At 49.3% G+C, this 72,089-nt stretch overlaps 2 protein-coding genes and 1 pseudogene across 2 annotated transcripts; all 3 read left to right on the top strand.

Moving 5' to 3' along the window:
- Positions 1-30,271: 30,271 nt before the first annotated feature.
- LOC117856287 (uncharacterized protein C24B11.05-like) lies at positions 30,272-31,495 on the top strand (annotated as a pseudogene).
- A 1,299-nt stretch (positions 31,496-32,794) lies between these two features.
- On the top strand, positions 32,795-36,524 carry LOC117858659 (uncharacterized). The gene is made up of 7 exons (XM_034741764.2): positions 32,795-33,036; positions 34,474-34,522; positions 34,605-34,913; positions 35,274-35,322; positions 35,412-35,506; positions 35,620-35,744; positions 36,142-36,524. The coding sequence occupies exons 1-7, from the start codon at positions 32,858-32,860 to the stop codon at positions 36,197-36,199; spliced, it is 864 nt and encodes a 287-aa protein (XP_034597655.1). The 5' UTR covers positions 32,795-32,857; the 3' UTR covers positions 36,200-36,524.
- Positions 36,525-47,857: 11,333 nt separating this feature from the next.
- Positions 47,858-49,002, top strand: LOC117855281 (glycine-rich RNA-binding protein). Its single transcript, XM_034737588.2, has 2 exons — positions 47,858-48,101; positions 48,621-49,002. Exons 1-2 carry the CDS (start codon positions 47,961-47,963, stop codon positions 48,786-48,788), a joined length of 309 nt encoding a protein of 102 aa, XP_034593479.1. The 5' UTR covers positions 47,858-47,960; the 3' UTR covers positions 48,789-49,002.
- The last annotated feature ends 23,087 nt before the right edge of the window (positions 49,003-72,089 follow it).

The following is a 72,089-nucleotide window of genomic DNA, read 5'->3' as shown; positions in this document are numbered from 1 at the left end:
CTTAACCTCACAACATCCGCGCACCCGGAGGTCGCTTCCTGTGTCGGCCTTCCCCATCAATCCCCTAACCCGTGTCGGGCCCATTTCCTTTGGTGCAAGGTTCCACAGACCCGGCCTCTGCCGTTCTGTGACCACGTTTGCCACCACGTGCGACAACTAGCAGGGGAAACTCTGTTCCAAGAACAATGGGGCGACCGCTCACGTCTAGGTTCAATCCGGTACTAGGATTCCTCATCCCATACTAAGTATGAGGTTAGTACTTTCAAACACTTGATCACGAACACCACCACTGTCGGGCCTTAGCAAGTTCCATAGACAGATGGGGCGATCAACCGACCACCAAAGAGTTACCCAAAACCCTGCCCCATCCATCGTCCTTACAGTTGTAACAGAAGGTAATCAACCAACTCCTACAACTCGTGAGTGACAGGAATCACTCGGCTTTTACCGTTTCCTAGTTAAGCAAAGCATCTACTCGGTCCAACAGCTAGTGTTCAGATCATGGGAAAAACTAAGTCATGCATCTACAGTTCCAAACAACTCCTATACGTAAATGCACAAGCATGTTAAAGAAGGCATGCACAAGTTTGGAAAACCTAGGAGTTGCATGCATCCGGGGCTTGCCTTCAAGCGAGAAAGGAGGAAACTGCTCTTCTGCTTGGGCGGCTTCGGCTTCTGGGGGTAGGAACTCGGCTACACCGTCGTCTTCTAGCGTCGGGTGCAGCTCGTAGTAGCCGTCGGCGAGACGCAGCTCTACACGAATGCAATGCAAGAGTTAGCATTTTAGACGGTTAAATCAACAGCAACACTTGCAAGTCTGAGCCCAGAAACTTGCGACAAGTAATAGGAGGGAGGGGAGGTTCAAAGGAGTTGGTGGAGATCAAGAGGTAAGGGTCGGAGGAAGGGAACTTATGATCGGACCCTCAATCTAGAGGATTTGGTGTGCTAGGGGTTCTCAGACTCACCGCTAAAAGGTCCCCAAGTTTTACACATACACCCTCGGTTCAAAGAAAAAGATACAGCTGAGTCCTCGGGCGAGGCGGAGAAGGGTCGGCGGAATAGATAGGGTCGGGCGAGACGGAAAAAGGGGTCGGGCGGACGGAAGGGTCGGACGAGGCGGACAGGGGGTCGGACGAACAGAAGGGTCGGACGAGGCGGACAAGGGGTCGGCAGCTTACCTTCGTCTTACAAGGAAAGCTTGGTGTCGGGGAAGAGTAGGTTCGGGCAGAGGAACTGGAACACGAAGGCTTGCAGCGGCGATGTCTGGCGGTACTCCGGCGGCGGTGGTGCTTCTTGTGGATCACAAGTAAGCTCTTACGCAGCACGGAGGAGCAAGCGGCTGGGTGGATTGGGGAAAACGGTGTGGATCGGAGAGGAGAGTTCCTCAGGGACTTAGTGTGGTGGCGCTGGGAGCTCGAACAGGGAGCAAGAGAAATGGCGGGAGGGCAACGATGGCGAAGGGGGACTCCGGCGGGGCTCGCGCATTCCCTTTTATAGCGGCGCGGGAGTGAGAAGGGGAGCGGCGCAAAGGCCAGGGAAGAAGCAATGGAGTGCTCTGCCCGGGCAGCGATTGAGCGATGAGGGCGGTGGAGCAGGACTTCGAGGATGACACCGACGGTCATTGGGCTGTGGCGTCAGGGCAGCGCAGGCGCGGGTTTGCTGGTGGTTGAGATTTGGCGGGGCGGGCGTCGTCGTGCGGTGGAGCTGATGGAAGTGACCGGGATAACGGCGCTAGGAATGAGGGCGCACAGGTGAGAAGACAGGTGGCTGCGGGCGCGCGGGCGAGCGCGGAGCAACAGATTGTCGGGCGGCTTCTGACAGGGCCGGAAAAGGAGCTGTCGCTGCCGTGGTCGGGGTTGGCGGAGGAGGAATCGTCGGGTAGCGAAGACTAGGCGGCGCGACTGTGGCGAGGTGACGGAAAAGACGGGCGACATCGGGCTCTGCGGCCGGGATCTGGCGATGTGATGATGGGCGCAGGCGGCGAGGTGCTGCAGAAAGGTTGCAGAGGGGCTTCTGCTGCGATTGGGGAGGAGGGCGCGAGAATCCATTTGGTTGCGGGCCGAAGACGAGGCGGAGCGGCGGACGTCGGAGGAGTTGAGCCACGCGGCGGGGGAACTCTGAAGCGGGCATGCAACTCGAGTGCGCCTGTCGCGGAAGATCTGGGGGAAAAGATCTCGTGGGTCCACCGGTCAGATTGAAGGGAGGTGTTGGGGGGAAGACTTAGAAGCATCCGGCGGTGAGTTGGGGTCGGCGGGGTCGGAACTGGAGGCCAGCGGAGAGAGGTCGGGTCTCAGGGGTCGGGACCGGTTGGGAGGTTGAACACTTAGGCTTGGAAAACTAAGACAGGCGATCAGGGGCTCGGATTAAGATTAACTCGGGAGATTTCGGGGTCGGTCGTCAACTGTATCTCGTCGGGCCCTTCAAGAAAGCGCCCGGGGGCTTCACCCACTTGCTTGTCGCTGTCGACAAGTTCTCCAAGTGGATCAAAGCAAGACCGGTCACGCAAATCAAGTCCGAGCAAGCGGTACAGTTCTTCACCGACATCATCCACCGCTTCGGAATCCCCAACTCCATCATCACCGACAACGGCACGCAGTTCACCGGGAGGAAATTTCTCCAGTTCTGCGACGACCACCACATTTGAGTAGACTGGTCGACTGTGGCACACCCCTGCACGAACGGGCAAATCAAACGAGCCAACGACATGATACTCCAGGGTCTCAAGCCATGGATCTTTTACCGCCTCAGAAAGTTTGGCGGACGGTGGGTCGCCGAGCTTCCCGCAGTCCTTTGGAGTCTGAGGACAACCCCTAGGCGGGCGACTGGCTTCACCCCGTTCTTCATGGTCTACGGGTCCGAGGCCATCTTGCCCACCGACCTGGAATACGGATCACTGAGGGTCAAGGCGTACGACGAACAAGGGAACCAGGCATCGCTCGAAGACGCACAAGATCAGCTCGATGAGGCACGCGATGTGGCCCTGCTGCACTCGGCCAAGTACCAGCAGGCCTTACGACGTTACCACAGCCGCAGGGTGCAAGGCCGAGCCTTCAACGTTGGTGACCTGGTGGTCCGCCTCATCCAGGATAACAGGGGTCGGCACAAGCTAACTCCTCCGTGGGAAGGTCCCTTCATCGTCGCGCAGGTACTGCGGCCAGGCACCTAGAAGCTAGCGACCCCTGATGGACAAATCTTCGGCAATGCTTGGAACATAGAACAGCTAAGGAGTTTTCATTTCCAAGTTCTGTACATAAACTTTTCTATAAATTCAAAGATTTTTACAGAAAAAAGAATTTCGAGCTGGTTCCGTTCAAGCTTTTTTGTCGGGCTCAGGGATATCCAACCCTGGCTTCGCTCCAGGGTCGCATATCCCTCGGGGGCTATCAGGGGCTCCAGCTCAACCCCTTGGCACCATCTCAAAAACACTTTCTCCTTCCGAGCCGACCCTCCCTCTGAACTTTCGGACATGAAAAGGAGAGAGCGCACGAACGGTGTTCAGGCAAGACTGATCGGACTGCGAAAAACCTACGCCCCAGCGGCTACGGTGCCTTCGCCCATCAACGCTTACTGACACGCCCGACAACGCACTCTAAACTTTCCAAGTCCAGAAACAAGAAAGAGGATTGGAAACTTTTTTACGACAAGTTATGGAAAAGGCCTCCATGGCCATCACAAAATAAGTTTGGAACTAACGTATTTACAACTTGGGCGCCAGCCCGATACAGTTAACTCGTCGGGGGATCTTCAGGAGGGACGGCTTCATCCTCTTGGAGCTTCGCCAAGGCCTCCACCGGGTCGAACACCGACGCGTCGATCTCATCCAGCTCAGCCTCGGAGTAGCCGGCGGCGTATCCTCCGCTCATCCCGGCGAAGTTGATGCCGGAGTAATGGGAGCCGAAGACCCCGAAGGCTCACCGCACGTCGGTGTGGAGCGCATCCATGGCGATCTCGCGGGCCCGGCGGTACATCCCGAGGACACGAGCCGTCAGCGAGCTCGTCCCCTCCCCCTGGACCACGCCGAGTCCGTCGCAGACGACGCGGACCGCATCCCGCAGGGTGCCGTGCCCACCGCGCTCCGCGTCAAGCAACTCCCTCAGCCAGGCAATTTCGTCTGCAAGGACCACCCGGAAAGACCCACCAAATTAGAAATCACCGCAACACCACAGAGACACAGAAACGAAGAGAAGTCTCACCATCGGACCGGGCCTTCAGCTCACGCTCCCGGTCGGCCCCCTAGGACACAGCGGTCTGGAGCCCCTGCACTTGCGCCCGGAGCTGTCCGACCTCCGCGCCAAGCTCGGCCGCCATCTTCTCGGCCTCGCCCTTCCGGGCTGCCTCGAAGTCCCGCTCCTGCCAGGCCTTTTGCCACTTGCGCCAGATACGCTCGCCAGTCTTCTGAAGGGCATCAAGATCTCCCCTCAGCCACGCGAGCTCCTCGGCATCAAGGCAGGCCTTCTCGGCAGCAGCAGCCTGGAGCTCCTCGCGGTCGAGGCAGGCCTTATCGACGATGGCTTGGAATTTGGCCTCTGACCGCCGCACGTCCTCCTGCGCCGCTTGCTCGCGCCTTTCCAGATCGTTGATGACCTGCTGGGCGGCGGCAACCTACATGGTCAGCTCCCTGGTCCGCTGCCTCTCCAAGTTAAAGCGCTCCTAGAGCCCCCGCTCCAGCCGGAGGAAATCAGATTTCCCCCGACTGCATTCTTGGAGAGCCTACAAAGCCATACGCCATCAGGGGTAAGGCAACGGGAAAGAGACAACCACCAACGGAAAAGGTAACGTACCTGGCTACCAGGGAGGACGACACTGTCCAGCTCCCCCAACACCGAGGACAGAGCCGTGCGGGCGTTAGCGAGGCCGCCCTGCACCGCCTGCCACTTGTGCCACTCCGCGGCGTCATCAAAGGTGAAGAGGTGTCTCGGCGGGTCCTCACGGGATGTACAACGCAGGACAGACCCTCTCCCCGCCCTAGGAATGGAAGCGGCCGAGGCAGAGGCGGGAGCCGATCCAGACGCCGCCATCGAAACAGGCTCCATCATCCCGGAAGCCGCCGGGCTCGCCGACGGTCCCGGCGCCCGCGCACCTGCCGCCGTCAGGGCCGCCGTGGGCCCACCCGACGGCACCACCGCCTCCAACGCAGGCGGCGGAACAAGTATCCCCACGGCCACCTCGCCCTCCGCCACAGCCACCGCGGCAGGCTCCTCCACCCCTGCCGGAGCCTCTGGAGCGGGCACCTCCGCCTCCGCCGCCGGTGCCACCTCCACCGGGACCTCCCGGGCGGAAGTCCCCGCCTCCGTCACCGCTGCCTCCTCCGCCACAGCCGTTAGGGCGGGCGTCCTAACCTGCCCCATCGTCGCCGTCCTCGCCGTGGCCGTAGAGGCAGGCTCTCCCTCCTCTGTCGTCGCCGTCATCCCCGTCACGACCGCAGGGACATCTGTCCCTGTTTCCGTCATCCCCGCTCCCTCCGCCTCGTCGGTGTCGAGGTCGATCACCTCCCCAGCCTGAGGGCCCCGGGGAATGACACTCTGCACCGCAGGGTCGGCCGAGGAAGCGGAAAGCGGAGCAGGGTCCACGCCCTCTCCCACGCCCGATGGCGTCACCACTCCACCGGTCGCCGTCACAGGGGCCACTTCCGTGGTGGGATCCGCGACCTCACCAGGAACCCTGCCGCTCGCCGCGGGCGGGGCCGCGGTCCGCTCCGCAGAGGCGGACAGCACCCGTAGTGCCTTCTTGGGCGCCAGCTGCAGAACGAGGCCACGGGGGGCGTGTTGGGATACGAGGTAGGCTACACTAGCGCAAATCAAAAATTCTACCGCGTAAAACCAGGAAGAACTGCCGTACAAGGATCACGGGATTACCACTCGACGCACTACTGGTGCGGAAGATGAAGATATGCGTCGATGCAGTGAAGACGATCACGTAGTCGTACGTAGTCGATCAACGTCCAGCAGCTCCTCAGCAGCTCGTCCACGTGCAGCAAGATCGCCTCCGGTGCCGCGGCTCGGCGGCGGCTCGTCGTGGCTCGTCGGCGGCTCGTCGATGGCTCGTCCAAGTGCTGCAGGCGCAACACCTCCAAGGTATCCACACGTGCAGGGAGGAAGCGTCGCAAGCCGGACTGCTAGATCCGCGAGTTGCAACAGGCGAGGGCGTAGGAGGCGCGGCAGGTGTGTTTCGCCAAAAGGTGTAAACCCTAGGGCGCCCCCACCCCTCTATTTATAGAGGTTCCTGACGGGCCTCTGGATCCGAGGCCCATTAGTACTTCTAAACCTAATCCAAGTCGGATCTGATCCGAATTGGGCTTCTAGCCCCTTAAGTGTGTGACCCTATGGGTTCGGATACGTATAGACATGGCCCGAGTACTCCTACTCGGCCCAATAGTCGGTAGCGGCCTCTAGCAAGACGTGCCAACTCCTATACGCACACAAAGATCATATCAGACGAACCATCACAACATAATATACATGCTATTCCCTTTGCCTCATGATATTTAGTCTAGCTTCAAGCCGACCGCTCTTTCTCGATCCTGTGATTCGGAATCCCTTTGTAGGTTAACTCTTAACCGTACGTAGCATGGCCATGCATTTTCGGATCCGATCACTCGAGGGGCCCAGAGATATCACTCTCAATCAGAGAGGGGCAAATCCCATCTTGATTGACCATGTCTTATAGCATGCTTCTTGACAAACCTGAAAACTACCTTTATAACTACCCTGTTACGGCGTAGCGTTTGATAGCCCCTAAGTAGGTCGATCCACATCTAGAATACATGCGATAATCTCAGGTCTAAGGACAAAGCGTATATGTTGTTTAAAGAGAGAACTACTTCTCGTGTTGGGTCAGTCCTAACACATGTCTCCACATGTGTCCACATTATTAGTTCAACATCTCCATGTCCATGACTTGTGAAACATAGTCATCAACTAATACATGTGCTAGTCTATATTCATGTGTGTCCTCACATGAACTCCGACTAGGGACAACTTTAGAATAACCATACATGTAAAGAGTTTCACATACAATTCACATAATTGCAAATCAATTCAAGTAGCCTTTAATGGATATTCAATGAACACAATATACAAATCATGGATACAAATGGAATATCATCATCTCTAGAGTCAATCTAGAAGGTACCTAATACCCATAGCTCTTACATGCACATCATGCTTAGCCTGCGGGAGTGGTTTTGTCAACGGATCAGAAATATTCAGATCAGTGTGTATTTTGCATATCTTGATCTCACCCCGGTTAACGAAGTCTCGAATGAGATGAAATCGCCGCATTACGTGTTTGTTCTTCTGGTGGTTCCTTGGCTCCTTTGCTTGCGCAATTGCCCCATTATTATCACAGTAGAGATTCAATGGGCTGGACGCATTCGGGAACACACCAAGCTCAATGAGGAAATTCCTTATCCAAACACCTTCCTTCGCGGCTTCCGAAGCCGTGATGTACTCGGCTTCTATCGTAGAATCGGCCACCGTCTCCTGCTTGGAACTCTTCCAACTAACAGCACCACCATTCAGCATGAACACAAATCCTGATTGTGACTTTGAATCATCTCTGTCGGTTTGGAAACTAGCATCGGTGTAACCTGTTACAACGAGCTCCTCCTCACCTCCATAGACGAGGAACGTATCTTTAGTCCTTCTCAAGTACTTAAGAATGATTTTCACCGCTGTCCAGTGACTCTCACCTGGATCAGATTGGTGTCTGCTTGTCATACTTAGCGCATATGAAACATCTGGGCGAGTACTTATCATTGCATACATGATAGATCCAATAGCCGAGGCATATGGCACTCTACTCATGCGATCCCGCTCATCAGCAGTCGAAGGACACTGAGTCTTGCTGAGATGTATGCCATGTGACATAGGCAAGAACCCTTTCTTTGCCTCTTCCATGCTGAACCGCTTCAACACTTTGTCAATGTAAGTATCTTGGCTTAAACCTATAAGCCTTCTCGATCTATCTCTATAGATCTTAATACCCAGAATATATGCCGCTTCCCCTAAGTCCTTCATCGAAAAACTATTTTTCAGTGAAGTCTTTACGGACTCAAGTATAAGAATGTTATTTCCAATCAGTAATATGTCATCCACATATAAGATTAGAAATACTACAGAGCTCCCACTAACCTTCTTGTAAACACAAGACTCTTCTTCGTTCTTGGTGAAGTCAAACCCTTTGACCACTTCATCAAAACGAATGTTCCAACTCCTAGATGCTTGCTTCAATCCATAAATGGATCTCTGAAGCTTGCATACCTTTCCAGCATTTTTCGAATCGACAAAACCCTCGGGCTGTATCATATACACGTCCTCAGCTAGGTTTCCATTCAGGAAAGCTGTCTTAACATCCATCTGCCATATCTCATAATCGAAATATGCAGCTATAGCTAGAATAATCCGAATGGACTTAAGCATCACTACGGGCGAGAAGGTCTCGTCGTAGTCAACTCCTTGAACTTGTTGAAAACCTTTTGCGACAAGTTGTGCTTTATAGATGTGAACATTTCCATCCATGTCCTTTTTCTTCTTATAGATCCACTTGCACTCTATGGCTTTAACACCATCAGGCGGGTCAACCAAGTTCCAAACTTGATTGTCTCCCATGGACTCTATTTCGGATTGCATGGCACTCTGCCATTTTTTGGAGTCTGGGTCCATCATTGCTTCTGCATATGTCGCAGGCTCATCATTGTCCAACAATAATATTTCCCGCATTTCGCGGAGCCTTGCCGACCTTCGTGGTTGTGGCGGTGCTTCTCTTGCCATGGGTATCTCAACTTGTTCTGCTACGTTAGCATCACTCATTGATTCTTGCCCGATTGGCTCATCTTGAACTTCTTCAAGATGCACTGTCTTTCCACTCTTTTCTCCTTTGAGAAACTCTTTCTCTAGGAAAACCCCGTTCCGAGCGACAAACACTTTGCCTTCTGATCGGTTGTAGAAATAATATCCCAAAGTTTCCTTTGGATATCCCACAAAAATGCACTTATCCGACTTGGGTGTGATCTTGTCCGACTGAAGTCGCTTGACAAACACTTCACATCCCCAAATCTTTAGAAAAGACAAACTAGGAACCTTTCCAGTCCATATCTCATGTGGTGTCTTAACTACGGATTTAGATGGTACCCTATTAAGTGTGAAAGTTGCTGTTTCTAGAGCGTATCCCCAAAATGACAACGGTAGGTCCGACTGGCTCATCATTGATCGAACCATGTCTAACAAAGTTCGATTACGTCGCTCGGACACACCGTTTCTCTGAGGTGTTCCAGGCGGCGTAAGTTGTGGAACAATTCCGCAACTCTTTAGATGATTGCTAAACTCGTGGCTCAAATACTCGCCTCCACGATCAGATCGTAAGGCCTTAATTTTCTTGCCACGCTGATTTTCAACTTCATTCTAAAATTCCTTGAACTTTTCAAAGGTTTCAGACTTGTGCCTCATCAAGTAGACATAGCCATATCTACTAAAATCATCAGTGAAAGTTATGAAGTATTGGAATCCTCCTCTAGCCGTCGTGCTCATTGGTCCGCATACATCACTATGTACGAGTTCTAACAAGTCTACTGCTCTCTCAGGAAATCCTGTGAAAGGCGTCTTGGTCATCTTGCCTAGCAAGCAAGCCTCACATGTCTCGTATGATTCAAAATCAAACGAAGTTAGAAGTCCATCAGAATGGAGCTTCTTCATGCGCTTTTCACTTATATGACCCAAACGACAATGTCACAAGTAGGTAGGACTCAAATCATTAGGCCGAGGCCTTTTAGCACTTACATTACAGACAGGTGAACCATCAAGATTTAAAACAAATAATCCATTCACAATGGGTGCAAAAGCCATAAACATATTATTCTTAGAGATCACACAACCATTGTTTTCACTCGCAAATGAATAACCATCCTTCATCAAGCATGAAGGAGACAAAATGTTTCGACTTAAACTAGGAACAAAATAACAATTATTCAACTCCATAATAAATCCTGACGGGAGGTGGAGTTGCATCGTCCCGACGGTCAAAGCAGCAACTCTTGCATTATTTCCCACGCGGAAATCAACTTCTCCTCTTTCCACGCTTCTACTTCTTATCATTCCCTGCATCGAATTGCAAATATGAGCAACCGATCCGGTATCAAATACCCAAGAATTAATAATTGTATCAGCGAGAAATATGTTGTCTATAACATTAACAACAAGCGTACATGAGGTAGAAGTACTCTTACTTCCGCCATTCTTTAAGGAAGCTAGGTACTGCTTGCAGTTTCTCTTCCAGTGACCAAGTTCATGACAGTAAAAGCACTCTTTGTCTAGAGCAGGTCCAGGTCCAGCTTTAACCTTGGGCGGTGGGTTTGGCTTGGACGTTCCAGCCTTGCCCTTCTTCTTCCAAGAATTGCCCTTCTTCTTAAAGCTGGGCTTGTTCTGTATCGCCATCACATGGCTGGTACTAGCGCTTTTCTTGATGTCAGCCTCTGCTGTTTTAAGCATGCCACACAGCTCATTCAGACCCTTCTCCGTCCCATGCATATGGTAGTTCGAGATGAAGTTCCCATAGCTAGGCGGAAGAGACGAAAGAATGAAATCAGTGGCCAACTCTTGGCCTAGTGGGAAGCCTAGCTTCTCCAACCGTTGAGTGTAACCAACCATCTTGATTACGTGTGGTCCTACTGCTGCGCCTTCTGCTAGCTTGCTCTCAACAAAGGCCTTAGACACATTGAACCTTTCAGTCCTGGCCTGTGTTTGGAACATGTCTCTAAGCGCCACGATCATATCGTGCGCCTCATGGTTTGTTTCGAACTGCATCTGCAGCTCGGGTTCCATGCAAGCAAGCATAAGGCAGCTTACTTCAATGTTAGCATCACATGCTTTCTTGTAAGCATTCTTAGCAGCAGCGGGTGCATCATCAGCAGGTTCTTCTGGTAGTGGGTTGTCTAGAACATCTTCCTTTTTCTCAGCCCTGAGAACAATTATCAGGTTACGGATCCAATCCGAGTAGTTTGTTCCATTCAACTTGTCCTTCTCAAGGACCGAACGCAAAGCAAACGATGTGGTGGTATTGCTAGGTGCCATTTAATCTACAACAAAAGTAATGCAAAATACACTAAGACAAACGTATCCATGATAGAGCAAATCATATTAACCTTTTTTAACAGAATCTACTCCCACTAAAATCAATATCCCTCTATTGAAACTTAGTGATTCAGGATCCATAACTAACAAGTCCACTAGTGAGCTTTAGCATCACCACTAGCAAACAAGGTAGATCGGTAAGCAACTTTTGCTAATCATATCACATATGACTCCTGTTGTTGGGTGACATCCCCATGTCTCGGCGTCCAACCGTTATGCCCCAAGGTCCTTAACCGTTAAGATGACCTCGTTAAGCTAACCAACCCTTATGCGTGTAAGTGTCCGACACAAACCCGTCTAGTCAAGGAAAACTAGTGGTACCCTAATTTCATAGACCCACCACTAATTGTACAAGACATGGGACGGTGCAAGTTTTAGTTGGGAGGGCATACTAACTTAAAATTTGTGAGGGATCGTTCTACTTCTAACATCACAGCATGCAGAAAGTAAAACATAAACAGAATAGCATTCACACAGTTGTGACACAGTATGGCCCGTTTTCATATGGTGATCTCCATCTCCATAGAACCTGTTCACCATGGTGATCTCCATCTCCATGTTCCATGTGCGCCATCCTCCTGGTGATGATTCCTCCAAGAACTAGAGCATGCTATTACACCTAATAGCTAGTAAAGACTCTAGTAATGAAGATTACATAGTTGCTTGGATCATCACAGATTGGTACGTAGACCATTAAATACAATAAAGTGACAACACATATGGCTCCTGCCGTGTTGCCGTACGCGCGACACGCAGGTCACGAATGAGTTACACACATGCATCACATACACAAGGGGGGCCATACTGATCACAAGATACATACATACATCCTACAAAACAGAGTTAGGTGTCCTAACGTTCCAAACTTCGGAGGCTCGAAACTCCATCTTCCAAGCCGAATTTGGGAAATCTAATTTCGCCGAAAATGGCAAAGCAATTGAAATTCATGTGTAACTTTTTCTGTAGATCAATTTTCGTATAAAAATCGCCCCGATCCGAGATCGTACCGAAAAGTTACGGCTGATTTACCGAAGCATACGCATACGGCAAAATCCCGACCCCGGCAGTAGATCCCATCTACTATTGCACATCTAATGCGCCTGGCGTATGACCCTGGATCTCGATTCGACCAATCATATTGATCTTCGCTCACTGCAATTGGATTTACGTGTATCACTTAACTCCGATGGCGGAAACCGACCGGTAGGAGTATGTCGTTACACTACCATTGCAGCAAGGACACGAAACCAGGACACAGATCAAACAGAAAACTCGCATATCTCCATATGCACACATCCCGAATCCAAAACTAAGCAGCTACGGCTCTGATACCACTGTTGGGATACGAGGTAGGCTACACTAGCGCAAATCAAAAATTCTACCGCGTAAAACCAGGAAGAACTGCCGTACAAGGATCACGGGATTACCACTCGACGCACTACTGGTGCGGAAGATGTAGATATGCGTCGATGCAGTGAAGACGATCACGTAGTCGTACGTAGTCGATCAACGTCCAGCAGCTCCTCAGCAGCTCGTCCACGTGCAGCAAGATCGCCTCCGGTGCCGCGGCTCATCGTCGGCTCGTCGTGGCTCGTCGGCGGCTCGTCGATGGCTCGTCCAAGTGCTGCAGGCGCAACACCTCCAAGGTATCCACACGTGCAGGGAGGAAGCGTCGCAAGCCGGACTGCTAGATCCGCGAGTTGCAACAGGCGAGGGCGTGGAAGGCGCGGCAGGTGTGTTTCGCCAAAAGGTGTAAACCCTAGGGTGCCCCCACCCCTCTATTTATAGAGGTTCCTGACGGACCTCTGGATCCGAGGCCCATTAGTACTTCTAAACCTAATCCAACTCGGATCTGATCCGAATTGGGCTTCCAGCCCCTTAAGTGTGTGACCCTATGGGTTCGGATACGTATAGACATGGCCCGAGTACTCCTACTCGGCCCAATAGTCGGTAGCGGCCTCTAGCAAGACGTGACAACTCCTATACGCACACGAAGATCATATCAGACGAACCATCACAACATAATATACATGCTATTCCCTTTGCCTCACGATATTTGGTCTAGCTTCAAGCCGACCGCTCTTTCTCGATCCTGTGATTCGGAATCCCTTTGTAGGTTAACTCTTAACCGTACGTAGCATGGCCATGCATTTTCGGATCCGATCACTCGAGGGGCCCAGAGATATCACTCTCAATCAGAGAGGGGCAAATCCCATCTTGATTGACCATGTCTTATAGCACGCTTCTTGACAAACCCGAAAACTACCTTTATAACTACCCTGTTACGGCGTAGCGTTTGATAGCCCCTAAGTAGGTCGATCCACATCTAGAATACATGCGATAATCTCAGGTCTAAGGACAAAGCGTATATGTTGTTTAAAGAGAGAACTCCTTCTCGTGTTGGGTCAATCCTAACACATGTCTCCACATGTGTCCACATTATTAGTTCAACATCTCCATGTCCATGACTTGTGAAACATAGTCATCAACTAATACATGTGCTAGTCTAATATTCTTGTGTGTCCTCACATGAACTCCAACTGGGGACAACTTTAGAATAACCATACATGTAAAGAGTTTCACATACAATTCACATAATTGCAAATCAATTTAAGTAGCCTTTAATGGATATTCAATGAACACAATATACAAATCATGGATACAAATGGAATATCATCATCTCTATGATTGCCTCTAGGGCATACCTCCAACAGGGCGGCGCTGCGAAGCAATCAGCAAATGTCAGCGGAAACAAACGCGATGTAGGAAAGGACCGAGGTTCGCAAGAAAGTCCAACTCACGTTCCTCCAGCGCAAGGACGGTGTGCGCGCTTCGCCTCCGAGCCGGACGCCGACCCCGGGGCGTCCGGCAACGGCCACTTGCCGCCGCTCCTCTGCTCCTGGGCCGTTGGCGCGATGGTGGGGGCGGGCTCCGTAGATCCCTGGGGAGCGCTCCGCGCCGACTCCCGGGGAGCACTCCGTGTCGACTCCTGGGGAGCGCTCCATGCCAACTCCTAGGGGGCGCTCCGCGCCGACCACTGGGGCATGGCCCTGGAGCTTTGCGGGACCAAGCCCCGGGTGGACGTACCGCCCGCTTCATCCCTCGCGGCCGTTTGCGAGCGCGCTTCCCGAACAACGAGCGCGCCCGACTGGGGGGATAGGACAAGCTCCTCCTCCTCCTCATCGTCCTCCTCATCTTCCTCCTCATCGTCATCATCATCATCATCATCGTCGTCCGACACAACCTGCCCTCGCCACCACCATTGGAACTCCTTGGCGGCCCTCTTCTTCTTTTTCGCCGTCTCCTTGTCCTTGCGGCGCTTCTGCTCCTCAGCAAGGAGACGGTTCTGCAGTCACCGATCGGCGTCCTCCGGCACCGGCGGGCGCGAGTCCACAACCCGGGTCATCATGCCCTGCAAACACAAAAAGGCCCCGTGTGAGAGCAACAACCAAGAAAACACAAAAAAGGAAGGTCGGCGCACAAATTCCCTACCAGGTTCATGAAGCCCTCATCTGGGCGCATCGGAGGGTGCCCGGGCACCGGGTAGTCGGCGTCCTTGTCCTCCAGCGCCTCTCCAATCCGCTGTCGGATCTCGAAGACGGCAAGCGCACCCGTCGCAAGGGCGGTGCCCTCGGTCGACGCGCCCGGAGTCATGTCGGCGAGCGAGCGGACCCGAAGCATCAGCGGCGCCACCCGCCGGGCGTGGTACGCCCCGATGACTCCGGCTTCGGTCAACCCCCTCTTCTTCAAGTGCTCGATGGCCTGCAGCAGGCCACAGATCCGCTTCTTCTCCTTGTCGACCGGGCCGTACGCCCACATCTCCGGCGCCACCTCGATAGTGCGGCCGGTGAACTCCGGTAGGGGGGAGTTTGAGTAGTTCTTCACGTAGAACCACTGATTGTGCCACCCCTTGTGGGATGCCGCGGTCTTCATCGCCATGTACTCCTTGGAGCGAGTATGGCGGAGATGGATTCCGGCGCACCCTATCGGCACCGGGGGCGACCGCTGCTGGCTCCCCTTCTTCTCCATCTTGTGGTACAGGCTGACCGTGAAAAAATACTTCCACAGCGAGAAGTTGGGCTCGATGCCTAGGAACCCCTCGCATAGCGTGACGAACGCCGCGATGTGCTGGATCCCATTGGGGTTGAGGTGCTGCAGCTCGAGCCTGTAATAATGAAGGAGCCCGCAGAAGAAGCGGCTCGGCGCAGTCGTGAACCCCCGCTCGTGGAAGTGGGCGAAGGAGATGATGTAGCGGGCGGGCGGCGTCGGCGCCTGCTCCGACCGCGGGAGCTCCCACTCGCCCACCTTCGTCCTCCCGCAGAGGAGGCCCTTCCTCACTAGGCCTTCAGTGCGTGAGGAGTTGAAGTGGGAAATCGCCCAGGAACCCATCGCCGGAGGAGGAAGGAACTTGATGGGGGATGGGGAGAAAGGGCGCGGTGCTGAGCAGAGGAAGACGAAGCGGGCGTGGATGAGCTGAGGATGAACAAGGAAGGCGAAAAGACTCGAGAGCAGAAGGCGGATGGAACCAGCGAGGCAGAGCCTTGGATTTATAGGGAAGGCGCGAAGGCAGCAGAACTGACGCCCTTGTCGCAATAAATGCGGTGCCAGGTACGCTCCCATCACGCCCGCTTTCTTTTCGAAAACCGCGCGCACAATCTGCCGCTGAAACATCCTCTTCTCCTCGATTCGTGGGTCGGCGCCCTCCGCAACTTCGTCTCCCGGAAGACACGCACACGACGTCCCCCACGTTCGGCCTAGGACACGACATCCGCCACGATTTGGCCCAAGGCCCATCAAAAAGTAAAGAGGGATACGGGGCTGAAAACGCCCCTACGGCCCATTACGATCCAGAGGTTCGAAGGCTGGCCCGCCGCGGGTTTGACAGCCGCCTCAGGATGCCCCCGAGCGAGGGGTGAGAAGGGACGGGTCTGCTAGCGACCGTTACCTGGGCGCGCGACGGTCCCGGGCATCTCAAGCTCACATTCGAGTCTGGACCGGCATCAAAGTTCATGGTTTTTCCTCGAGGAAAGGCAACGAGCCCCCGGATTCGACCGAACGGACTCGGGAACTATATGAACTGGCCGGCCGAAGCCTGGGGTACGCCACCAGCCTGGCCCTAGCTGGACCCCCCCGAACGGGGACCGGGATCCCACTCGAATCAACCCGTTAGTAGCTCCAAGAGCACCACAGTTCGTCCAACGAGGATAGCGTGGCACGGCTCGCCCCCTCCGTCCGAGCGAACAGACGCTTGAGGGTCAACGAACGAAAGTCGACACAACCTCCGACCGGTCCCCTACAACGCGCGGGGGCTCGGGGGCTGGCTTCGCAACCTAAGGCCACGCGGGTGGTCATAACTTAAGGCTCGCAGACGGAAGGGTATGACCAAAAGTCCCACCGCGCCGAGTAACGCGTAGGATGAGTCGTCAATCAATCCCCTTGGTCAACACCATTCGAATAGCGCCCCCTACCCCAGATCAACCGTGAAGATCCCATACTGGCAACCACAGCAACCTCTGGAGGAGCGTTCCTGCTCCACCACAGGCTCGGGGGCTACTGTTGGGGGGAAATATCAACGGTCTCCCCTAGCCCATGAAGTCAACAAAGCATAAAGGCCCAGGCCCGTCAAAGGTGGCAAAATTGCCGTCGACCCAATATGGGAGGGAGAGGCCACATTCCGCCTCGCCCAACCCGGAGTCCCGGGGTTGGACGTTCCTAGCCCCTGGAAGACTAAACTCCGCCTCGCCCAACCCAGAGGGCCGGGGTCGGGAGCGCCCGACCCCCGCCGCAAAAACTCCACCTCGCCCGACCCTGAGCGTGGGGGTCGGACTCGCTCGGGTCCGCAAGACGAATATCCGCCTCGGGCGGAGACTCGAGGATCAGGGTGCTGATCTCGTGGGCCCCCCTATCGATCTCACCATAAATGCGTCACGGCCCTGTCAAGCAGAAAAGGAGCGGCGTCCCCGACGTAACGGGTCACGAATGCCCATGCGCGGCCGTGCGGCGCGAGCTGCAGCGGCCGCGGCTCCCTCTGATTTGCCGCAGAGTACACATGATCGGTGCCGAACGGCACAGGAGGACGCTCCACTTGCTCTCGCGCCCCGCGCTCCTGATGACAGGGATGCGACGTCCGGGTCTTACGGTAATCAACGGGGTAACAGAATCGGCCCTCCTCCCCGGCGGGCATAGATGCCAAGGCTGAGGATCATCATCGCGCTCGGCAGCGACGGCGACCAGGGAGATCATCGACAAGATCTGGGAGAAATCTCCTCCCTCGACGGGCACGCTGATAGGGATGGGAAGCCGGATCGGGAGCGGTGGCCCTGGGACCCGTTCCTTGTGTTATATTTTTACTTAGCTTATCCCTTTACTTCTCCGGATGCCTGGCTCATCTGTAACCCCGAGCTCCCCCTTCGTGCTATAAAAGGAGGGTTGGGGGTCCTAAGACAGGGGACTCTCTCAAGCGAATAGAACACACCCACACTCCCTTAGAGCACGAGCGCACTCAAGAGACCTGGGATCAGTTCCCTCTCTCGCACTACTGTAACCCCTACTACAGAACCCCGCGTGGGTAACACGAGCAGCTCCCGATACTGGACGTAGGGCCTTCCTTTGCCCGAACCAGTTTAACCCCGTGTCTCCCACGCCACCATTCGAAGCCTTATGCGCATAAAAGAAATTTACTAGTCTAAGTCTCGATCCGCAAAACTTGACAATGACAGCAACCTTCATTTTCGGATCCTGGCTCTGCATCGCCGATGGTGCTGGTTCGTTCCGGTGCCAAATCATCAACGCTCGGGAGAAGGAATCGGAGGATTTGGTCAGAAAAAACCAAGATTTCAAAGTTGAAAACTTCGAGTTCGACTACGTGTCGGACTCGACTTCGGTTCAAACTAGTCGGTCCCAGTCATTTCTCAAGCCGGTTTCGACTCCAAAACAGTTTCCGCACGGACTCCGCAATGCAGCCGAAGCCCACCAGGGTTTTCTTACTCGAATGCAACTCGAACTCGGGCACGACGAAGACGATGACTTCGACTCGGTTTATCCCCCTGAGATACCATTATCTGGTCCAGCCCAAGGACTGGTAATAACTTCAACATCACAAGGCAGATTCGTACATTGGCTAGGTTTGAGACCATCTCTTCTTGCCCGCGACTACGAGTCACTCCTTGTCGCTCATATAGACAACCTCCCATATCAAGAGGGTGTCCCACTCACTTCCAATTGCAAGGAAAGTTCCATAGAGATTGCAACATCAAGCTCTGGAAGCTACTACCTAGACAGGGAAGTCTTTGTTATTACTCAAAATAACAACCCGGGTACTAGCCAGAACAGAACCCCTAGGCGATTAGCACAACTCGACAATATCTCAGAAGACGAGTCTACGGCTGATGCCCCACAAAATGAAACCTCTGATCAAAGGAACCAAAGAAGGATGCGCAATGCCACTCGAGCCGAGCGACGGCAGTCGATGGCTACAAATATTCCCATCACGAACCTTGAAGGGGCTTTCGACGCAGTTGAGGCTCAAGAGCACAATACCCCACTTGCGGCAATCGCTTCTATCAATCTTTTAACAACGTTAATGCCTCAAGACAGGGACAACACAGCCACAGCTCAGCTCGTGCAGCGTGGCAACGGACTAATCGCACAACTCGCGGAGCAAGCTTACAAGCTACTCGACAAAGAATCACCAATTCCGTCTGTTCCTCGCATCACAGCTCACCAAGAAGGCAGCCGAGGTGCTGCAGCCAACAACAACGATGCCCCAAGAAACGACAACGAAGTCATCAACCAGCCTTGGCAACACAGTCAAGGCCCAAGCAAACACAATGCCCCAACACACCATAAGGATGTTGGAGAGGCCAGCAGCACCAACTCGGTAAAAAGCATTCGCTCTACTCGGAAGAACCACGAAGTGTCAAACTTCAGTGATCTATGAGAAATACTCAACAGTCGGCGTGAGCGAGAAGTTGACAACTACAACCATTTTTCTGCTTTCACAAATCGGGTAATGAAGACAAGACTACCCGAGAAGTTCAAGCCGACAGGAATTACCAAGTATGATGGCAAATAAGACCCAATTCAATGGCTATGATGCTACTCGCTAGCAGTCCAAGCAGTCGGGGGCAATAACGACACCAAAGTCATTCACTTCCCCATATGCATGGAACCCGCACCATTGATGTGGCTTGAGTCACTCAAACCCAAGTCTATTGACTCTTGGGCAGATTTGACAAAAGCTTTCACCAACAACTATGTCGGCTCCATGGCTAAATCAGGCAACAAGATCGACTTAAGTCAAATTAAGCAAAAAGAAGGTTCTTACGCGACTATTTGCGACGGTTCTTCGAAAAGAAGGCAACCATAGTTGACATCTCAAAAACAGATGTCATCGAGTGCTTCCAGAACGGACTCTACGATCGACGAACATACCAAGACTTCGGTCGACGACGACCAGCTAATGTCAAAGACCTTAAAGTTGTGGTACAACAGTGGGCATATGAAGAAGACAAAGAGCGAGAACGGTTTGGCTCCCACCGCAACCGTGGACGCGACAACACCAACAACAATGACCAGGAATGAACTCGACTCAATGATACTCGAAACAACTTTTTGAGCAATCACAATCGCAAAAGGAAGCCCGACAAAACTGTTGCTGCCATGACCAACTCCGTGAAAAAGGGATCCCGCAAAAACGATGAAGGGCCAACCTTCACCGAACTACTCAAAAAGCAGTGCCCATGGCACCCGACTAGCAAACACTCGGCAATAGACTGCTACAGCATGCGCTGAGTAATGCAAGACTTACCCGCAGCACCACCCCCTGAAGAGTACATTAAGAAAAAAGATAAGGGCAAGAACAAAGTCCACAACAACGAAGAAGAAGAAGGCGACTTCCAGACTGCCACCAAGACAGTCAACGTCATCTTTGGCGGAATCCCAGGCACCGCATCCAAGCGAGCCAACAAACTCGTACTTAGGGAGATCATGGCCATCGAACCAACAGATCCAACACCGCTAAAGTGGTTAGAAGTGCCCATATCCTTCAACAGAAAGGACCAATGGACCAAGTTCTCAGAACCAGGCCGATTCCCCCTAGTACTCAATCCCGTTGTGGCAGGCTCAAAGCTAACCAAAGTATTCATCGATGGCGGAAGTGGACTCAATGTCATTTTCACCAAAATATTGAGGAAGATGTGCCTCGACGTTACAAAAATGCTTACTCTAACAGATTCACCCTTCTACGGCATCGTACTTGGAAACGTAGGTATACCACTAGGACAAGTCGTCCTCCCAGTTACCTTTAGAACTAAAGAACACTACCGTACCGAGTACATCAGCTTTGAAGTCGCCGACTTCGAGACATCTTACCATGCCATACTCGGAAGGCCAGCACTCGCCAAGTTCATGGCCACACCGCACTACGTTTACTTGGTACTCAAAATGCCAGGCCCCAAGGGAGAACTAACGCTACGAGGAGATCTACGGCGATCCTACGAATGCGACACCGAAGCCGTGGAAATCGCCGCGACTTCTCAAGCACCTAGCCCCATGCAACAAGTCTTCACAGCTTCAAAGAAGCTCCATCCAACTGAACTCGAGATCCCAGAAAACAAGTCGGGGTCTACAAAGGTGAAACCCGCAAGCGAGCAAGACTTCAAACCAGTCGATCTCCAGACGGGCGACTCTTCCAAGACAACCCTTATCGGAACAGGGCTAGATCCTAAATAGGAATCCGCGCTCGTCAGTTTCCTTCGGGCTAACCATGATATCTTCGCTTGGAAACCACCTGACATGCCAGGTGTGCCCAAGGAGCTGACCGAGCACTCTCTAAATGTTGATCCCAAAGCTACCCCAAAACGGCAGCGACTCCGTAGGTTCGCTCAAGACAGACGAGAAGCAATTAAAAAAGAGCTAGCCAAGCTACTCGCGACAGGGTTCATCAAAGAAGTCCTTCACCCTGACTGGTTAGCAAATCCTGTACTCGTTCGTAAGAAAAACAACGAGTGGAGAATGTGCGTCGACTACACCGACCTCAACAAGCACTGTCCAAAAGACCCTTTTGGACTACCCAGGATCGACCAAGTGGTCGACTCCACCGCTGGGTGCGCTTTACTATGTTTTCTCGACTGCTACTCCTGCTATCATCAGATAAGCCTCAAGGAATAAAATCAAGCCAAAACAGTTTTCATCACACCTTTCGGAGCTTTCTGCTACAAAACAATATCCTTCGGACTAAAGAATGCAAGAGCAACTTATCAACGAGCTATACAGATGTGCTTTGAAAGGCAACTTCACCGCAATGTCGAAGCTTATGTCAACGACGTAGTCGTCAAAACAAGAAACCAGGAGGAACTCATAGCTGATCTGGAGGAAACTTTCTCTAGTCTAAGAGCTTTCCGATGGAAACTCAATCCTACTAAGTGCGTCTTCGGAGTACCTTCTGGCAAGTTACTCGGGTTCATCATTAGCCATCGCGGCATTGAGACCAACCCGGAAAAAATATCCGCCATCACAAACATGCAAGCACCAGCTAGCATCAAGGATGTGCAGAAACTCACAGGCTGCATGGCCGCTCTCAATCGGTTCATCTCGAGACTTGGAGAACGGGGACTACCCTTCTTTAAGCTTCTCAAATGCCAGGACAAGATCAAATGGACAGAAGAGGCAGACAAGGCACTAACGCAACTCAAATACTTTCTGTCAAAGCCTCTTATACCCACTGCTCCATCTCCAAATGAGGACTTTCTCCTATACATATCAGCTACTACACATGTCGTCAGCACAGCAATAGTAGTTGAACGGTCTGAACCAGGCCACGCTTACAAGGTCCAACGACCTGTGTACTTCGTCAGCGAAGTACTCTCGGACTCCAAAACTCGGTATTCACCGATACAAAAACTTTTATACGCAATCTTGCTCACCTCCTGGAAATTGCGACATTACTTCCAAGAACACAATACTACGATAATCTCTGACTTCCCGCTCGGCAAAATTCTACACAACAGAGACGCCACGGGTAGAATCTCCAAATGGGCAGTTGAACTCGGAGCTCTAACCTTGGACTTCAAGCCGAGGACAGCTATCAAGTCCCAAGCTTTGGTCGACTTCGTGGCTGAATGTACTGAAAATCAAGTACCAACACCAGTCAAGCGGCTAGAACACTGGGTAATGTACTTCGACGAGTCCCTCAAACTTGAAGGGGCCGGTGCAGGCGTACTCCTCATCTCCCCAAAGGGAGATCAGCTCAAATACGTACTACAAATTTTCTGGGAGGCATCCAACAACGAAGCCGAGTACGAAGCACTGCTACACGGCCTTCGTCTCTCAATCTCCCTTGGCATCAAAAGGCTAATGGTGTATGGCGACTCACTGGTTGTTATAAACCAAGTCAATGACGAGTGGGACCGAAACAAGGATAATATGGATGCTTACTGCAAAGAAGTACGCAAACTGGAAAACAAGTTCTCAGGCTTGGAATTTCATCACATCGTTCGCGACAACAACGTAGCCGCCGTTGTCTTATCAAAAATGGGCTCAACTCGTGCAGAGGTTCCAACAGGAATTTTCGTACACGAGCTACACAAGCCGTCCATACCTGAACAAGTTACACCGCCAGTGGTCCACACTACTGACGTCACTCGAGAAATCATGATGATAGAAGTCGACTGGAGGACACCCTTCATCGACTACATCAAAGATCACAAGCTACCATCTGACAAAAATCAGGCTGAACAAATCTATCGGCGAGTAAAAAATTACGTTCTAGTTGGAGACAACCTCTACGGGAAAAGTGCATCATCAGGGGTACTCATGAAGTGCGTTACCCGCGAAGACGACCAAGAAATCTTAGAAGAAATTCACAAGGGAATCTGTGGGAACCATGCATCTTCTTGAACAATAGTTGGCAAGGCTTTCAGAGCAGGCTCCTTCTGGCCAATGGCTCTGGCCGACGCTAAACAACTAGTTCGGAAGTGCAAAGGTTGTCAATTCTTTACCAAATAGCAGCATGTACCGGACTACAAGCTAGTCACAATACCTCCAACATGGCCGTTCGCCTGCTGGGGGCTCGACATGATAGGGCCATTACCAACTGCGCCAGGAGGGTTCAATCGAGTACTCGTGGCAATCGACAAATTCACCAAGTGGATCGAGGTCAAACTAGTCACTTGCCCCAAGGCAGATCGAGTCCTCGACTTCTTGGATGAAATCAAACACCGTTACGGTTTTCCCAACAGGATCATCACAGACCTAGGGTCAAACTTCAACAATCACAACTTCTGGGAATACTGCGAGAATAGCGGGATCGACGTTCGTTACGTCTCGGTCGCTCACCCACGAGCCAATGGACAAGTCGAGCGTGCCAACGGCATGATACTCGACGCCCTCAAGAAAAGACTACACGACGTCGGCAACACCAAAGGCGGCAAATGGCTCAAGGAGTTACCCAATGCTCTATGGGGACTACGAACCCAACCATGCAAGACTACTGGGTTGTCACCCTATTTCCTCGTGTATGGCTCAGAAGCCATATTACCCGTCGACATCATGGGGCAATCACCCTCAGTCGAACAATACGATGAAGAATTGGCAGAAGAAACAAGGCGAACAGATCTAGACAGTCTAGAAGAAGCAAGATGCGCAGCGCTAGTGCAATCTGCCAGGTACCTTGACGGGTTAAGGCGTTACTACGACCGCAACATCAAGGAACGATCTTTCAACTTGGGTGATATGGTCCTCAAGCGAATCCAAGACACGACAGGGTTGCATAAACTCAATTCACCATGGGAGGGTCCTTACATCGTATCAAAGGTTACGGGACCCGGATCTTACAGACTGCAAGAGCTCTCAGGAGAACAAGTACCAAACTCTTGGAATATAGAACACCTTTTTCGCTACTACCCGTAGCAGCACCCGAGTAATTGCTTCAAAGCAAAAACTCATGTCAACTACTCGAGCCAACAGCTCGACTACCAACTACAAGATATACTACTCTTGACTCAAGACTATCAACTCCACAAGCATTACTGCCCTGGTACAAAGTTTCAGCAGTGGAGTAATTCTTTACTCAGGACCGAAGATACATCAACAAGTTACATACGAGTAAAAGTACTCGAAATACAGAAGGACTACAAGCAACCACCTACTAGCGGGCTGCATTTAAGCCCCAGGCTTTTACAATATCACAAGGCCACTCAGGTCTGCCAACCACAATGGGGAGGGCCTACACGCAAGGAAGCTGGGCAAAACGCAGCCATATCCAGGTCCTCTACCCAAGGCAACATCAGGAACTCCTGTACTGCCACTGTCAAAAGCGACAACGATGAATCCCGCGCGCCGCGCCAAGAGGGAACCAAGGCTGCTCTTTTGCTAGCCTTGCCGAGCCAACCTACTCTACGGCCACACCTCCACCTCTAAGAGAGCGGGATAAAGACCGCGTCACTCATCACCCATCACTCGCGAGTTCCAGCGCGTACTCCACTGGATCACGAGCTGCAAGATGAAGCGCGCGATGAATCCTCCTACAAGGATTCTTCTAGCATCGCGGCTATCCCTACGAGTGCTAGAGTCTGTGGAGGGAAGGTGGTCTCAATCTACGAGGAATCTTCTAGCACCGGTGTACTCTTTGAAGGCTCTCTACACTCAAACAACAGCAACCGAAGGCAATCTATTGCTACTCAAAAACTTGATTTGGGTCGACCTCCAGGGGGATCTATTTATAGCCAAGCACTACAACTACCACCCACCCAGGAGTTACTGTGCGCCCGTGATCAATGAGTCTGATGACCTCTGACTCTACCCACGTGAAAGCAATCACGCTACAAAGGACAAAAGATTACAGTACACCCGTGCACCCTCAAAAAGTAGAGTACTCGACAGCATCGCGACTACTCCAAACTCAGAACTGCTCCAGCCAAGCATGGCCTGCACTCAAAACGCACCATTTGTCTCGGGGGCTCGGAGAAGTCTGACCCTCTACTCAGGGGTCGGGCGATACGAAGCCTTACGGCAAGGGGTCGGGCGCATCCGACCCTGGGACCAAGGGTCGGGTGAGGCGGAGTTACACCCTCGAAGGGACGGACACATCCGACCCCGGGACCTTGGGTCGGGCGAGACGGAGTGAACTACTCCTCGCTCACGTCAAGACAACCACTTCAAGCAACAAAAGAATGAACAATCATTCATTTCTCAAAGTATCGTTCAAGGTACTCGACAAACTACAAGAGTACACAAAAGTTAAAGGCTCTTCTAGAGATACAAATTCAGACATCTTGGACGCGATTGGCTCCGCCTCCTCGAGGTACTGCGCATAAGCTTCTTCTGTGCAGTTGCGAGCAACGCCGTCACCAACCGCCGACAAATCTACCCTCGGGTAATATGACTTGACCACAGTAAGGACTTGTTTGCAAACAGCCTTGCAGAGGCCCGCCACCTTACCCGGGGCAACCTTCAATCGCTCGACTAGTGATTGAGGTCCTGCGTCCTCTTCCACGGGGGCAATGGCGTTCACCAAATCTTGAGCTGCCACAGTCAACTCTTGGAGTTCACCCCGAAGTCTTCCTATGGTCTGGACATGATCTCTGCATGCCACCATGGCCATAGCAAGCATCACCCCATTTTGAATCTTCCTGTCTCGCTGATGCTCGCAAGCCTGTCAGCGCAACCCGAAGACGTTCAGCTTCATCCGCCACTCGGTTGTGCGCGTTTCTCCAGTCAAGGAGTTGGCTACTTGCAGCAGCCTCTTGCCTCTTGAGCTCTACAAAAACGGCCAAGTTCAAACACAACCAACTACAGTCGGACATACTCGGAAGATACATAGTACTCACCTTGATACTTTTTATTCAAAGACTTGTAGCGGCTCTCCAGCTTCTGCTGCAAGACTTCATCATCTGACCACTCCACAGCAAAGGATTTCGCTCCAGCTTCATGAACCCTCAAGGATTCTGTAAGTCAGGTACACTCCCGCTCCAATTGATGGCTTCATTCCTGAAGGGCTTGAGTGTGCAAAGCAATGCGATCAGTCAAAGACCTTAAAATTACTCAATCTGTGCGACAAAGCAAAGAAAAGACACCTGGAAGCTCCGAAACACATCGACAGCTCTCTGGAACTCTGACTCAGACAGAAGGCTGAGTACTGGACTTTGAGTACTCTTCGCAAAATGAGGAGCTGCACCCAAAGCAGTACCTAAAAAGATTATCATCAGTCACCTGAATACTATGAATACAATACCAGGACTATGGATACATACCTGGAGCAGTTGATTCTTTGGATTTTTCCACATTTACTACAGCCAGAGCTCCGCCAGTAGACGTCGACAAAGAAGCATTTCCAGAACCCGAAGCAGCAGAGGGGACCTCCACCGAGCGAAACACTTCTTGAAGCATAGACATGGTAGCTCCAAGGCGACCAGCGTGAACTCCGGATACTTCCTCGACAATAATATCCTCCAAGGGAGCAAAAAGAGTAGTCGGGGGATACGACTCTACTCCTGCCTCCACAGGGATAGTCTCCTCCGTATCCCTACATCAGAGTACAAAGTCATTACACGACTTCAAGACAACTTAAAGATACACACCAAGGACAAACAAACTCACCAAGTTGAGTGTGGCAGCAACCGCACACATTTCTTCTCGGCAATAGGCGGCCGAGTACTCACCGCCACAGGAATAGTTGTTGGCGCTGTCTTCTCACCAAGGCCTAGGAAACACAAAGTCAAGACTACAATACAATTCAAACTAACAAAACTAGTCGCGAAAGAAAACTTACCACTAGCAATCACATTGGACAACAAAGAACCAGTAGCAACTACTGGCGACATTTCCTTCGCAACACCCGCTACTCCGGCAGGCAATCCCAGGACTGCCTGGTCAACAACCGACAGCACGGCAGCCGACGGAGCCTGTGCGGTCAGCTCGGGGGCTACTTCAGCATCCGCTGGCGGCACCTCCTCTTGCACCTTCTCAACAGACGCAATACCGACGCCCGGGTCGGTCATGACTACTTCTCCAAAAGCAGCCTCATCATCAGCACGTGCCGCATCGCCAGCCTTTTGAATAAGACAAAGTAATCACAAGATTGCAAGTTCAAATCCATCAGCTACAAGTGAGTACATGGCTACATACCTTGGCACCCTGAGACTTCTCAGGAGTTGAAGCAGACTTAGCAGTAGACATCTTGCGGACTACTCTGCGTTTCTTCACAGGAGGAGAGGGCTCGTCCTCTGACTCCTCAACAATAGTTTCTTCTTCTTCTGACTGCGCCAAGTAGCTGGCAAGAACTCGGGACTACAAAAAACAAGTCGATATTCAAAACAAATATCACAAAAGTCAAAAAAGTACAAGTTAAGTCCTATGTACTCACTCCCCGAGTGAGCCCGTTTCTGAAGCGGCTGAACCCTTCTCTTGAGAAAACTGGCCGCCACGTTAATCCCAATGAGATCGAGTGCTTTCAACTCAGTAATCTGCTACAGAAAATGGTCGAGCTCTGGGGTATTTTCAGGTTCGCTCACCCAATTCTCTGCATGCTTCGGCGCGTGACCAGTAACCACCGGCAAGCGAGGATTATGGTTCCCAATATAGAACCACCTTTTCTTCCACTTCCCATGGGAGTCAGTCAAATTGTACTCAATATACGCGCCCGAGTTCCTAAGTTGGAACCCGGCGCCTCCAAAGACCTCCGTCCTAAGTGCACTAGGCTGAGGTTTACAGCGAAACAACTTCCTAAACAGCTCAAGGCTCGGAGGAACTCCCAAGTAAACTTCACAGAGGTGTACGAAAATTGACATACGCAGTACACCATTGGGGTTCAAGTGAACAAGTTTAAGCTTATAGTACTCGAGGATACCTCTGAAGAAGTCGGAGGTGGGCACTGCCAACCCCCTCTCCACAAAGTGTGCAAGCATCACCGTATCGTTGGGGTGTTCCTCGAACTGCCACGCATTTGCAAAAGCAGGGCGCCACTCGAGCACCTCCTTCGTCTGCAGAAGCTTGGTGTCGACTAGCGCCTGCACGACCTCCTCCTTCATCACCGAATGCTGCCACGTGGCTACAGGCGGTGGTGGCGCAATCTGGTTTGTCGGCCCTACCTTCGGTGCCGCAGCACCAATTCCTTCCCCTTCTTGGACTTCACCTTGCCCACCGCTGGAGCCTTGCCCTGGACCTTCTCGGGTTTCTTCCCATCTTCTTAGTGCGCATCCGCCGGATTCACTCACAGCAAAATGCACTCAACCTCGAATCTCTCTCGGAGAAGCAGCAACGGCGGCAGTGGCGCTAGAGAATCACGGCGGAGGAAAACAAGAACGGCCAGGTGGGAGAAGAAGAGGAACAGATCTGCTACAATGGGGCGTAAACCTAACCGAAAGGGGGCCCTCCAGTTATATCTCTGCCACCTCCGGATTCCAAGCGTCAGTTATGCAACGGATGGATTTTAAGCAGATTAATTGCCTTAAACACCCAACGGCTACTCTTTTCAACGGGTTTTTGACCACTTCAACGACAAAAATCGCCTAAGTACTCGGGGGCTGCGGGTACCATACCCGATGGTCAGAATTTTCTTTTTCAGATTTCCGAGTGTAAAATAGTCAAAAAGCAGGATTGACCCTAAGCCTGACTCTTCGACTCAACCTAAGTCTTGGGGGCTACTCCATATGGAGTGCGATTGTCATCGTACTACCATATAAAAATTCTCGGAACAGAAGCAACTCAAAGGGACAAGAAGAGTACCTTCCAGCCACGCGACAGTACTTGAGCACTTTAGACACTGCAACCTCTACGACAAACAGCTCGGATAGTGCCCACAGTACTCGAGACTGTGGCGCACGACTACAAAGTACTCGGGGGCTTATCAGGCATGCACCTCAGGCCCACGAGTAGACCTTGGACAGCCCACTAAGGGATGTGCTCGGATATGATCAGGACAAGGGGTAGGCGTATCCCACTCGGACTAGTTAAGTATGTGTATGGAAAACTACTCGGGCCGTACCGAGTAGAACTCTGTAATAGTACTCGACTAGGACTCGGACTTGTAACCCTGTCCTCCCGTGCATATAAGGGCGGGCAGGGAAACCCCCCCTCAAGCAAGAACAACTCCAGTTCATCCAAGATCAATACGAACAAACACACAGGACGTAGGGTATTACGCGATCTAGCGGCCCGAACCTGTCTAAATCGTGTTCCTTGCGTCACCATTGAATCCTTCATTATCGACAATCCTTACTGCATAAAAGACCACCTAGGGTACCCCCTAGGTGGGATGCCGGTCTAAAACACCAACAAACACATCAAATGTGCTAGATTGCACAGTCGTTTGAAATCACCTCACGGAGCCTCTGCCCTTAACCGATCAGACTGGTCTAGGAAGCTCTAGTAAGCCGCTCAGACCTGTTTGCACATGAGTGACATGAAAACATAGAATCACCATCCCAGGAGGGACCCATCAGGGATGTTGCACCTAGGTTTGATATGAGATTGGCAGGCCACTCATAACTTTCTCAAAAGGGGTTGGAAAATATTAGGATTGGAAGTAAAAAAGTAAAGCATTTGATCGATTGGATAAACTCTCACTCGGCTGTCGCCCTTTATCTATACCTATTATTAAAGCAAGCAACGTCTCTGCTAGCAATTTTCGTCCGTCGCCCTAATTTTGAAAATAAAACCCTGATGTTTCGTGAAATCAACCCGCAGTCCAATTCTGAGTATAGGGGGGGCTCGGTTGGAAAAAATAGAAAAGTGAGGGGGTTTAAGGGCAAAGAGCTCAGCTCCCTCATTCCCCTCCCTCCAACTGTCATGGTCATTTTACAAAAAAGCCCCTCAAGTTTTTGGTAATGAAGCCGCAGTCCATATTCTGAAGAGAGGGGGGCTCAGGTGGGAAAAAGAGGGAAGGGAGGGGGTTAAGGGGAAAAGGCTTCTCCTTTCTCCACAACAGAGTGGCGCAGGAGGGGATTAGGCGCGGGCAAAGGCCGGAGCGGAGTGCCTTGCTGCTGCCCCGTGCGGCCTCGGCAGCGAGGCTAGCCGGGCGCTTGGCGACGGCGTGCGGCTGCGTGCACTCGTCGTCTCGACCCTTCTGGATGCGGGCCGCGGCGGTAGCGGTGGATCAGAGTAGGAGGCGGCGGCGGTACTGCGCGTGGATGAGGGTCTTGGTGTCGATGGGGCGGAGGAGGCCCGACTGGTCCTCCTGCTGCGCCTCCCACGAGCGGTCGTCCGTGAGAACAAGATCCCTGCGGAGCGCGCGGAATCAGTGGCGCAATTCAGGGGACGATCGGACGGCGGCGAGGAAGGCGCGGCAGGTGAGGGCTGATCTCAAGGATGAGGTCATCCCCGAGGTTGCGGATGGGGCACCACAATGGCTGGCCTTAAGGTACAACTCATATTTCATTAGTTGTTCATTGAGTGTTTACCATGACCTGTACATTTTCTTCTCCTTTCTAATCACACCATCGCTATTCTCTGTAGGCATTAGGCTACGAGTTTGACAATGATGAGTTTCATGCAAATGTTCATGGTACCTTGCCATATCACAATATGAGGCCCGACACTATTTTGAGGACCCTCCTACTTTCAATTCCACAGAGAAAAATAGTATGAGAAGCACCGGTTTTTTCTGTTTTGTTGATGTACTCACAAATGACATGCTTGAAAAAATGATTAACAGAGCATTTTTACCAACCTAATTTTGGTTGTTGCAGGTATTCACAAACTCTGACAAAGCACATGCGGAGGAGACTCTGCACAGGCTGGGTTTACAAGGTTGCTTTGATGGTATGATATGCTTTGAGACACTGAATCCTTGCAATGGTTTGATATGCTCAGTCCCAGAATTGCATGCTGTTCAAGGATGAAACATCTGCCAACTTGATTGATCTGAATGAATCAAATGGGTTCAGACCCAAATCACCCATCCTCTGCAAGCCCTCCAAGCCATGAAAGCTGCAATTCAAATTGCAAATGTTGATCCTAAGAAGACAGTAAGAATTCTCCTCTCCGAAACATGACCAAGTACACGTTCAAACAAGCAAGGAATGCCCCGGTGGAAATTTACCTTCTTTATATTTTTCAAATATTTTTTTGACGATAGCACTCGGAACATAGCTTCAGGAAAGGCTGCAGGCTTCCATACTGTGATTGTAAGACGTCGTACATAGCCCAGATTCCACATTAACCATCATCCTGTTCAAAGGAAAAACTTAATTTACAAAACTTCCTGAATTTTGCAGGTTGGCAGGTCGACACTTGTTCCCGGGGCTGACCATGCTCTGGAGAGCATTCATAACATCAAGGAAGCTTTGCCCGAGATATGGGATGGTCAAGATAGGTCTGAATTTGATGTTGTTCTTACTTCCAGCTCTGTTGGGACTGCGGTGGTTGCTTGAATGCGTCACCGTGTGGGTTATCCATCCTATAATGCCACGTGTGGACTACTTGGTGTGATTTTGGATAGTGGATGCAGAAGATGTATCCTAGCTTCACTGGTGAAGAATTTGCTGTCATAGTTCCAACTATTAATGGAACTGTAACAGTTGGAGCACTGTGAGCATATGCAGTAATTCTGCAGATGTTACTCGCATTATCGGTGTACCATTCTCTATGTACCGTGTTTTTACCCCAGAATAAAGTGATTGCTCTAATACAAAACTTCAGAAGTTTGTAAGATATTTAGATGAGTCTTGCATCTTTAGATGACAGCCCTTTACAAACATATTTTTCAAAGAAAGGTCCTTTAGGTAGGTAATAAGGGCATTGAAATAAATATAAAGTTTCAATGCAGTCCTTCTCATCGGATTATATTCAACACACAAGACATTATCTGAAAAAAAGGTACAAAATGATATGCAACAATCAAATTTGTGGTTCATAATCATAATTTATAAGTCCATACATTAATTGATTAATTTGCAAACATCTAAATAGATATTACTCTTAGAACTCTCAACTACAGCCATTTCATCAAAAGGTACATATTAAGTCATATCAAAATATGATTAGCTACATATAGACCATATTATATAGTATAGTAATATATCGATGTAGTTTTCATGTACCCGTAGCAACGCACGGGCATATTTGCTAGTATTTATAATATAAGGTGGGAAGATCTTGCTCCACAAGAAAATCCTTTTACGAATCTTAATCTACAAGGATTCCTCAATTCTATTCGGATTAAGGTTAAACCGGTCAAACCGGTTTGAATTGCCATACCGGCTACAAGACCCACATCGATCAAACCGCATCGATAAATCGGTTTGACCGGTCAACCTCATTGATAAATCGGTCAACAAATTTCAACGCATTAGATAGTTATTCGTAGAAAATGTCATTTTGCGGGGTGAGAGAGGTTTGCTGCTTGTCTTAAAAAAATAGTCTCAAGCATACGTGATTTAATTTCAAAATTGTCATGATAAAAACAGAAAAAATCGTATTTTCCCGTTGGGCAAAAAGACCCTCCATGGCTCCAACCCATGGACAACCAACATCTTCTTTGATAGAATATAAATCGTAGAGTCACAGTTAACAACAATATAACAAAATGTTGATATAAACAGAAATAGTTGCATCTTTGGGTGATCGTGTTTTTTATTGTACTTTTTAAAACTGGTAATTGTTTGAAATGAATATTTCTAAAACAAAATTGGTTGGAGTAATAAAGAGTACTCCTCAAACGACGAGGACCGTCGTTCGCCTAACGGAACAGACAACAGTCGGGGGTGTGGTGCGGGCGGGGCGGTCGCGGCGAGATGGAGACCAAAACCTCCTCCTCGTCCGGAGGCGGCGGTGCCGCCGCCGGCACCGAGCAGCGGCGCGCAGGGCTCGTGGAGGTGCAAGCGGCGGCGGCGGCGCTGCGGCGATCGGAGGTGTTCCACGTCGTCAAGGAGCTCGTCGGCTTCGTCCTCTACATGCACCACCAGATCCCCTCGTAATCCCCAATCTATCCCCTATTTCTCTTGTTCAGTGCTGGGATTTTGTAGGATCTATGGCGGATATAGCGGATTCCACTGTGAATTCATTGCTCCGGGTCTAATCGAGCGAGTTGCCGCAGTTCAGACTGCTTTTTCGGTGCATATCTGGTCGCGTGGGCTTCGGATTTGGTCGATTCGGATTGGATTGAACCTACCCATATGGCTGCTAGAGCAACCTTCGTGCCAGTGGATATAACTAGGGTTGGGATTAGCTTAATTTTGCGATGGATCGCGCTAATGTTTATGCTATGGAGCAATTTTACTGTGTGCAGAATGGCAACTAAGTAAGGGTTTTGGATCCACTGGCTGTAGTGGATTCAGTCAATACATGGATTCGAACTGCCTCAGCAAATCTCTGACAACTTTATGTGATTTGTTGGGCAAAAGGGATTTAGTTTCCTCATTTAGCCAGTCGGTTCTATATAATTTTGTGACTAGTCTTCATTTCAGATGTACTATTAATTTTTGCATCCTCTATTAGATGAATGTTTCTTGATATTGTCTTTGTCCTGGCTGCTGAGGTATTTTATTTTGAACCTGCTTATGGATCTATGATTGCTTCCTAGTTCCTACTGTCAGTTTTTGGTTTGTGTGAATATTTTTAGCTATTATCATTACAATCATTTGTGTTGTTTCTTGTCTTTTGGTCCTGAGCCTAAACTGTCTTCATTTAGTTCTGTTTGGATAAATATTGAATTCATGCCCCATGGAGATAGTTTGTAGTTTCTTAATACTGTAGTTTGAGTTTTATTCTTTCTCTGTTTTTCATGCTCAACGAGTTTCACAGTGTGTTCATATGCAGGCTAAGATTTCCTGTAATGATAACAAGAAAAGCATGGTCCAAATAGTTATAGACTACTTTCTTTGTTACGTAAGTTCTTGATGAAGCATATACCTCTCACACCATTGAGTAGCGTCAACAATCAACAACCTGTAACAACAATGTACGAATAGCACACTCAAGGAAAAACAATGTACGGGAGCTTGAAGTTCTGATACATATTGCTGGATTAGTCTTTGATTTGTCTTTGCGTTTGTACTATCCAAACACATGACACATGTTCCCTACATCTGTACGCCCATCCATTAGGAGTTCTTGTTTGATGGGAGCACTGTCCCAACAATTTGACAAGCAATTGAACTCATTATTCAGATTTTGTACTCCAAAGCACTATTTGTCTGGGGCTACCATGTTGATCACAAAGGAAACCTTGTTTTGCATAGGTGCAGGAGGTCTCATGATAGAACGTTGTTGAGTGTTCCTTAATATATCCATGCATAACAATTGAAGAACATAGTAGTGTTTTTTTAGTAAACAAGGGTAGGATGGTTGTGTACTGTGCTGTGTAATTATCAAATGAATTTGGATATATCTTAAATTTCTTCATTTTCAGGGTTTTGCAGAGTCTTGAAGATGAGTTCGCAAGTTTAAAGGAGGAAATGGTAAGTTCAGCATCCAGTAAATACCTTCCTACTGCCTTCTATTTTGGCAAGGAACCAATTTATGAATTATGGCTATTTCTAGACAGAAATGACATTACAACCAGCTGAGCTCAAACCATCTGATCAGAGAAAGTACAACACACGAAAACGGGAGGTTAGACGTCGAATAAAGAAGCACGAGAAATTGATGAAAGGCATCTCTATCTTACTATGTGCTCTTCAGCAAGCACTTGATGAAGTTTCTAGCATTGAAGGAGTTGTCCTGATCCTTGGAGGAAGCCTTGTACGGCCCCTATTTGTGTATGACATTACAATTTCTCATGGTACGTTTGATTCAGGAAGTGCCAAAGATCATGCTCTAACCAAGTTAGCTCAATCTGTTTCTCGGAAGGTGAGCTACTATTGCACCAACATTTTCCCCTAAATCTAGAATGACTCTATTTCTTTATGATTTATTCCTGGTTAAGCATTGAAGTACTATCCACTTAAGATCTCACCGTTTGTATATTATCCATGGTGAAATTCAAAACATGATACCTTTTTGTTTCTAGTTGAACAACAATGTTGCATTGTCATCTTCATGTCGGATTACCAGTTTGCTGTTTGGCAAATGGCAAAGTAGTAGAACCTTTTCATGTTTATTGCCACATTCCCAGGCACGAATATCTGCACTTTATCACGGGTTCTTATACTGTCAGCATCTATTTTGAATTTGTCCTCTTTGAATGATAACACAATTGCATATTTCTAGGCTATCCGTGCTCTTGTGTCATGTGGAGCAGGGAGTTTGTCCTACACAGGTATTCTGTCATTTCTTTACTTCTACACATATTTGGCTGAGATCACAATCCACTTTTAACTTACGGCATTTACTTGTATTCTCTTCAAGGGCCTAGCAAGTTATTTTTGCTGGTACGATGTCCCAGTACATTGAACTTACCACTGGATTTCCTGCCAAAGCGTGATTTTCGGTACAGCAAGAAGGTATAGTTCTTTTGTCAAGGTTAATTTACGTAACTCATTCTGTTTATCATCCTTTCTTTGGAACATAACAATTTCCCAAGATCAACTCCCTGAACCTAGACTTTTCACCTCAGGTTGTACCTCTTCAAATGCATATAAAGTGCAGTAAAGCAGACTGTCAAGGGAATAACCAGCACCGAATGTCAATTGCTGATGCCCCATGTTCCACTTCAGAATCTTTTCTTTCTGATTCTATCTGGTAATTTTTTGTGTGATGTCATCTTACCATTGATTCAGTTGTGGGATTCTGCTGCAATTTTCATCCCTTATACAGTGTTGAATGTAATGTCTTCTCATAGTGCATCAGGCTGTTCACGGGTAATATAGAGTCTTTTCAAAGCTGCATTGTGAAACTGCACATTTCTGTCACGGATAAACAGTGTTTTGCTATCAAATTCTTTGATTCTGCATCTATATGGGCATCGATGCTTGCATAGTAACTTCTAGTTTTTTGATGGTTCTGGATGAGGAAAACCACGTTGAATAACTTTAAGATGTTGCACAATATTGGTCCTATACCTATGTTCTAGCTACTATAAACTTGTTTGCCCTGACTATGGTCGATCCTTTTAATTAATGCATGTTGTTTCTTACAGGTTTCAGTGCAAGCATACAATAAGAGGTTTACCAGGCAAGGCGTCACTAGAAGGGTGATATGGCTTCAAGATGTCAAAGTAAACCAAACTTGCCTTTGTTGTTGTAGTGAGTGATATGATATATGCATGTACAGTAGAGGATGCTCATCACTTGATGACTTGACGAAGCAGGCCGTGATCAAGTAGACTAGTGAACTCCCCGTGTAAGGGATCCTTTGCACTTGCACGCTTACGAATATAATAGCCCGATGTTCGGTCGGAGCACATCGTGAGAATGCTCAGATAGTTGTTATACTCGGTAGCATTTCAGAAGAATTATCATCGGTTTAAAGGTTCTCGGCATGAGAATATCTATTATATATCTCAACGTTTTGTCGTACTGATATCAGATAATTTGGATCAGTTGCACGATTTTCCACCTTTTCCTATGCGGCAGTTAGGGGTGTTTGGGAACACCGTGCTAAACTTTAGTACCTGTCACATCGGATGTTTGATACTAATTATGAGTATTAAATATAGTTTAATTACAAAACTAATTGCACATATGGAGTCTAATTCGCGAGACGAATCTATTAAGTCTAATTAGTCCATGATTTGACAATGTGGTGCTACAGTAACCATTTGCTAATGATGGATTAATTAGCCTTAATGGATTCATCTCGTGATTTAGCCTAGGGGTTGTGCAATTAGTTTTGTAATTAGACTATATTTAATACTTCTAATTAGCATCCGAACATCCGATGTGACGGGAGCTAAATTTAGCCCCTCCTCCCAAACATCTTAGGGCCTATTTAGTTCCCAACTTGGGAGTATCAAAGTTGGGATTTTGTCATAAATGCGTAACTGTAGAATTTTGTTTGTATTTGTGAATTATTGTCCAAACATTGACTAATTAGGCTCAAAAGATTTGTCTCGCAAAGTACAACAAAACTGTGCAATTACTTTTTGATTTCGTCTACATTTAGTACTCCATGCATGTACCGCAAGTTTGATGTGATGGGAAATCTTCTTTTTTATAGTGCCAAAGTTGGAAATTTGGAAGTAACTAAACAAGGCCTTAGTTTGCTGAGAAAATGCTGATAGTTGGACCCCACACTGGGCATGGAGTGACAAAGATCTCGTGGCATGGGTTCCTGGTGAATTTTTTTTATTTTTAACCCTTTTTTTTTATTTTTAAAAATAACCTCACCTGGGCTTGATTTGCGCGGCGTAACCCTTTTGGCCGCGCCAGACCGCCTGGCGCGGCAGGAACACGCTGCCGTGCCGCATGCACTGGCGCGGCGAGTCGCGGCGCCAGGTGGGCACTGACGTGGGTGGGCGTTCGCCGCGCCAGCTCGCCTGGCGCGGCAGCGTTGACGCGCCAGCCCGCCTGGCGCGGCAGGGCCACCACTAATTCCGTGCGCCGGCTCCCTTCCTCCTCCTTCCCTCCTTTCTTCCTCCTCCAGACACACCAGCGCCTTGTTGCGCCGGCCCCCACCGCCCCACCCCCAAATCCACCCAAAATCCGACGATTTGGGTGGGGAAAAGTAGTGGAAATCGATCCCTGCTTCGTATGGAAGGTATTCCCCTACTTTTTCTCGTGTTTTACCGTTGCATTTGGTAGATCGGAGGATGTTTAGGTGACTTAGAGTTAGGTTAGTGATTTGAATTTTGAATGAAATGCAATGGTGTTTTGTGTTAGATGATACGTAGTTCATACGCAATTAAGTCTCTGCCCGCGATATTGACGTGTAGAACTTGTTGAATGCTTCGATTTAGGTATATATTCATTCAATTGTGTTGTTTACATGACATGTATTTTTTTTATATCTTCAATTAATTAGTCTCATATTTTTGTTCCTTAATATAGTTGCTATAGTTGATATGTTTCAGTGTTTGTATTTTGTAGATCGAGTGTTTACATTTTATCAAAATGATGTATATAGCTCGTATGGATTACGTGTGTAAAGTTTATTTGTGTATTAAATTTGTTGCACTTGATGTCCAGGTGAGATGACGTCGTTTGGTTGTGAATACAAACGGCGTAGGTGGTATGTGCGTTATGTGGGCGAGTCCAATGGTGTTGGTCCCGTACCTCCTGCCCTTCCGGTACCTCTTTGTAGATGTGGCGCGCAAGCAGAGGTGAAACAATCAAGGCATCCAAAGACAGCCGGAAGAGCCTTCTATGTATGCAAGTGGACTTTTGATCCAATGTCTGCCGCACCTTGTGATTTCTTTCAGTGGATCGATGGACCCGACAAATATGATCCTAGGATCCGCCTATTCCCATATCATAGCACAGAGCTTAAACCATACCATCAGTTTAGGCGTTGGGTTCCTCCTCCACCAAACCCACCTAGGATGACCGAGGAGGAGAAGCAGGAGGCTGCTTGTAGGCGTGTGAGGGATCCTCCCATGTGCAAGTGTGGTGTTCCTGCTAAGCTTATGCGTCCTAACTTAGGGGATCCACCTAAGTTTACTCCATTCTTTCGATGCTCCCTAAAGACTCATGTAAGTATATTACGAGAATATTAGTATGTCGTTTAGCTAGCAGTTATAATTTTGCAGTATATTGTTCATACTTTTACTTGATGTTATTGCTTGGAAGTTGGAGCAGCGTTTTGTAGTTACTTTACGTATGAGTAGTTCACGTCACGGTTTTTTTGCAGGATGGGTGGCCGTTGTGTGATTTCAATAAGTATATATACGGCCCAATAGCAATGTGGCCAACGGAGGAGCAAGAGCGGGAGTTCGAAAGTGGAAAGGCACCATGGCCATGTGTGTCCTCTCCTAGTGATAGATGCAAGTGTGGTATATTAGCAACAGAAGGTGTGGTGCCTTCTGAACTTGGATATGGTTCGTTCTGTGGAAATGCACATGGCGATTACTAAGTTAGTAACTACTCGTCTCTTATGTGTAATGAAGGTTGGAACTTGTTTCAAATTTGTAAGAATATTGAATTGTTGTTGCAGGAGGGAAGGACATGTGATTGGGAAGATTTTTGTGGTTGATATGATTTGTTATTAAAGTTGGGAAATACATCGGAACCATGGAAGTCAAGGAAACAACAAGAAATTAAAGAAAGGATTAGGAAGGAGTATGATGTGCCTATTTCTGACGACGACTTGCTTTGGGGGAAAATATATCAAGATATGGTGCATGAGACTAGAGTGGAACCTGAAGAACTTTATGCAAGGGAAACTATTATTAAGTATTGGAGGCAAAATAGATCCAAGTATCAAAAAATAGGAGGAAGTTGCAGGAGGAGAGGGAGTTGGAGAAACAAAGGTTGAGGGAGGAAACAGATCGCTTAGGTTATGTGGTTGATCCGAATGCGAAATACCCTAAGGGTTCATGGGAAGAATATTTGCAGCAAGTTAGGGCAAGAAAGAGAAGGATTGAAATGGAAGAGTTACAACAAAAAGCGGAAGAGGCACAGATGGAGACGATGAAGGCTCTTATTGCCGATTTACCTGTTGGTAAGGTTAATGTCGATAAGAAAGGGAAGGGAGTTGTTGTTGCCGGAGATGATGATGATGATGATGACGAGTTACTATATGAAGGTGACTCGGACTAGATGAACGTGTTGATGTAGCTGGATCATGTTTCTCGGCTGGAGTGTACTTGCAGTGTACTTGCTGGATCGTTTCATTTGGCAATGTCATTATTAGAAAATTCTCGGTTCCCAACACAAGGTCACTTTGTACCATCGTATGTTTGTTCTCCAGCAACTATGTCGAAATGCATCAAAGTTTCCTCTCCGAGCTAGTAGTCAGCGCTAGAGTGTGAAAAAAATAGTAGTAGCTTCGATCAAAATTTCTAGCATACTCGCAAGTCACGTGAGAACCGATATCACCATCAGAAGTGCTTACCTGAGATCCTGAAACTGAAAGTAGCTCTCGTCCTCGTAACCGTAAATAAATAATATGATAATATCTAAGGTTGAAGAAAGCTATTTGAGGCACGTGTGCATGATGGACCACAAGTGCAAGCAAATTGGGATGCTAGTTCAGCCCCATTTTTACTCTCTTCTAGATCCACCCTTTGCAGTGAGTACTTCCTGTGTTAGAAAGGTAAGAAAATGAAGGCATTTGTGATGCAATAATAGTAGAAGACGAAGTACGAATGGAGCAATACGTACCCCTAACATTTAATGCACGTGTGTGTTCTTATTATCCATGATTGCACACCGGTCTGATCTAATCCTATTGCAGAACACTCTGTGGGCGTCTTGTTAGTACCCTTTGCCTTGTGTTAAATGTAGTCAGAATTACCGGGCCTACTAATAAACATTATTCTCTATCCTAACCACGGGCTTGCTGCGCCACTCCGCCTGGTGTAGCAGAAATGCACTGGTGGTAGGGGAGGGGGCTTGCCGCGCCAAACGAACCGAACTTTCAGTATGTTTCGCGGGGGGTGGGGCCTTGCCGCGCCACTCCGCCTGGCGCGGCAGGAGTGTGCTGCCGCGCCAAACGAAACGAACTTTCAGCCTTGCCACGCCAGGCGGCCTGGCGTGGCAGGAGTGAGCTACTGCGCCAACTGCAATACACTTTCAGTAGGTTTCTGGCTGGGGGAGGGCCTTGCCGCGCCAGGCGGCCTGGCGCGGCAGGGGTGCGCTGCCGCGCCAAGTTAAATGCGATTCCAGTAGGTTTCGCCGGGGGGGGTGGCTGGTCTTGCCGCGCCAGGCGGCCTGGCGCGGCAGGGGTGCGCTGCCGCGCCAAGTTAAATACGCTTCCAGTAGGTTTCGCCCGGGTGGTGGTGGCGGGCCTTGCCGTGCCAGGCGGCCTGGCACGGCAGAAGTGCGCTGCTGCGCCAATTTTATTAAACTTTCAGTAGGTTTCGGCCGGGGGGGGGTGGGGCGTCAGGAGCGCGCTGCACAATCCGAAACGTATTTTTGTTCTGAACATTTACGAAAAAATACACGAAACACAAGTATGTCATGGAGCAAACATATAACATTGTACGGACAGAAAAAAACCTAACATCCAACTTAGTCTTTTACAAACGTGACATGAATAAACCTAACAACCAACTTAGTCTTTTACACACATGACGGTTCCAAAAGTCTTGAGACATGCTAGATTCAGTGTCGTGACCGCCGCTCATCCGGAGGGCTAAAAGGATCTCTTGGGCGACGCTCCCTCCTTGGATGCGTGGGCAGCACATTGGCGTTGCCAACGTCGGTGTGGTCCCGGGAACGACGACGCCGGCGTGGCAACCGGGTACGAGGTGCAGGTTCCTATGGAATAATTGGGCACAAAGCATAAAATTTGTATGACACTTCGGGAGTGAATATTAAAATCTATAATTGAATTTGGAGAAACTTGTGAATATACCCGGCTAGACTCTCCCTGCGTCTGAGTCACAGGTGGAGCATCGTGAGAAATCTCCAGTTCCTCACCATATGTAGGGTCATCATCCTCAGACTGCTCACCTTCAGAGTCCTCGCTTTCGTGAGGGGATGCGGGTTCCTTGCCTCGTGATCTCCTACTAGGACCTGCAGCAGTGGACGGTGTTGCAGCCCTGGGGGTAGTCGCCAGTGGAGTCCGACGTGATCCCGAAGAAGTACCCTGGCCATTGCTCCCGTGGTGCACATCTGAGGACGTCATGCAGTTCATCCTCATGGCCATTCGCCTGCAGCTTTTCCGAACCCTCTACCACATGTAAGCAGCATATATTCACGACTATGTAATTGATGGTTATAAAGGTAGTACGAGTATAAGTGGAAATTAGTTTGGGCTTCTACCTCTGCAAACTGACAAAGCAGACCATCACCTTCTCCGACGGTGTGCTCCATAATCACGCCCGCCTCGTTTGAGAGCCTTGCAAGCTGTTGTCCCTGTACGCAGGAGTTTTCATTCCATGAGTGATCAATGTTACGATACTATAACTACAAGCCGAAATCTTACCATGTAGTCGTGGAGAGGTGCACGCTCAGGCTGTGTCCCATAGCGTGTCACCGTGTCGTACGCGTTAGCTATGTCGGCGTCTGATTCAGACGGTGCATCCTCAATGGGCACATTAGTCCAAGATGGTTTCACTTTAGTTCTCATCGAAGTACAGTACCATCGTATGTACTCATTGTTTGGTCGCCAGTACGGTCCACCTTCAGGATCGCATCCTTGCTTGTTCTGCCATAGGAGGAGGTACTGAGCATGCTTCAACCTCCAATCATTCTCCTTGTACCGCTTTCTGCGGTCGATACTGCATCAGAAATTAGTGAAGTATTAGTATAACATGTTAAGTGCGTTAATTGAATATCCTCCAATAATTATTTATTCCTGCATACCTGTGCAGCTGCTGCGAAGTCGATAATTCCAAAGGAGGGCACGGTTGCATCCTCCCAAACTGCCGCATCACCCTATGCGGCATATAAAACTCTACCACGTAGTACAATATCGGTGGGGTCGTGCACCTCCACAGCTCTCTGTCTCTGTAGCACGTCGGTGAAAATACGATATGGCTAAGCTGCTCACGGTCGTACGGTTTCCATTCCACCTTCAAAAATTTTCACGCAATACTTATTTCATCTATCATTATACGGAAGTTATCTTAAAAAACTATGGTGAGCAAATTACCTGGTGCTGCGTGAGAACATCAAACTCGTTTGTGTAGGCCTTGTAGCGCCTATCCGGATTGCTACGAACGGGCCGCACATGCTTCCACACATGATAGAACGTGGGACGAGCATCGTCTCGATGCCATGGCTGAAATTGCAAGTAAGTCCAATTGGTCACATGATACAATAGTTTTCCGAACATTAAAGTAGAAAAAGGAATTAGCCGTTGTGACTTACATCGACACAGAGACGGGAAGGTCGACCCATGGGCATTCGCTCCCAAATCCAAATCTGCAGCATATAAGTGCACCCTCCCACATTGGAATCCCTTGCTGTGCACCTGCAAGCCTCACATAGCTGTCTGTACAGCCAGGCAAGAGCCGCTGAGCCCCAACTATAAACGTCTATGTTTTCCCAAACCTGACCTAAAATGGGGAGAACCATCCACGATACTGTGTTCCCAGCTGCATCTGGAAGGAGGATTGTACTGACAAAGTGCCATAGCCAAACTCGAGCATAGCGCTGCACGACCCCGTCATTTGCTCCCGGAGGACACACATCGAAGTGCTCCCTCAACCATGCCGAGCTGACACCGGACGTCTTCTTCGAGCTGTCTCCGCCCTCTGGCTCTGGCGGCCTAATCCCAATATGCATTTCGACCATATCACGCCAATTCTCATTCTGTATAATACCCGTCACTGGCTGCCCATCCAGTGGAAGGCCGAGTATCATAGCCACATCCTGCATTATGGTGGTCATTTCTCCGAAGGGCAGGTGGAACGTGTGAGTCTCCGGACACCACCTGTCGACCATAGCGGTCAACAGTGGTCCGTCCATTGGAGGCAGACCCCCGACAACCTGAACAGCGAGATCCAAGAAACCTGCTCTCTGCAGGTACTGGGCGTACCGCTCATCCCACCTAAGTGGTGAGTGCACCCTAGCCCTGAGTGGTGTCAAATTCTGCAAAACATTATAAGATTTTTAAAAAATGACAAGTCAATCCAATTGTGAATAACGGGCTACTAAAGTGGTAAGTAACACAAATATGATACAAATGACATTTGCAGTATGAAATTGTTTACACTGTACACAAGCGAATAGTAACGATAGGCACATCCTCAATTTATAAGAACATTATACAAAAATCTTGCAATTCTCATCCTAAGGTATGCATTCATCAGCAAAAATTAGCAACCATTGTTATACCTCATTTAGGTCCGCGAGGTGGTGGGCACGGTGCTGCAAGTCGTAAGCAGCCTCAAGAAGAGGGTACCCCGGGGCCGCCATCCTAAAGAAACAACAAAAAAGATCGTTAGTAAAAAGCTTCATTATATGATAAGTACGGTAACTATGATAATGTACTACTATAAAAAAGATAAAATAATAGCCATGCAAAATACAAGCAACGCGCATACCCAATTGTTCGAAGTACGTGGCCTATTACTGCTCGCTCTAGATTTAGTGCCTTTAGATTTTCTACTGCGGGATGTGCAATTCCTAATGATTTTGTGGCACTTGGAGCAACGATTTTCCGACTTGTCAATATCAAAATCACCAGTATCATAATCTGCAGAAAGCCTCCCTTCCGACACATCCATGTCGCCTGTGAAACGCTTCTTTTGCCTCCTTCCTACTTTATTTCTCATTAAACTGGGGTTAGGCACGTACCCTACCCCTTCATATCCCGGCCATTGTGACGGATCAAGGTAAGGTTGAAAGCTTGATTCCCATATTTTGATGGTGTGCTCCCTAGAGTACAACGGTGACATGTACAAGGGGCTTTCATAGTTAAGACCTCTTGCCTTGCAAGCTGTAATGAAGTGTGAACATGGAAGGTGCAACAATTGAGGAACATTGTAGGTGCACGAAACTTCGTTCAGATCCACTCTGTAGTGTCGGCCTCCATGACTCTCACCCCCAATGTTAGTCGTACCGTAACTTCTTATAGAATACACCATCCTTTCTGGCCCGTACGGTTCTGCTAAGTGGTGCACGGATCTAAGCTCAGCCTCTGATAAATAATCATCTGCAACTTGCCCAATTCTATAGCCTTGATCCAACATTTCACGTGCCTTTCGCCATCGGTTCACAAAGTAGGCGTTGCATTTTTCGAATGAGTAATCAATAATTACAGCGACGGGCCTACTTCGGATGCCTTTGAAAACTCCGTTGAGTGATTCCGAGTAGTTCGTGGTCATAATACCCCAATGCATCCCTCCCTCATCGAAAGCCTGCGCCCATTTATCCTTGTCTTCCATTTCACCCTTCAACCATTCTTTTGCGTCGTCGTTCAAGTCCTTCACTAGATCTTCTAACTTCTCACAAAATTCTCTCTCTGTATGAACCTTGCATAATAACTTCAATTTTCCAATCACACGATTGCTCTTCTGCCGACGCGACATGTTGGCAGCAAAGTGCCTCGTGCACCACCTATGCACAAGCGGTGGAAAACCATCAATGTGGTCCTTCGCACAATTTAGGAGCCCATGATACCTATCTGATATCATACACACTATCCGTGAAGGTCCAAGAACATGTAGCCGAACAAGTTTCATAAACCATGACCAACTCTCATTATTCTCACTCTCGGCCAAGGCAAAAGCAAGAGGCACAAGCTGTTGTTCTGGATCTACAGCAACTGCCATCATTAATGTACCCTTGTACTTGCCAGTCAAGAATGTACCGTCCACAAGTATCACAGGACGGCAATGTTGAAATACCTCACTACATTGAGGGAAGCACCAAAATACCCTTTGCAGTATATGCTTCAAAACTCCATTGTCAGGAAGCATCATGCCACATGAGTCGATGCACCATTTAACCCCGGAATTGTAGTAGGTTATAGCTGAGAGTACCCTAGGAACCATGCCGTACGACTCCTTCCAGTCACCCCAAAGCAGGGCAACAACATGTTGCTTCGCCTGCCAAGCCTTCGAATACTTCACACGGTACCCACTAAAGATGAAGATGGACTCCACGAGTGATGGCACCGATGTCTCGCTGTCTTTACGGATAATGCCTAGGATACGCCGTCCAAGGTACTTTGTTGTGCACTGTACATGCTCTCGCTTCGGCTGTGACGACCGACAAGTATGCGGTTGCACAACATTTGAAATTCTCCATTGTCCGGTGCTTGATATTAGTCGAGACCATACACGCCAATGGCATCCTTGCTTGCACATCACATTGTATCTTAAGTTCTTGTCAGAGTGAACTACGCTAAAAGGTCTATGTAACCTCACCGCGTAGTCAGCCAAGAAAAACTTCAGCTCCTCAAGACTATTGAACTTCATCCCCTTCTTAATCACTGGACTCTCACCAATGGACTTCCCTTCAGCATTCACCATACTAGATTCACATATTGCTTTGTGAACCATACTTATGTCCTTATCATTGGGAACGGATGGCAGTTCGACATCACGTTCTTTTAACAATCGCAACTCATACTGGGTGTAAGAAAAACAATCGTCCATACGACGAATGCCTTCTACATCATGCACGGTTGCGGTGTCAAATTGCGGTCCATCCTCTTCATTTTCTACCCTGACATTCTCATATTCATGCCCACCACTCTCAAATAGTGATTCCTCCTCTACCTCCACACCTACTACCCCATCTTCCTCCAATTCACAATCTTCGGAACCCATAGAGACATTATCAACATCTATATTTGCTTCCCTCTCAAAAATGTTATTGGGAAAATCATCATTTGCAATAGCCAAGTCAAAATCACGTTCTGTTTCACCTAACACGTGATGCAACATTTCTGACTCCTGGGTACCATTATGGTTCACTACTGCCACTTCCTCCCTCATGACAACATTTGGGCCAGGCATACGAACAATTTTGACTATAACCTCCAAACATGCAACATTAGCTTCGTGCACTACATCCTTATAGTGCTTCCAATTTGCATCGGATGCTAACTTCATGAGAACATAATGAGCTCTAGTTTTTCCACAATCAAAACGACCTCTCAAACTGATCTCATCCACTCTACATCCATACTTCCTCATTACACGGTCAACTAAATCACTAAAACTTGGAGGACCATCGAAGAATTCAATTGACTCATTCATATTCTCTAACTCCCCATTTTGTTTCACAACACCACCATCAAAAAATCGAACTAAACGATCCATCTACAAAATACAAACATTTCACCATGTCATATACACTACACATTGCACATATTCGACATATCAACTACACATATTACATATATTGGACAAATTGCAAACAAAAAATACACATATACATTGCACTATACAGTTCAATGAATATATACCTAAATCGACAAGTTCTACACGTCAATATCGCGAGCAGAGACTCAATTGCATATGAACTACGTATCATCTAACACAAAACACCATTGCATTTCATTCAAAATTCAAATCACTAACCTAACCCTAAGTCACCTAAACATCCTCTGATCTACCAAATGCAACGGTAAAACACGAGAATAAGTAGGGGAATACCTTCCACACGAAGCAGGGATCGATTTCCACTACTTCCCCCTACTGAAAACGCCGGATTTTGGGTGGATTTGGGGGTGGGGCGGCGGGGGCGGCGCAAGGAGCTCGGGCTCGGGAGTCTGGAGGAGGAAGAAAGGAGGGAGGGAGGAGGAAGGGAGCCGGCGCGTGGAATTAGTGCTGGCCCTGCCGCGCCAGGCGGGCTGGCGCGGCAAGCGCCCGCCCACGTCAGCGCCCACCGGGCGCCGCGACTCGCCGCGCCAGCGTGGCAGGGACCGCCGCGCCAGTGCATGTGGCGCGGCAGCGTGTTCCTGCCGCGCCAGGCGGTCTGGCGCGGCCAAAAGGTTACGCCGCGTAAATAAAGTCCGGGTGAGATTATTTTTAAAAATAAATAAAAAAAGGGTTAAAAATAAAAAAAGTGGACTGGTGACAAACAGACTCCCGTTCTTTTTCCAATGCGTGGAGTAGCTGATAATCTGCAAAGAATTTTGCGGAGAAAGGTTAGTTTTCGTTCTTATCTCCTAGAAACCTGCAGAAGTAGTTTTTCTTATAAGGCATATTGGGGTCGATTTTTTTTCTTACCGAAGTCATCACATAAACAATGAAAAATATTGGCTAGCTTTAGCCCCTGACTATGGGTCCAACACCAGAGCTGGTGGACGTGTGGTCGATGCATTTTCCTATATATATATATCCGGTTGCCGGCGCCGTCTCCTTCCACAAAGAAGTCTTGTTCGCATCAGAGAAAAACGAATCCCCAATCGGCCAATCTCAGTGAGCTCGTGGTTAGGGTTCAAGAGGCCTCGAAGATGGCGGCGCCGTGGTGGGACTCCGACTGGAAGGAACGCTCGGAGCGTGAGTACCGCTGTTACGTGAGCAACCTCTCGTATGGCACAAGCGAGGCCTCCCTCAAGGATGCTTTCTCAAACTACGGTCCCCTCAACTCTGAGGTGAGCGGTTTCCATTTCGATCGACGGCTTCTCACCTGATCTTCGTAGTGACTCCGTTCGTTCGTGTACTTGATCTGATCGGGTTGCGTTGGATAGATCTGCATGTCTGGGCGTCGTTTTCTATGGACTTTGGATCCGGTCTGTGTCGCTTTCTCATAGTGCAATTGTTTCGATCTGTCGTCTCTTTCAGCACGTGCTTTGGATCTGTGTTCCCCTGTCCCCAGCACTGACTTTTATCACAGATTTGGCTATTTAATTTGTCAAGGGTTATTGCTCTTTTAGAATAAACACTCCAGTAGATGGCAGCCCACGTGGCTTTCTAACCATTTCCTTATAGCTTTTCAGTTGATGTTGCTCTGAACTAGTAGATCTGTAATTTATGAGATATGTTGTGCTGCACGTGTCATGATTTACATGACCATGTCGATCCACAGTTGTTTTCTCTCGTTTGTAGATCTGGAGTTGCTTCCAAGAAAGTGTCTTGATTTGATTGGATACGCGACTCCACTTTGTTTGCAGATCGTGGTGGATCGTGAGACAGGGAGGTCCCGGGGGTTCGGGTTCGTGCAGTTCGAGGACAAGAAATCGATGGACAACGCCATCCAAGACATGAACGGCCAGGAGGTCGGCGGCCGCAACGTCAGAGTCAGCGAGGCGAAGCAGCGCCCGCGCCGATGGAGGGCGTGAACGCTGGACGGTGGACACGGTCTGCGGCGTGGACGCGTATGACGAACAAGTTATCCTGTCTTTAGGCCTTCTATTAATCTCAGTAGCAGTGGTTGTCTCTTATCGTTCCAAGTTATCCCCTGGCCTTTGTAGTTATTGTCATGATGTTCTAGTGTTAGTGTTCGTCGTCGTTGGATTGCTATATATGGATGTGAGCTCGATGAGTTATCAGTCATCTTGGCGCTTGGTGATATGATACTCGCTACATCAGAGTCGTCTAATAGGTGACCTCGTGCATTGACATATAATCTTTGAGACGGCTCAACAGGCAATCCGTACAATGAGTTGTCTTATAACTGGTCTGCTAAAGCTATACGATTCCGCATATGAAAAAAGAAATATTATTAGTTGCATAGTAACAATAACTCGTACAATGGTTGTTATCTCGTAGTCCTACAATTTAGCTTATGAGGTGGTTGTTTCGCGAAACAACGAACTGTTTCTCTCTCTTCACTCTCTCTTTTTCACATCATCAAAAATTCTCTCTTCACTCTCTCTTTTTCACATCATCAAAAATTCTTGGGCACTGCATGAGATGATCTATGATACTGCTGACGTGTAGTAATGTACATCATCAAAAATTCTTGGGCACTGGATACTGATACTGCTGACGTGTAGTAATGTACATCATCAAAAATTCTTGGGCACTGGATACTGCTGACGTGTAGTAATGTACTTGCTCCAACTGGAGTAGTTGCATAGCACAGGCATTTCTTGATTTCGTAGAGGTTTCAGTGCAAGCATACAATTAGAGGTTTACCAGGCAAGGCGTCACTAGAAAGGGTGATCTGGCTTCACCTTCAAGATATATATCAAAGTAAACCAAACAAAGGCTTGTAGTGAGTGGTATGTTATATGTACACTAGAGGATGCTTATCACTCGATGACTTTCGAAGCAGGCAACGATCCAAGTAGACTAGTGAACTCCCTCGTGTAAGGCATCTTTTGCACGTTTACGAATTGAATATAATAGCCCAATGTTCGGTTGTAGCACGTCGGTAGAATGCTCTTGCTACTCGGTAGCATTTCAGAAGAAATATCATCAGTTTGAAGATTCTCGGCATAAGAATATCTACTCTATATCAACGTTTTGACTGATACTGATATAGTCCCATCAGATAATTCGGATCATCAGTTCTATGATTTTCCACACCTTGTACGCCAATTAGTTTGCTGAGAAAATGCCGATGCCTGATGCTGAAGCCCACACAAGGGCATGGAGAGATAGAAGATCTCGTGCGAAAATAAGGCAAACAACTCAGACACGCCTAATCTCTATCCAATACGTGTGTAGCTGATAATTTGCAAACAATTTTCAGTAATCCTTCTACTTTCCCTTATATGCGTGCGCCCTAAACGGACAATTACTTCTGACATAACAAACATCATACACTGTAGGGTTACTCATCACCATCCTGAACTGTCGTTGCAAAGATAAAGTGGACCATCACTTCATAGTTGCTTTCACCTCATCCCATTAGGGTACAAAGCATCCACACAAATCTCATTCTCTATCTTCCCCCTCATCAGCCTCGCCATTTGGCTCATAGGGTGCCTCTTCATCCTCTGCATCTCTTTCTTCTACCCCATCTTCATTATCTTCTTTAGTCTGCCCATCAGTACTCTCCACACCTTACGCGCCTCTAACTTCCCCACCTCGCACCTCTTCTTGCATTTGACTGCTAGACCCAATCTTTCGGAACACTTCAACAAACAATATCATCAGTAAACCGCGCTGAGTACAACCATTTACATAGACCCTCCAGTTCTTGGTTCTTTCAAGCAGCATCAACTCCCAAAATATTATGTCAGGTTGTAACCTCACTACAGCACTAACTGATAGCTCAACTTGATCTATATCAAGATTGAAAGCCTTAAATAGCCAGTTGCATATTGAAGCCCAAATCCTCTCTCTTGCTCTTGGTAATTGTTTGCAGAACGACTGAAATTCAGATAAATCTACCCCTTCTAGATCATGTCTAACCTCCCCTGATCATAGAACACTTGGAAAAATAAACTTTCCGACACGCCTGTTAATATACACAACATGAACATATATTATTACTCTCATGTTCTTAATTTAACTAACTCCAACAACATCTACATTTGAACAACAATAGAAACATCTAACTCGAGCATTGCCAATAATAACAAATATTAGAGTTATCTAAATATATGAACAAATTAATTTTAGTTTACCCTGTGAATATACAAGACATTAACAGAGAGCATTACTAAATATTACTAAATTTAACTAACCCTAAACAAACCTACATTCCGAAAAACTATATAAAGATATGAACAACATGAACAAAAATTATAACTAAATGTAATAATTTCAACTAACCCCTAAAACACCTACATTCTGAATGCCTATATAAAATATAACTTGTGCATTGCGAATAATATTCATCTTAAATTTATCTAAATAAATCAACAAACTAATTTTACTATAACAAATATAACAAAAATAACTAAGCTAAATCCACTATACCGACAAATCTATATTTTTCTATGTCTCGTATCAACACCTAGATTTCATCTACTACTTAACACTACATTATTTATATAAGTACTACACAACTACTAACTCTACCAACTACGAGTTAAGCTAAACTAGGGGATTTATAATAATACCTCAAACGAAGTGAAGATCTGGGCTTCAATCTTCACCCTACTCCCCTCCTCTCCTCCCTCCTTTTCTTTCTCTTCTCCTCCCTCCCTTTCTTCCTCTTCTCTTCCGGCCACTCCCTCCCTTCCTCTTCCCTCCCGACCGCTCCCTCCCTTCTCTCAGTCTTGACCTCCAGAAATAGGCGCACACACACATGCCCCACCCTGGCTGCTCTGTGGCTTTTAAAGATGCGAGATAGCTACCACCGAATCAGGCGGCGGTAACGATCCCGCTCTCGCCGTTTGAATTGGCGGCGCATGTTATCGCCCCCCGATCCAGCAGAAACCGGATACCGCTGGATGAAATGGTGGAAACAGCCTCGTCCCACGCGCCGCTGCAACTCGTGTGCCGCCCGCCGGATCAGACAACGGTAAGTGGATTTGGCAGCTGACGTGGCGCACGCGCAAAGCTGACATCGTTTCACCTGGCAGTATCTTGTCTTACCGCCAGTTGAGACGGCGGTAGTCGTTTACCGCCGTTTGATCCGGTGGCAGAGATCTATTTCTGCAAATTTTTGGATTGTCTATTTATTTCTGCACCCCGCCTATAGGTAGCTCCACTCCTGAGCCCAAGCTGCCAACCTGTGGCACCAACGGCCAATAGCAGCTGCCTGTGGCTAGCCTGCACCAGCCTATGCCCTCATCAGTAGGATCTGACCATTAGAGATGCGGCTATGATTAAGGGGTTGTTTGGATACTAGGGGTTAAAATTTAGCCCTTGTCACATCAAATATTCGGATGCTAATTAGGAGGACTAAACATGAGCTAATTATAAAACTAATTGCAGAAGTCCTGAGCTAATTCGTGAGACGAATCTATTGAACCTATTTAATCTATCATTAGCAAATGGTTACTGCAGCATCACATTATCAAATCATGGACTAATTAGGCTTAATAGATTCATCTCGTGAATTAGTCTCCATCTGTGCAATTAATTTTATAATTAGTCTATGTTTAATACTTCTAATTAGTATTCAAATATCCGATATGACCGGGAGCTAGGTCCTAATGCCAGTTGGGGATAGAGACTGACGATGAATATGCGCTAGTCCGACAGTGATAATGGTATTATCATTGCCAAATCACCGCCGGCGTCTAAACCAACATATGATGAGGGTGTGAAAAATTTCATTTAATAGCAATAGAGTTGCATGCCCGCTTCAGAGTCTCCCCGCCGCGTGGCTCATCTTCTCCGACGCCCGCCGCTCAGCCTCGTCTCTGGCCCGCGACCGAATGGATTCTCGCGCCCCCTTCCCCAATGGCAGTGGAAGCCCCTCTGCAACCTTTCTGCAACGCCTCGCCTCCCGCGCCCATCATCACACTGCCAGATCCCGCACGCAGAGCCCGATGTCGCCCGTCTTTTCCGTCACTTCGAACACAGTCGCGCCGCCTGGTCTTCGCTACCCGACGATTCCTCCTTCGCCAACCCCGACCACGGCAGCGACAGCTCCTTTCCCCGCCCTGTCAGAAGCCGCCCGACAATCTATTGCTCCGTGCTCGCCCGCGCGCCCGCGGCTGCCTGTCTTTTCACCTGTGCGCCCTCGATTCTAGCGCCGTTAAACCGGTCACTTCCATCAAATCTACCGCACGACGACGCCCGCCTCCGCCAAATCTCAACCACCGGCATACCCGCTCCTGCGCCGCCCCGACGCCAGAGCCCAATGACCGCTGGCGTCATCCCCGAAGTCCTGCACCACTGCCCTCGTCGCTCAATCGCCGCCCAGGCAGAGCACTCCATTGCTTCTTCCCCGGCCTTCGCACCGCTCCTCTTCTCGCTCCTGCACCGCTTCCCTTCCCCGTCCCAGCCGCTATAAAAGGGAATGCGCGAGCCCGCCGGAGTTCCCTCCGCCATTGCTGCCTTCCGCCTTTTCTCTTGCTCCCTGCTCAAGCTCCTACCGCCACACCCTAAGTTCCTGAGGAACTCTCCTCTCCGCTCCACTCCGCTTTCCCCAAGCCAACCAGCCGCTTGCTCCTCCGTGCTGCGTAAGAGCTCACTTGTGATCCACAAGAAGCACCACCGCCGCCGGAGCACTGCCGGACTTAGCCGTTGTTCAAAGCCTTAGTCCCTCCGCCCAAGTCAGCTTCTTCCCGACCCCAAGCTTTCCCTGTAGGAAGAAGGTAAGCTGCCGACCCCTGTCCGCTTCGCCCGACCCCTCTTATCCGCCCGACCCCGGTTCCGTCTCGCCCGACCCTACCTGTTCCGCCGACCCCTATCCGCCTCGCCCGAGGGCTCGGCTGTGATCTTTTTCTTCAACCCGAGGGTGTATGTGTAAACTTGGGAACCCTTCAGCGATTGAGTCTGAGGATCCCTAGCATACCAAATCCTTTAGTTTAAGGGTCAGATCATAAGTTCCTTTACAACCCTTACCTCTTGATCTCCACCAGCTCCCTTGAACCTCCCCACCCTCCTGCTCTTTGTCGCGAGTTTCTGGGCTCAGACGTGCAAGTGTTGCTGTTGAAATAACCGTCTATGCTAACTCTTGCATTGCATTCGTTTAGAGTTGCGCCTCGTCGACGGCTTCTACGAGCTACACCCAGCGCCAGAAGACGAAGCTGGAGCTAAGCTCCTGCCCCCAGAAGCCGAAGCCGCCCCCGAAGTCGAGCAGTTCTCTTCCTCCTTGCTCGAAGGCAAGCGCCGGTTGCATGAAAACTCTGTGTTGTTTTCCAAACTTGCGCATGCCTTCCTTAAAACATACTTGTGCATTTACGTATAGGAGTTGTTTGAAACCCTAGAGGCATGACTTAGCTTCCCAGGATTTGAACACTAGCTGTTGGACCGAGTAGCTGCTGGCTTAACTAGGAGACGGTAAAAGCCAAGTGATTTCCTGTCACTCGCGAGTTGTAGGAGTTGGATGTCTACCTTTCTGTTACAACTATAAGGACGATGGACGGGGCAGGGTTTTGGGTAACTCTCTTTGGTGGTCGGATGATCGCCCCGTCTGTCTATGAAAACTTGCTAAGGCCCGACAGTGGTGGTGTTCGTGATCAAGTGTTTGAAAGTTCTAACCTCATACTTAGTATGGGATGAGGAAGCCGAGTACCGGATTGAACCTAGACGTGAGCGGTCGCCCCATTGTTCTTGGAACGGAGTTTCCCCTGCTGGTTGTCGCACGTGGTGGCAAGCGTGGTCACAGAACGGCAGAGGCCGGGTCTGTGGAACCTTGCACCAAAGGAAATGGGCCCAACACGGGTTAGGGGATTGATGGGGAAGGCCGACACAGGAAGCGACCTCCGGGTGCGCGGATGTCGTGAGGTTAGGTTCACCATGCATGGTTAAAGAACTCGAATCGATTCGTCTGCCTCTCACAGTTTGAGACTGCTTGATCGCTATGTCACCCTGAGTAAATGAGGAATCTGATGATGACATGGTTTTGTTGATATATCTACATATCTTGTTTTGGTTCTATGATTGCTTAGAATAGGTTGCAAAAACCTAGACTGGTTAATGAACCTAGAACTGGAGCTAAAACTTGAAAATAGGGTTTTCCTTAGTGCTTTTGGCAAACAAACTCCTCAGCCAAAAAGCCCTGCATGTCTAGAAGTGTGGAGTAGTTTTACTCCTGTCGGTTAAGTCTTGTTGAGCTTAGTAGCTCAGCCTTGTTGTGGCTCCTGTTTTCAGGTGAGGTTGCTGCTCCCGACCCTTCTCCTGCTGGCACTTGGCCGCCCCAGCTCCCTCCGGGTTGGACGGTCGAGTGGGATCCCTCCTCGGACGGCGAGGAGAGGGATCAGTGATGTCCCGGCTGGCCTCACCAGGACGTCCACCCCGACGATTGCTTCCGCTAGTGGTTTTATTTTCTTTTGTTCTTCTGGAAACCTTGTAAAACTCTGATGTTTATTTCGTAACCAAACTAAGTGGTTAAGTTGTTAACTCGGTGGACTTGTTGTACTCTCTAGAATCGCTCACCTTCGTGTGAGTCTGCTAAAATGGTCCTGTTCAAGTGGTTAAATCGGAGGAAAATCCGACGGCACTTCGTGTTTACTTGGCTTAGGCATGAGCATCGTGTATCAGGTGGCTAAATCATGTTTACCCAAGTAGATCCGAAGTGGATCCGCCACAGCTGGTACCAGAGCGGTTTTAGCAGTACAGAGAACACAACAAGCCCTAACACTTCTTTGAAAAGATAAAAATTGCAAGAAACTTTTTGAAAAATCTCGTACGATCGTTAAGGATGACTTTAGTGCGAGAGGCCCTAGGGGATTTTGGGGTTGTTTTAGGTGGCTAATATTTTACTTGGTTATCTTGCTAACCCTTCCAGCACTTCGCCACGTTTGTCATACGTGTGCCGAGTTCCGCTCACGAGCATGCGAAGGTTGATAGGGAGTTCTATTCAAAGGACCCTATCATCGTGGTTGTTTTCGCCCACGTCTATCACACGTGCGCAGGTTCCGTATGTAATCCATACGAAGGTTGGTACGGTTTGATTCCAGCGAACCTATCAGCACGGTTGATTCGCCACGTCTATCATACGTGTGTTGATTCCGCATCGTGAGTATGCGAAGGGTTATACGGTTCCATTCAAAGGGAACCTATTTCCACGGTTGAGTGCTGTCCATGCTGTTGGGATACGAGGTAGGCTACACTAGCGCAAATCAAAATTTCTACCGCGTATAACCAGGAAGAACTGCCGTATAAGGATCACGGGATTACCACTCGACGCACTACTGGTGCGGAAGATGTAGATATGCGTCGATGCAGTGAAGACGATCACGTAGTCGTACGTAGTCGATCAACATAGTCGTACGTAGTCGATCACGTCACGTCCAGCAGCTCCTCAGCAGCTCGTCCACGTGCAGCAAGATCGCCTCCGGTGCCGCGGATCGTCGTCGGCTCGTCGTGGCTCGTCGGCGGCTCGTCCAAGTGCTGCAGGCGCAACACCTCCAAGGTATCCACACGTGCAGGGAGGAAGCGTCGCAAGCCGGACTGCTAGATCCGCGAGTTGCAATAGGCGAGGGCGTGGGAGGCGCGGCAGGTGTGTTTCTCCAAAAAGGTGTAAACCCTAGGGCGCCCCCACCCCTCTATTTATAGAGGTTCCTGACGAGCCTCTGGATCCGAGGCCCATTAGTACTCCTAAACCTAATCCAACTCGGATCAGATCGGAATTGGGCTTCCAGCCCCTTAAGTGTGTGACCCTATGGGTTCGGATACGTATAGACATGGCCCGAGTACTCCTACTCAGCCCAATAGTCGGTAGTGGCCTCTAGCAAGACGTGCCAACTCCTATACGCACACGAAGATCATATCAGACGAACCATCACAACATAATATACATGCTATTCCCTTTGCCTCACGATATTTGGTCTAGCTTCAAGCCGACCGCTCTTTCTCGATCCTGTGATTCGGAATCCCTTTGTAGGTTAACTCTTAACCGTACGTAGCATGGCCATGCATTTTCGGATCCGATCACTCGAGGGGCCCAGAGATATCACTCTCAATCAGAGAGGGGCAAATCCCATCTTGATTGACCATGTTTCATAGCATGCTTCTTGACAAACCCGAAAGCTACCTTTATAACTACCCTATTACGGCGTAGCGTTTGATAGCCCCTAAGTAGGTCGATCGACATCTAGAATACATGCGACAATCTCAGGTCTAAGGACAAAGCGTATATGTTGTTTAAAGAGAGAAGTTCTTCTCGTGTTGGGTCAGTCCTAGCACATGTCTCCACATGTGTCCACATTATTAGTTCAACATCTCCATGTCCATGACTTGTGAAACATAGTCATCAACTAATACATGTGCTAGTCTAATATTCATGTGTGTCCTCACATGAACTCTGACTAGGGACAACTTTAGAATAACCATACAAGTAAAGAGTTTCACATACAATTCACATAATTGCAAATCAATTCAAGTATTCAAGTAGCCTTCAAGGGATATTCAATGAACACAATATACAAATCATGGATACAAATGGAATATCATCATCTCTATGATTGCCTCTAGGGCATACCTCCAACAGTGGTACCTCCTCCCCCTGTGCGGCCCGACTGGCCCTCCTTAGGAATATCAGCCTACGGCCTTGCTCCGGAGGAGACTTGGGAGTCTGCCGCTCTCCAGCTTCTCACCCAGTTTTGCCAGTTGCATCCCCTGGAGATCACGCTAGACCCTATCGGCCTGTTCCCTGCCAGGAACCGGCTGGACCCGGCGTGGCTCGACCGCGTCGGGAATATTGAGGTGCTAGCCACCACGTACGCCATGGTCACCATCTCCACCAACGTCAGATGCATGGCAGCCCTCTATCGGCTAATCGAGCTTCAAGGGAGAGCTATGACCATCTTTGCCCGGACCGCAGTGGATGCTCACGGATACCTCCAGTCAACTAGGAGAGACATGGTAGGCCAAACCTACCAGCTTATCCAACGGGGCATTCAGATACACGACATGCAAGACCGGATCTCCGAGCTCGAGGGAGAAGTCGCCGACCTAGTGGACGGCATGATCGAGCTGTCGGAGGAGAAGATGGAAATAGAGATGGAGCTGGCGGTTGCCAATGCTCACTTGGAGGAGCATCAAGCTGAGCTCGACGATATGCATGCCCTCAATATGCAGCTCGAAGCTCAAGAGGACCCCGAGGAGGATGAGGGAGCGTCCAGTATGGACATCGAAGAAGATGGCGCCCCTTCTCCTACTCATAGTGTCCATTTGTAGATATAGAGTTACCAGGGATTCATTCTTTGTTGTACTCCTCGGCAGCCTAAATGTTGGAAAGGATTGTAATAGGTTAGCCTTGAGTCGAGTACTCCCTGTGTTGGAACGCCGCTGTAAATGAAGTCAATTCCTGAGTCTGGCCTCTAACTCTTGTAAAGTGTTGGAATGATTAGACTAAGTGAGTTACGCCACGACCACACGCCGTTTTCTGTGAGTCTGTTCAAGTTGGCCGACCCCGGTTCGCTAGATCGGGTGCGCCGACCCTTCGAGGCAGTTTCCGCCTCGCCCGACCCCCTTTTAATGTGGACCGTTGCTGACCCTTTTTCTCAGGAGGATCGCCTAGCCCGACCCCTTGGCTTAAGCTGGATTCTAGGAGTCTGGGTAGGATATGATTCGCCCGAAGTTGAGTACAAGGCTACGATGAACGCTAACAAACATGAGGATGAGAAAAGTGTATCCTTCCCCCTATGAGGACGTGTGTTGCATTATCAACAAGAGTTGCATTGGAGAATTTAACTTATATGTTCCATTGTTGGAGTACTTCTAAGATTATGAATTTAATGGAACGCTAACTCTTGCAGATGGCGTATCGCACCAGATCTGGTTTTGTGCCCGGCAGCAGTGAGCAGCGACAGGATCTTCCCCCGCCCCCGCCCTCATCTCCACTAGAGGCAATCCTAGCAACTCAAACCGAGCTGCTAAGGCATCTTGTACAAGGACAATAGCAGCAGCCCCATGGTGGAAGGGCTCAGCAGCAGCCGCATGTTGCTCGCTATGAAGACTTTTTGGGGACACAGCCCCCTTTGTTTCAGAAGACACAAGAACCGCTCGACACTGACGCCTGGGTTCGTACGATCGAATCCAAGTTCGAGCTTCTCACCACCCCATGCCCCGACCATAACAAGGCTCGGTTCGCAGCTCAACAGCTGCGTGGCTCCGCACGGCTCTGGTGGGACCACTACCATGCCATGCTATCGGCTGGCCATGTGGTCAGCTGGAACGAGTTCAAGACCGCGTTTAAAGCGCATCACATCCCGGAAGGTCTCTTGGAGCGCAAGCTCAACGAGTTCCTGGCCCTTACCTAGGGAACCCGAGATGTGCTGCACTACGCCCAAGCTTTCAACGACCTGTGCCGTTATGCCGGCTACCATGCGGACACAGATGAAAAGAAGCGGGACAGATTCCGCCGAGGACTGAGCTTGGAGCTCAGAGAAAGGTTGAACCCCATCAAGGTGGACACCTACAATGAGTTGGTCAATCTGGCCATCTCTCAGGAGGATTGCATGCAGGCTCTCAAGGCCGACCAGAAGAGGAAGGCCTCCGTGGCATTTCCGAGCCAGCCAACCCGAAGGTTCCGGATGGTTCCTCCACAAGCCCCTGGCCGACCCCAGTAGTCGGGAAGGTGGATTGCCCGACCCCCACCAAAAACAGCGCCTCGTTTTCCTGGCTTCCAACCACAGGTGCCCCGGCCGACCCCACCAGCACCACCCCGCCCTGCAGCTAGTAGCTGCTGTTTCACCTGCGGCAATGAAGGGCATTTTGCTAAGGACTGCCCCAGGAACAAGAATCAGCAGCAAGGCCAGAACCCCATGGCAAACAGAGGAAGAAGGCCCAAGGTACAAGTCCGACAAGGCCGACTCAACTACACCAGCTTGACCGAGCTCCCCGAAGGTGCGCCAGTAATGACGGGTACTTTCCTTGTTTTAAATCAAGTTGTTGTTGTGTTGTTTGATTCGGGAGCCTCTCATAGCTTTATCGGGAGTAAGGCTAGAGAAAGATGTGAGCTGGATGTCGGTCACACTAAGGAATCTTATGTGATCGCCACTCCGGGAGGGAAGATAGCATCGGATCAGATCGTTACCCTTGTACCTCTCCAGCTAGGCCCCACCCTTTTCAAGGAAAACCTTATCATCCTTGACCTAGAAGGCATAGATGTCATCCTCGGTATGGATTGGATGGCCAGACATCAAGTGGTTCTAGATACAGCCGCCCGAATCCTCTACATCAACTCACCCTTCTATGGCAGTTCTATCCTATCCTTGAAACATCTTAAGTCTGCACTCCCTTGTGCATACCCTCTATCGGGAGCCCGTCTAGAAAGTCTCCCTGTTGTCTGTGAGTACCCTGATGTGTTCCCCGAAGACTTGCCTGGTATGCCACCTGATAGAGAGGTGGAGTTTTCCATAGAGTTGATCCCCGGCACCGCACCGATATCTAAGAGACCCTATCGGATGCCACCTGCTGAGTTGGCCGAGTTGAAGACTCAGTTGCATGATCTGTTGGAAAAAGGCTTCATCCAACCCAGCACATCACCTTGGGGTTGCCCTGCCCTATTTGTGAAGAAGAAGGATGGCAGTCTACGCATGTGTGTGGACTACCGACCCCTCAATGCTGTGACCATCAAGAACAAGTACCCACTGCCACGCATTGATGTTTTGTTTGATCAGTTAGCTGAAGCAAAGGTGTTCTCCAAGATCGATCTTCGTTCGGGTTATCACCAAATCAAAATCCGACCCTGCGACATACCTAAGACAGCCTTCTCCATAAGGTATGGACTATACGAGTACTTGGTCATGTCCTTTGGACTCACCAATGCACCCACCTATTTCATGTACCTCATGAACTCAGTGTTCATGCCCGAGCTGGACAAGTTTGTAGTGGTGTTCATTGATGATATCCTAGTGTACTCAAAGAGCGAAGAAGAACATGCCAATCATCTTCATGTAGTTCTCCAACGGCTGAGAGATCACCAACTCTATGCCAAGTTCTCCAAGTGTGAGTTTTGGTTAGATAGTGTCAAGTTTTTGGGACACACTATCTCCAAGGATGGTATAGCCGTCGACCCCAGTAAGGTACAGGAAGTTATGGAATGGAAGCCTCCTGCCTCAGTGCACCAGATCAGAAGTTTCCTTGGATTAGCAGGCTACTATCGGCGCTTTATACCGGATTTCTCTAAGATAGCTAAGCTGATGACAGAGTTATTGAAGAAAGAGGTCAGGTTCGCGTGGAGCGACAAGTGTGAAGAAGCCTTCAAGACCCTGAAGCACCTGCTGACCACAGCCCCAGTTTTGGCTCAGCCCGACCCTTCTAGGCCGTTTGATGTGTACTGTGACGCCTCTGGCACTGGACTTGGGTGTGTTCTTATGCAAGACAACCGAGTCATTGCCTATGCCTCACGAGCATTACGACCTCATGAGCGGAACTACCCAACCCACGACCTTGAGCTAGCAGCAGTGATACATGCCTTAAAGATATGGAGACACTATCTGATGGGTACCCACTGCAACATCTATACCGACCACAAGAGCCTCAAGTACATCTTCACTCAAGCTGACCTCAACATGCGCCAAAGAAGATGGTTGGAGTTGATAAAAGACTATGACTTGGAAGTTCACTATCATCCTGGCAAAGCCAATGTGGTGGCCGATGCTCTTAGTCGCAAGAACCGTTGCAACTGCTTGTTGGTAACAGCTTTCACCGAGACTCTGTGTCATGAGATGGGAAAACTCAGTTTGGAAATTATTCCCCATGGAACCCTCAGCCACATCACCCTTGACTCAGTTTTGGAAGACCAAATCCGGTCAGCACAAGTGAAGGATGAGGAAATAAAGCAGATCATCAGGAAGATCTCATTGAAGGATGAAGGGTATAAGCATTTTCGACAAGATGAGATTGGGAAGGTGTATTATGAAAACCGACTGGTTGTACCAGCCAACCCCGACATTAAGAAGCGGATCTTAGATGAAGCTCATCTCTCCAAGTTCTCAATCCATCCTGGCAGCAATAAGATGTACCATGATCTCCGTCAAACCTTTTGGTGGAGTGGAATGAAGTCGGAAATTGCCCGGTATGTTTCAGAATGTGACACCTATCAACGTGTCAAAGCCAGCCATCTAAAGGTAGCAGGTACCCTGCAGCCACTACCTATTCCCTCTTAGAAATGGGAAGACATCAGCATGGACTTCATAGTTGGACTGCCCCTTACCTCACAGCGATATGATTCCATCTGGGTTATAGTGGACCGCCTGACCAAGACCGCCCACTTCCTTCCTGTCCGCACCACCCACACAGTCAAGCAGTATGCAGAGTTATACCTCGACCGCATAGTTTCCCTACACGGCGTACCCAAGAGCATCATATCTGATCGAGGAGTTCAATTTGTGGCACGCTTCTGGGAACAGCTACAAGCATCCATGGGCACCAAGCTTATCCGTAGCTCAACATATCATCCTCAAACCGATGGCCAAACCGAGAGAGTTAACCAGATCCTTGAAGACATGTTGAGAGCTTGTGTCATCCACTATGACAAGAATTGGGACAAGTGCCTGCCCTTGGCAGAGTTCTCCTACAACAACAGCTACCAGGCCAGTTTGAAGATGGCACCGTTTGAAGCCCTGTATGGCCGGAGATGTCGGATGCCCTTGAACTGGTCCCAAGCAGGAAAAAGACAGGTCTATGGCCCTGACTTAGTGGCAGAAGCCGAAGAGCAAGTAAGGGTAATTCAAGCCAATCTCAAGGCTGCCCAATCTCGACAAAAGAGTTATTCCGACAGGCGAAGAAGGCCCCTACAGTTTGACCTTGGTGATCATGTGTATCTTCGAGTCTCCCCGACCAAAGGAGTACAACGGTTTGGAGTGAAAGGCAAGTTGGCTCCCCGCTACATTGGCCCTTATGAGATTGTGGAGATCTGTGGACCCGTTGCTTACCGGATCCAACTTCCAGAACAGCTATCGGCCATACACGATGTTTTCCATGTGTCTCAACTGAAGAAATGTGTCCAAGTTCCAACCGAGATCTTAGAGCCAGAGTAGCTTCAGGTAGAGCCCGACCTAACCTATGCAGAGTACCCAGACCGAGTTCTTGATCAGAAAGAGAGGCATACCCGGTGCCAAATGGTCAAAATGTACAAGATCCTCTGGAGAAACCACACCGAAGATGAAGCAACATGGGAAACAGACGAGTATCTGAACAAGCACTTCCCAGGCTTTCTATCTCGTCAAGGAGGTAAGAACGGCACACCCCCTTTTGATACCTGAATCTTGGGACGAGATTCTTTTTAAGAGGGGTAGGCTGTAACGACCGGCCCTAAATCTTCCCAATTAATCTTGATCCGAGCCCCTGATCACCTGTCTAGTTTTCCGCGCCTAAGTGTTCAGTTCAACCTTCCGACCGATCCCGACCCCTGAGACCCGACCCCTCCCCGCTTCGCTCCGGTTCCGACCCCACCAAACCCAGCCCACCATCGGATCCTTCTAAGTCTTTCCCAAACGTCCGTTCTATCTGACCGGTGGACCCGCGAGATCTTTTTCCCCCAGATCTTCTGCGACCGGCGCACTCGAGTTGCATGCCCGCTTCAGAGTCTCCCCGACGCGTGGCTCATCTTCTCCGATGCCCGCCGCTCAGCCTCGTCTCTGGCCCGCGACCGAATGGATTCTCGCGCCCCCTTCCCCAATGGCAGCGGAAGCCCCTCTGCAACCTTTCTGCAACGCCTCGCCTCCCGCGCCCATCATCACACCGCCAGATCCCGGCCGCAAAGCCCGATGTCGCCCGTCTTTTCCATCACTTCGAACACAGTCGCGCCGCCTGGTCTTCGCTACCCGACGATTCCTCCTTCGCCAACCCCGACCACGGCAGCGACAGCTCCTTTCCCCGCCCTGTCAGAAGCCGCCCGACAATCTATTGCTCCGCGCTCGCCCGCGGCTGCCTGTCTTTTCACCTGTGCGCCCTCGATTCTAGCGCCGTTAAACCAGTCACTTCCATCAAATCTACCGCACGACGACGCCCGCCTCCACCAAATCTCAACCACCGGCATACCCGCTCCTGCGCCGCCCCGACGCCAGAGCCCAATGACCGCTGGCATCATCCCCGAAGTCCTGCACCACTGCCCTCGTCGCTCAATCGCCGCCTAGGCAGAGCACTCCATTGCTTCTTCCCCGGCCTTCGCGCCGCTCCCCTTCTTGCTCCTGCGCCGCTTCCCTTCCCCGTCCCAGCCGCTATAAAAGGGAATGTGCGAGCCCGTCGGAGTTCCCTCCGCCATTGCTGCCTTCCGCCTTTTCTCTTGCTCCCTGCTCAAGCTCCTAGCGCCACACCCTAAGTTCCTGAGGAACTCTCCTCTCCGCTCCACTCCGCTTTCCCCAAGCCAACCAGCCGCTTGCTCCTCCGTGCTGCGTAAGAGCTCACTTGTGATCCACAAGAAGCACCGCCGCCGCCGGAGCACTGCCGGACTTAGCCGTTGTTCAAAGCCTTAGTCCCTCCGCCCAAGTCTGCTTCTTCCTGACCCCAAGCTTTCCTTGTAGGAAGAAGGTAAGCTGCTGACCCCTGTCCGCTTCGCCCGACCCCTCTTATCCGCCCGACCCCGGTTCCATCTCGCCCGACCCTACCTGTTCCGCCGACCCCTATCCGCCTCGCCCGAGGGCTCGGCTGTGATCTTTTTCTTCAACCCGAGGGTGTATGTGTAAACTTGGGAACCCTTCAGCGATTGAGTCTGAGGATCCCTAGCATACCAAATCCTCTAGTTTAAGGATCAGATCATAAGTTCCTTTACAACCCTTACCTCTTGATCTCCACCAGCTCCCTTGAACCTCCCCACCCTCCTGCTCTTTATCGCGAGTTTCTGGGCTCAGACGTGCAAGTGTTGCTGTTGAAATAACCATCTATGCTAACTCTTGCATTGCATTCATGTAGAGCTGCGCCTCGCCGACGGCTTCTACGAGCTACACCCGGCGCCAGAAGACGAAGCTGTAGCTGAGCTCCTGCCCTCAGAAGCCGAAGCTGCGCCCGAAGTTGAGCAGTTCTCTTCCTCCTTGCTCGAAGGCAAGCCCCGGTTGCATGAAAACCCTGTGTTGTTTTCCAAACTTGCGCATGCCTTCCTTAAAACATGCTTGGGCATTTATGTATAGGAGGTTTTTGAAACCCTAGAGGCATGACTTAGCTTCCCAGGATTTGAACACTAGCTGTTGGACCGAGTAGCTGCTGGCTTAACTAGGAGACGGTAAAAGCCGAGTGATTTCCTGTCACTCGCGAGTTGTAGGAGTTGGATGTCTACCTTTCTGTTACAACTATAAGGACGATGGATGCGGCAGGGTTTTGGGTAACTCTCTTTGGTGGTCGGATGATCGCCCCGTCTGTCTATGAAAACTTGCTAAGGCCCGATAGTGGTGGTGTTCGTGATCAAGTGTTTGAAAGTACTAACCTCATACTTAGTATGGGATGAGGACGCCGAGTACCGGATTGAACCTAGACGTGAGCGGTCGCCCCATTGTTCTTGGAACGGAGTTTCCCCTGCTGGTTGTCGCACGTGGTGGCAAGCGTGGTCACAGAACGGCAGAGGCCGGGTCTGTTGAACCTTGCACTAAAGGAAATGGGCCTGACACAGGTTAGGGGATTGATGGGGAAGACCGACACAGGAAGCGACCTCCGGGTGCGTGGATGTCGTGAGGTTAGGTTCACCATGCATGGTTAAAGAACTCGAATCGATTCGTCTGCCTCTCACAGTTTGAGACTGCTTGATCGCTATGTCACCCTGAGTAAATGAGGAATCTGATGATGACATGGTTTTGTTGATATATCTACATATCTTGTTTTGGTTCTATGATTGCTTAGAATAGGTTGCAAAAACCTAGACTGGTTAATGAACCTATAACTGGAGCTAAAACTTGAAAATAGGGTTTTCTTTAGTGCTTTTGGCAAACAAACCCCTCAGCCAAAAAGCCCTGCATGTCTAGAAGTGTGGAGTAGTTTTACTCCTGTCGGTTAAGTCTTGTTGAGCTTAGTAGCTCAGCCTTGTTGAGGCTCCTGTTTTCAGGTGAGGTTACTGCTCCCGACCCTTCTACTGCTGGCACTTGGCCGCCCCAGCTCCCTCCAGGTTGGACGGTCGAGTGGGATCCCTCCTCGGACGGTGAGGAGAGGGATCAGTGATGTCCCGGCTGGCCTCACCAGGACGTCCGACCCCCGACGATTGCTTCCGCTAGTGGTTTTATTTTCTTTTGTTCTTCTGGAAACCTTGTAAAACTCTGATGTTTATTTCGTAACCAAACTAAGTGGTTAAGTTGTTAACTCGGTGGACTTGTTGTACTCTCTGGAACCGCTCACCTTCGTGTGAGTCTGCTAAAATGGTCCTGTTCAAGTGGTTAAATCGGAGGAAAATCCGACGGCACTTTGTGTTTACTTGGCTTAGGCATGAGCGTCGCATATCAGGTGGCTAAATCATGTTTACCCAAGTAGATCCGAAGTGGATCCGCCACACCTCACTCCAAACATTTTGGGCCGTCCGCTGCCAGTACCCTCCGCGCGGAACCGTTCACCTGGAGATTCCGTGAGTTGCGGCGCACGCGCGTCCTCCTCCGTCCGTTTCCCTCAGTCACCCGTCGCCATCCCACCCCTCCCTTTCCTCACCTCCGTGCCGCCAGAAGCCGCCACCACTCCCTCCATCACCCGTCGCGCCAGAAGCTGCCGCCGCCGCCGCCAACACTTCCTCCGTCGCCCGTCGCGCCAGAAGCCGCCGCCGTCGCCAACACTTCCTCCGTCGCCCGTCGCTATCATGTCATCGCCATCCACCGTCGCCCCTCCCTTTCCTCACCTCCGCGATGCCGCTAGATCTCTCTCCCTTCGTCCTTCTCCCTGCGTCGCCAGCCGCCGCGCCCCTCCCTGCTGCCGCTAGCCGTCGCGGTCCCACCCTGCGCCGCTGCCGCTTCGCCAGCCGCCGCCGCCGCCGCTTCGCCAGCCGCCGCCGCCGCCGCTTCGCCAGCCGCCGCCGCCGCTTCACCAGCCACCGCCGCCGCAACCCCTCCCTGCGCTGCTATCCGTCGTCGTCCCACCCTGCGCCGCATCCGCGCCCCCAGCTCTCCCTGCCTGCGTCAACGCCGCCGCGCCGCGAGTCAATTCGCCCCTCCTGGCGTCGGATGCCGCGCCGCCAACTCTCCCTCCCTACGTAAAAATCCCCTCCCTGCGCCGCCCCGTCGCCGCCGCACCTCCCTGCGGCGCAGGCCGCCGCCGACCCTCCTGCGCAGCCAGCCGTCGCTGCCCATCCCTGCGCCACCGCCGCACCGCGAACCGCAACCGCCCCTCCCTCCGGCGGAAGCCGCGCCGCCAGCTCTCTCTTTTTTAAGCAGGATTTCAACTTGCAGGTCGCTTATATCTTGGTTTTTCCCTTTTGCTTTAATGCTCTACATGTTCATTAGATTTTGATGTTCCAGACTTCCAATACTGCAGCCTACGACGATTCTTCCATGGTGCTTCAATCCATGCCTGCTATTCTTACTTGCTTTGTTAAATGTTGAATGTAATTTGTTCTTTTCATTTCTGCTAACAGATAAGGATATAGCTCTAAAAACTGTCAATGACTTGAAGCTTATCAATGCTGGAAGGATACTGGAGAATAACCGGACACTTGTAGAGTCCCGTGTCCAGTAGGAGAGGTCCCGGGGGGTACATATATCTGTTACCTCATGGATTTCATGTTTAGTTTAACTTCATGCTATTTCTGTAATTGACATCTTTTAACAATCATGGATCTATCCCTTAAACTTCCCGGGGTCGGATGCGCCCGACCGCTTGAGGGTGGAACTCCGCCTCGCCCGACCCCTTGGTCCTGGGGTCGGATGCGCCCGGCCCATTGAGGGTGGAACTCCGCCTCGCCCGACCCTTGGTCCCGGGGTCGGATGCGCCCGACCCCTTGAGGGTGGAACTCCGCCTCGCCCGACCCCGAGTGAAGCTCCGCCTCGCCCGACCCCGAGTGAAGCTCCGCCTCGCCCGACCCTGAGTCCTGGGGTCAGGAGTGTCCGACCCCTAAGCGGAACGTTGGAGTAGTCCGAGGCGAAGTCGAATCCGACGTGTAGTCAAACTCGAACTGGTTGACTTTGAACGTCTCCTCCTCCTCCACTTCCAGGAGGAGGCTCCCGCCCGTCGAGAATGGCCTCTTCTAACTCAAGATTATAGAAAACAAAGATGCCATTATAGTGTAACAGCAGAATGATATGATCAAATGTGTCATTCTCCAAGTGAGAAAAGCAATTTCTTTTCAAATGTGTCATGCAACGGGCTGTAAAATATTTATATAGAATACATAGAGCATCAATAAAACAATAACAGTTTTGCATTATTAATTCAAGCGGCGAGGGTTGATATCACGAAATGTTAGGGTTTTTTTTGAAAAATAGCCTCGGACTACTCCAACGTTCCGCTCAGGGGTCGGACACTCCCGACCCCAGGACTCAGGGTCGGGTGAGGCGGAGCTTCACTCGGGGTCGGACGAGGTGGAGTTCCACCCTCAAGGGGTCGGGCTCATCGGCGAGGCGGAGTTCCACCCTCAAGGGGTCGGGCGCATCCGACCCCGGGACCAAGGGTCGGGCGAGGCGGAGTTCCACCCTCAAGGGGTCGAGCGCATCCGTCAAGAGAGAAGATTTTGTGGGCATGTTAAAAGAAAGGAAAGATTAAAAAATCAACTCCCTATATGCATGCGCGAGATTTTGTGGACAGTTTAAAAGAAAGGAAAGATTAAAAAATCAGCTAGCTCCTTGCATGCATGTGCCAGATTTGTCCATATCCTTTTTTACAAATTTTGTGGGCATGTTAAAAGAAAGGAAAGATTAAAAAATCAGCTAGCTCCTTGCACATGCGCGAGATTTTGTGGACATGTTAAAAGAAAGGAAAGATTAAAAAATCAACTCCTTGCATGCATGCGCGAGATTTTGTGGGCATGTTAAAAGAAAGGAAAGAATTGTACTCCATCCTGGTTCCTTCCCTTCCTTTTTCTATCAGCTGCCATAACAAACTCGTTGCCGCCATCGCACATGCACACGCCCGAAGCAAACCCGTCGCTTGCCCCGTGCCGTCGTTGCCCGCCTTGCGCCTTCGCTGACCTCCTCGCTGGGTAATTGTTGACCATCGGTACGGACGCATGCAATTCTCCTGAAGAAGTAACTATGGAACAGTACACCGAAGTGATAAGCTCCTATATCATTATTCCTTCATCTCTCCTAACGAATAAGACTCACTGCAGTACAAATGTTCAACTTGTAGTTATCCAGCTATGGGTTCCTCCTACATGTCACTCTCAAGGAAGAGGGTAACCTTGCCTGCACCGCTGATATCCTTGCCCGCACTGACAACGAACAGGTATGATACTCGTAATTTTCTAAAGCGGTACAGATTTCATTTGAATGATGACATCAGTTTTTATCTCGTACGCTATGATGCACCCTTGCATTATATATGTATAAAATTTCGGAATTATAGGTGGGTTGAGTTTCATGAGGTGGAGCTGGAACACATCTTCTGGAGATAGGATGTGAGCGCCATGGTTTTCTGGAAAGGAAACATACGAGAGTATGGAGGACATGAGTATTTGCGCGTAATATTGGTTGATGAGCAGGTGCTTCAATCATCCGCCTACTTCTTTTTTTTATATGCATGTGTAATTAGGTGGATGCATTGTGGTTTCACTGCAAACTACTAATGTATGTTGGCTACAATGTTTGTGCAGGGCACCAAGATGGAGGCAGTTGCATGCGGCGACCATCATATGATGTTCAACAGTGTGCTCATTGAAGGTGAAACATATGACTTTTTGGGAGTGTATTTTACGCCAACTTATGTGGATCTCATTCCCAATATGTACCGTCTGTGTGAATACTATGCTGTCGTCCTTTTACCGGATACTGTAGTCAAGACTCCACAGAGGCCCATCTAGATTTCAGAGTGTCCTCGTGCCTTTAGGAAATTCGAGGATGTATACCGTCAGCCAGTAGATACTTTTGTAGGTGACTCATCAATTTATACACACTTTCATTTAACAAAATATGATGTCCTTGGTTTCACACTAAAATGCAAAGCATATATTTTTTTTGTTGTTGAAGATGTCATAGGCGTGGTTGTATATGCGTCTGAGATCCAAGATAGGGGTGACTTCCGGAGGCGGCCTAACAGGCACGTGGTAATCATGAATCAAAGGTATGTGTATTTATGTACATATGAAATTATCTGCCATGCCATGGGTCGATCGGAATTAATGTTGTTACTTGTAGGAAAAACTTCATCATAATCCACGTGAACGACCTACACCTTCAACGCCACATATGGGAGTGGCGCCGCGCGGCTTATCAATTCAAGACATTAGCTGCCCTCCATGTCAAGATATCTACGATGCAAGGTATGACATTATCAATGAGCACTCAGTTTTGTTAATAAAATTAACAATATATTTAACCATTAATTCTTTAAATTCATGTATCCCCTTGTCTGTTTAAGTTTTTAATTCACTTTTCCCTTGCCTGTTAGGTAGAGTGACTACTACAGATTATAGTCAAATTATTTTTTCTCCCATATGTTCTGATGCGTACGATGCGAAAGGTAACATCTTTTTGTGCTCAATAACTTCGTTTCACTGAAGTTATATAGTTTTGATCTCTGATTTTTGTGCTGCAGACCTATCCAAGCGGATACGCGCTGAACGGAAACAAATTACAAAGACGGCACGTGCCCTTACATTAGATATCATCAACAAATAGTAATGCTAGGATGCTCAGCAACTCTGTGTTGTGTTTCAAAGTTTGGATGTTCGCGACATACTGAATCATATTTTTCAAGGATTTTCCTTATATGAACTTTTTAGACAGTGACCATATAACATGTTTGGTGATTCAATGGCAGCTAAGTACTCAGCTTGATGTGTTTATTGTTACCATATAACAATTTCATGAATGCGTTAAGTACTCAGCTTGATGTGTTTAAACCCTCCATTGTGTATATAACATGTTTGGTGATTCAATGGCAGTAACATGTTTAGGGAAGATGCATTTCACTTCTGTTTGGTCCAAGATCTCTCTAAAAGATGCTTGCTCTGGACTGCAGAAGAAATGTTGCGGGTGATGATTTATTGATATGTACTCCAATGCTTGTAGATCCAATGCCCTAAACATGTACTCCAAATCGGACCAGCTGTTTTAATCAAGCTGCACGTACATCCTAAGACAACATAACCCAAATAAGGCACTATGATTCCTAACCCGGCAAATCTAAATCCACATGTACTAATATTTTCCCCCCGAAACCTAGCCTGAATGGTAAGATTGGTTCCAGCAGAATCGCATCCCAAATCACTCGGGGTCGGGCGAGGCGGAGTTCCACCCTCAAGGGGTCGGGCGCATCCTACCCCGGGACCAAGGGGTCGGGCGCATCCGACCCCGGGACCAAGGGTCGGGCGTATACTCGGAATTGGACTGCGGGTTGATATCACAAAATGTTAGGGTTTTTTTTGAAAAATAGCCTCGGACTACTCCAACGTTCCGCTCAGGGGTCGGACACTCCTGACCCCAGGACTCAGGGTCGGGTGAGGCGGAGCTTTACTCGGGGTCGGGCGAGGCGGAGTTCACCCTATATGCATGCGCAAGATTTTGTGGACAGTTTAAAAGAAAGGAAAGATTAAAAAATCAGCTAGCTCCTTGCATGCATGCGCCAGATTTGTCAATATCCTTTTTTACAAATTTTATGGGCATGTTAAAAGAAAGGAAAGATTAAAAAATCAGCTAGCTCCTTGCACATGCGCGAGATTTTGTGGACATGTTAAAAGAAAGGAAAGATTAAAAAATCAACTCCTTGCATGCATGCGCGAGATTTTGTGGGCATGTTAAAAGAAAGGAAAGATTAAAAAAATCCGCTAGCTACTTGCATATATGCATGCGCCAGATTTGCTAGGCCTGGTTGGAAAAAGAATTGTACTCCATCCTGGTTCCTTCCCTTCCTTTTTCTATCAGCCGCCATAACAAACTCGTTGCCGCCATCGCACACGCACACGCCCGAAGCAAATCCGTCGCTTGCCCCGTGCCGCCGTTGCCCGCCCTGCGCCTTCGCTGACCTCCTCGCTGGGTAATTGTTGACCATCGGTACGGATGCATGCAATTCTCTTGAAGCTTTCTCATCACCTACTCCCTGACCTTGTTACTAGA

Source organism: Setaria viridis, chromosome 5 (assembly GCF_005286985.2).
Source record: "Setaria viridis chromosome 5, Setaria_viridis_v4.0, whole genome shotgun sequence".
NCBI classification, from domain to species: domain Eukaryota; kingdom Viridiplantae; phylum Streptophyta; class Magnoliopsida; order Poales; family Poaceae; genus Setaria; species Setaria viridis.
Note: the sequence above shows the minus strand (reverse complement) of the source record. Positions and strands in the feature narration are given on the sequence as shown.

Excerpts from the sequence above, each read along its gene's own strand:
- LOC117858659 (XM_034741764.2), top strand. The coding sequence starts at position 32,858 with ATGGAGACCAAAACCTCCTCCTCGTCCGGAGGCGGCGGTGCCGCCGCC. Across the intron at positions 33,037-34,473 it reads ATGCACCACCAGATCCCCTC|GGTTTTGCAGAGTCTTGAAG; the intron begins GTAATCCCCAAT and ends CTTCATTTTCAG. Across the intron at positions 35,745-36,141 it reads TTTCTTTCTGATTCTATCTG|GTTTCAGTGCAAGCATACAA; the intron begins GTAATTTTTTGT and ends TGTTTCTTACAG.
- LOC117855281 (XM_034737588.2), top strand. The coding sequence starts at position 47,961 with ATGGCGGCGCCGTGGTGGGACTCCGACTGGAAGGAACGCTCGGAGCGT. Across the intron at positions 48,102-48,620 it reads ACGGTCCCCTCAACTCTGAG|ATCGTGGTGGATCGTGAGAC; the intron begins GTGAGCGGTTTC and ends CTTTGTTTGCAG.